The 72,089-nt window shown below is 35.1% G+C and overlaps 1 protein-coding gene and 2 pseudogenes across 2 annotated transcripts; 1 reads left to right on the plus strand and 2 right to left on the minus strand.

The window, feature by feature from the left end:
• Window positions 1–1,814: 1,814 nt before the first annotated feature.
• LOC149231692 (pentatricopeptide repeat-containing protein At2g03880, mitochondrial pseudogene) lies at window positions 1,815–4,483 on the minus strand (annotated as a pseudogene).
• A 7,370-nt stretch (window positions 4,484–11,853) lies between these two features.
• On the plus strand, window positions 11,854–40,508 carry LOC149231693 (uncharacterized; annotated as a pseudogene).
• A 5,490-nt stretch (window positions 40,509–45,998) lies between these two features.
• On the minus strand, window positions 45,999–50,990 carry LOC149231694 (uncharacterized). 2 transcript variants are annotated; one of them, XM_089379256.1, is made up of 6 exons: window positions 50,453–50,990; window positions 49,868–50,030; window positions 49,178–49,687; window positions 47,090–47,369; window positions 46,872–46,953; window positions 45,999–46,666 (listed from the first exon to the last, which is right to left on the minus strand). In XM_089379256.1, exons 1-6 carry the CDS (start codon window positions 50,816–50,818, stop codon window positions 46,475–46,477), a joined length of 1,593 nt encoding a protein of 530 aa, XP_089235382.1. In that variant the 5' UTR covers window positions 50,819–50,990; the 3' UTR covers window positions 45,999–46,474. The 2 variants fall into 2 exon arrangements, with proteins under 2 accessions (XP_089235382.1, XP_089235383.1); XM_089379257.1 differs by having other exon boundaries at window positions 50,408–50,514.
• Window positions 50,991–72,089: the final 21,099 nt, after the last annotated feature.

Here is a 72,089-nt window from a genome sequence, read left to right on the forward strand (position 1 = left end):
CCAGAATCAGCCTCAGAGAGGATCACGAAGGGATTAGAGGATGGAGGGATAGGAGGGTCGGAAAGCCGAGGAGATGAGGGAGGATTCTGAAGGGGAGGTTGCTGGGAGGAGGAGGGTTGCTGAAGGGAGGGTTGCTGACGGGAAGGATGCTGATGGGAAGGACCAGGGGCCTCAGGTTCCGAAGATTTGAGGGGTGGAGATGATTTTTTCCTTTTTACAGTTTCCCATTGCCCATCCTGCTCATCAGATTCTACATTAACTATTTTAGTGCATCTATTTGCAAAGTGTCCATATTCGTGGCATACCTTGCATTTGAAGGGTATCTGCTCGTAGTCCAACTGCTGAATATGGCACCAGTCATCAACTTTCAGTTTGATCGCTTCCGGCAGTCCTCGACCCAGATCGACTTCAACACAAATCCGCGCACACGCCTGCATGTTGTCTTTGGGTTCACTGCGATCTATATATTTCCCAACCGCATTTCCTATTGCTTTGACCGAGTCGTCCCCCCAGCAGTGAAGGGGAAGATGAGGCAATCTAACCCAAACTGGGACCGCATTTGGTATACCAAGTTCTGGGTCAAAATCCGGAGTCCATTTATTGAGGTAGAGGCCTCTGGAATCCATAAAGTAAGGCCCATTTTTGAATATTAGATCTTTATCCTCTTTGGTTTCAAAATGAAAGGTATAATATCCTCGGCCACAGAATCTGATGGATATTTTACCCTGTATCTTGTCCGACCAGTTTCTCTCGACCCATCTTTGCACTATTCTGGGTGATGGCCACAGTCCTGTAAATTGCCCAATTAACCCTTTCTCTGCTAAGGAAATGGCTGCCATGCGCGGAATGGTAGGAGGCAGCTGGACTTCCTGTATTACATCAAGCTTCTTCACAAACTTTGTTGCTGATGGTCTAGGTCTTTGCGGAGGAAGAGACTTTACCAGATTGGAGAATGCTCTTTGCAGCTCCGGATCCCCACCGGGTGGATCCGGAGGGTCCATGCTGAAGTTCGATCAAACGATCCCAGGCCGAGGTCGATCTCGGGTTCGCGCGCGCGCAGCAGCTTAAAAGTCACAGAGCGAGGTGGTATTCTCCTACCCTTCAACACCTTTATTAGAGGTAAGAATACTTCCATATTTTTTCCAAAGAATATCTAATACTCAAATAATGACGTGGAGATTGCAAGTTACCTTTAAACTGGAATTCATTACTCATTATAGCCACTAAAATGGTCTATATATCAATGAATGTTTTGTACATAGTAAAAGTGGTAAGCTTTTAGGAGCTCTTTCTGGTGGACAAATTCTTGGACTAACTCGGTGATCTTACAAGGGTGTGAAAGGCTTCACCTAGCACTCATTCCATTTCCTGCATCCCATCAACATCTAGAACCATTTTGTGATCTTTCTTCAAGCATGTATCCAATCTTGCAAAAACTAAATACCTTCCCTAATATTACAAAATTTGGGAAAAATTATCTTATGCAATGGTAATTGTGTCCTCTGGCTCCAGGTAACAAGATACTAGAAATAAAAGAGAACAGTGGGGCATGAAACTAGATCACAATAGTGCTTGCCAACAGCAAGGCTGGCACTACCAAGAAAATACAATTTTACATTACCTATGTCTTCTAAGAAACACTGGTTGGCCTTTGATCCTAAATCTAGAAAAGTCAAGGATGAGCTTTTTGTTAATTTAGTGTTGATCATATTCCAATGCTTGGAGTATACATTGTTGATGCAAGAGGCTAGAGATTAGGAATCAATCAATTTTCCTTGTAAGAGGGAATCACATACATATAATTGTCTCTTGTTTTAGTATCGCCAAAAATCCCCACAAGAACACATTCCATCCTTGAAATGATGATACTAACTGGCATCCCTCACAATAAGTTCTCGCCCTGCAATTTTAGAAATGAGTTTGGAAGTAGTATGACAATCACCACAAATGAAAAGATTCTTGATGATTCGAATAGGAATTCTCCCAGGAATACTAATAAGCCCAAATGCAATCACCAATTTCTCACTATGATAGGATAAAAATTATTCTTTCTTCTCATCCTCTACATCGTGCAAAACAAAGTTTGTATTGGGTACATACCTTGCCTCCTTCATCAGCTTGGTTAATTCCTCCATATTCTCATAGATCACTTTTATTTGTGGATGCCTTTTGTCTTTGATAGTGAAACTATGCACCCTACCTTTGACCTCAATCCAACTAACTCTTGGTTACTTTTTTCAATCCTTTCTCTTTCATCTTTTTCCTCACATTTGTGAGACAATCCCACTTGCTAGTTGCAGCATATATATTGGAAAAAATCACATATGCTAGAGCATCTTGTGGTTCCAACTTGAGAATATGTTTTGTTGCTTGTTTCCCTAACTCCTCATTTCCATCGATTCTATAGGCAGATAACAAGGTATGCTATACCAAATAATTTGGTTCAAAAAACATTTTATTTATTAAATCTTCAGCCTCATTCAATTTCCCAGCATGACCAAGAAGGTCAACCATACACACACAATGCTCCATTGTTAATGTAATGCCATAATCTCGATCAATGGAATCGAACAACCTACGCCCTTCATCCACTAATCCAATGCTACTGCAAACTGACATAACAGAAACAAAAGCGATATTATTTGGCTTCAGACCTACTTGTTGCATTTGGTCGAAGAGTTGGAGAGCCTCCTGCCATATCCATGTTGTGAAAATACATAAATCATTATGTTCCATGAGGCAACATCACATTCACATTTTGTGGAAAATACTTTTTGTGCATCTCCCAAACTTCCACACTTTGCATACATGTCAACAATGGAATTTCCAACAAAGATATGTGAGTCAATCCCACTTTGGATAGCAAAAGAATGGACCTGCTTTCCAATTTCCAGGACTGCTAGGTTGGCACAAGCACCAATGATGCTGGAAACACTAAATTGATTTGGCTTTGAGCCTTCCTGTAGCATTTGGCCAAAGTTTTTCAATGCCTCTTCCCAATACCCATTTTGGGTATATCCTGTAATCATGGCAGTCCATGAAATCAAGTTGCATTTAGGCATTTTATTAAAAACCTTACAAGCAGACTTGATGCTTGCAAACTTTGTATACATATCAGGAAGAGATGTTGCAACCCAGATATTGGACTCATAGCCAGTTTTGATTATGTAACTATGGATGCATTCACCTTGTTCTACATCTTCTAGGCTCGCACATGCCCTGAGAACACTGGGTAAAGTGAACTCATCTGGCTCTATACCCACAAGCTGCATCTGACCAAATAGTTTCAGGTCCTCCTTGCCATGACCATTCAACATGCATCCCACTCTTATTTCATTCCATGAAACAACATCTCGAGCAAACATTCTGTTAAAACACATGAAATGCATCAACTGTATTGTTGCATTTTCCATACATGTCAATAAGGCCATTTTGCATGGAGACTTATGTCAAATCCAGTCCTGATAATATAAGCATGAACCATCTTTCCATGTTTTAGGGTTGTTAGGCTGGAATAGGCAAGAAGTATACTTGTGAAGGTATACTCTTCTGCACCCATTCCTATCCCAAACATTTCACAAGAGAGTTTCAAAGCCTTCTTTCCATGCTCATGTTGAGCATATATAGCAATCATTGCAGTCCATGATACATTTCATATAGGAATTTCATCAAACATTTGGTAACAATGGTGCAACATTCCACATTTCTGATACATGTCAACAAGTGCACTTCGTACAAAGATGTCAGACTCAAAGCCAAACTTGGTGATTTTGCATTGCCTCGCTATGCCCAGTTTAAGAGCTACTAGACCAGTGCATGCCCTGAGAAAACTTGAAAAAGTGAACTGGTCTGGTTTGAACCCTTCCAATTGCATTTGCTGAAACAATTGTACAACCTCATCACTATTCCCACTCTGTACACATCTGACTATCACTAAATTCCAAGAATCTATATGCCTTTCAAGCATTCTATTGAACACTGGAGGTTGACTCTATACACCCAAACTTGAGATACATGTCAACAAGAGAATTACCCACAGTGACATATGAGAATATCCCAATTTTTACAATATTCCTGTGAATTTGTGAGCCAAGTCCAATAATTCCTAGGCTGCCCATGCTCTTAGAACTCTAACCAAAATTAATGAATTTTGCACAATTCCCAACTCAAGAATTCAATTGTAAACCTTCAGTGCCTTCTCGGGTTTCCCATTTTGAGTATATCCTGAGATCATAACAGTCCATGTGACAACATTCGGCTCAGACATTTGGTCAAATACCCTGCAAAATCCTTCCATGCAGTCACTTTTGGCATACATCTCCACAAGAGTAGTACCCACAAACATGTCTGCCTCGAATCTAGTTTTAATAATGTGGGCATGAACCTGTAAACCTTGATCCAGAGCTTCTAAACTCGAGCGCGCTCTCATCACACTACTAAGAGTGAACTTTGACCAATGGAGACGTTGCACAAATGGGATCATCAGCTCCACAGGAACAATGGAAATCCTGTGGAGACGTTAGCAGTTTATTTTCACCAATTTAATTTCAAACTTAACATAAGTTAGCAGTTTATTTTCACCAACGCACACAAGCCTTAGATTTTATGAATACGCTTCGGCATGACATAATAAATTAATTTCACCAACTCTATGTTGAAACAAACAACACCATAAGAAGCATTCACATATTTTCCTATCAATCCAACATTTTATCAGAATACTAAAACATCCTGGAATATTTATGCAGAATTAAAACCATAGTGAGAAGCAAAGAGATTGCATGTACCTTGAATCATATAATGGAACTAATTTCTAATTGAAATATTTCCAAGCAAAAATATTAATGTAAAATAAGGCTTGCAGTATGTGACATTGTCAGGAATTTTGCATGGATGCTTCAACAAGGTCATTCATGGGTTTTTCTGTAAATATAAGGAAGCATCAACTGAAGCAACATGCTTCTCTACTCATAGTTTAAGGTTTTGCAAAGTTTTTTTCATCCCTTGGACTAGTTCTTCTAGGGGTGAAATTTGTGGATTAGAATCCACATCACACAGACATAAGCCAAAAGCTAGAGTTTCTTCCTTAAGGTGTACTTTTGAATAGAAGACAATGGTATGCATGTGATTTGGCTAAAATTGCACCAAGACTCATGCCCACAATCTCTTGAAATATTTACCTGGGGTTGCTCAACCTTGTGGTTGAAGCCATTTTTGGCATGCCATATGTAACCTTAGATGTTAATGCTTTGTTGCAACTATTTGTAAGACACTTGGTAATGAATACTTCTAACAACTAGGATAGTGGATCTCTACTTGGGTTGAGTTTAGTAGTGAATTCATTTATTCAAGCCATCTCCCTCGTCCTTTATGTCACATGACACTCACTTCCCTGAGCTGGCCCTGACTGGCCTACCAACACTATCATAAGGCCTAAGGTTCCCTTAATGATGAAGTCTAGGCATGATTTCAGACCTTTTAATCCATCTTTTGGAGGAGCTAGAAACTAAAATTCCTCTATCTAATAGCGACAAACACAACAGTTCCACTCAAGGCACCTCATAAGTTCATCCTCAAGGTTCCACATGAGATAACAACTAGATCCCAAAGTAAAGTCATTTTTGTTTCTGAATATGCTAAATTGCTCAACTCTCTTATCTTGTTTGGATGGAGTCCCTCGCTCACCCATGAAGTTCTTACTATTCCTTGAGTGTATTTTCGTACCCATTGGTAGTTTTATTTTCCATGATCTTGTTCACATTTTAACACTAGACCTTAGAGCATCTTAGATCAAGGTTTTTGGGAGTGAGTAGTGGAAGTGAGAAGTGCAATATTCAAAAAGCTTCTGAGAGCAGGGAGGGAAGCAAGAAGTGCAAGTTTCAAAAATATTGTGTGGCTCATAAATATACTTATAAAATTTTAGGAGAAACAGGTACATTATACTCTTTTGCTTGACAATACTTATGCAGTAAAGTTGGCCAAGAATCCTAGATTCCATGTTTGAACCAAGCACATCAACACTAAGTAACATCTTATTCAATATCATATAGAAGCCAAAACTATTCATTTGAGACATTGATCCTCAAATGAGAAAATTGCAAACATCTTCACCAAAGCATTTGGAAGAGAAAAATTTGAAATGTTGAGAACAATGCTTGGACTCACAAAAAACCCCTTCAAATTAAGGGGGAAATGTTAGATACCTAATCCTTAGGGATTGAGGTACATTGTAAATAAATTTGTAAGTATTAATCTAAGAGAAATATGAAGGGTAATAGGTGAATAAGAAAAGTCATTTGGAGCTCTTAGAAGATGAAATCGAAGGTCAATTCCTTTTGTATATATGCATGCTATGAGTTGAAGAAATTCATTCAAGTGTGGAGTTATTCATCCTAGCTGGTAATGGTATCAGAGCTGACTATTTTAACTTGATGATTCTCTTACGCATGCAAAAACACCCCTCGTTCAATGTCAAATCTGAGGCATCTCCTACCCACTATTCATTCCAATTTTCGAAAGACATATCCGACATTCCTTCTTCCTCCCATGACCTTTCTCATTACTTTTTCCAACTCCTATGCACAATTTCTCCCTAAGAGAAGAGAAGGTCGTGAACTCAATTCTGAGTATTACCATACTGTATTCTTAGAAGGAAAGTCAGAACAATTCGGGCATGTATACAAACAGTTGTTCGGTGGGACAAAGTTAGCGGGTTTGTCTCCAAGTGATTCAGATGACATGGATTTCATACAAACTGCCCTCAAAATCATAGTGCGTCTAAACCCTAGAACATATATTGTGCTTAAACTCCAGAATATATATTTTGTAATAGAGTTTTGTAGAAAACACTAGAGAAGAATTGTAAAACACAATTACAATACAACGTCTTGTCATTTCTAATATGTCTACATATTTTACAGTGTTTGCACAAAATGGAAGATAAATTCTTTAGGAGAATCACATCATTTGGAAGCACGCCATATTCCTTTGGTCAAATTTTGGCTTTTGGAAATCAGTCAACAACTCCGTCATCTAGTAGCCCTAGAATTAGACAAATTTCCTTTCGTGGAGAGTGTGGAGGTAGTGAGAGAAAACATGAAAGCATTAGGGAGCTAATCATGTTATTTGTTGTGTTTGCTCTGGAAAAAATGGGCATAGGAAAAGACATGCAAAATCCCATGGGAGAAGATCAAAAGAAAACAGGATTAGTAAGAAGACAAAGATAAAGCATCAAAACTGGCAAAAGGTTAAGCCACATGACCTCTAGATAGATTTCTTTGAAGACTTCAATGGCAATGTGGAGAAGTATCATGTGGGTTTCCTCATGAAGTTTTCCTTGGAAAAAAAAGAAAAATATATGTGTGTGTGTGTGTGTGTGTTTGTATATTTATATATATATATATATCGAGAGAGAGAGAGAGAGAGAGAGAGAGAGAGAGAGAGATACCCTATTGTCTTACAATACAGGGACAGTAACAATGTAGTTGGTGGACTTTCAAAAGAGGCATTGGGGATGGGGCGGGGTATTTGGACCATTTTCATTTCTCAGCATGGCATACAAATGATTTCTTTCATGAACCTTAGCTACAAAATTCTCTACAGACTTCGCCAATGATGTATTTTTGTTTTATAAAGCCATGAACAATCTTTGTTTGTTGATACAGTTCACAGGTTTTGTGATAACCAGACAACTTTTAGAGCCTGCTTTGAAAGCTCTAATATATGCCCTTTTAACTCCTTTTTTAAATTATCTCACTGATATGTAAGGCATGTATGAAAAGTTGTCATGAGACAAATGTGAGATCTCTCACCAAAAGTTGGGGAGGTTACAGATTCAACTCTCACAATCCCCTAGCAGTTAAGCTCTCTAATTAGGGCCACTACTTTAACCAATTTACCATCCATGGATCATGGAAAATCCACAAGGTGTTCTCCTTGGAGAAAAAAAATACTCATGTGGCCATTTTTGGAAAGAGAAAAACAATATATATATATATATATATATATATATATATATATATATATATATATATATATATATATAGATATATAACATTGTTTTATGGCCCCAGTGGTTACTTCAAGTGGTTTGAATTGCAATGCCAAAGCCATAATGACCTTGAAGATCACAAGGTATAATCCACTTAAGTCCCTTGAGGGTTGGCACACATCTGCTAACGACATTTACATTGGGCACCACTTAGAGAATGTGAGGAAATTACTAGAGGGTTTCCCCAAGGAATTTGTCTAAGGAAGGGGATAATAACCCTCTACCATTCTATTAATTAGGCTTATATTAGAAAAATTAGAGGCAAGGTTTCACATGTTTGGAACCTATTCTTACATTTTAAAGTGTCAAAATAGGGCTTCTGTTGATGCTTATATTGTCTCTTGATAATAAAGCCAATATTGCTGCAATGCTCTACTGAATTATCACTAGCATAGTCCCAAGTGGCTCTTTATGGGGAGAGGATGAAATATACAATGCCCTCTGTCTATGGTTTCGTGTTACAGTATGGATCATTTCTCGTGTTGTATTCAATGTTCATCTGTGGTACAACTACAATCTATTTGATAGTTCCTGAATATTTTGAAGGCTTTGCAACTTCTCATTCTCATTATGAGGACCGTGACTTGCAACTAGTAGAATGCATTATGAATTCAATTACTTGGCTGTAAATTTTTCATAAGACTCATTTCTTTGAAAATATTTGGAAAATGATTTGTCAAAGAAACACACAATATTTTTTGCATGTATATATAATATCGCATGAAATATAACAATGGAACATTATTTTTTATTTTTATTTTTATTTTTATTTATTTATTTATTTTATTATTATTATTATTTATTTATTTATTTATTTATTTTTATTTTTATTTATTTATTTTATTTTCATTTTATTTATAATTATAATTATATTTATATTTTATTTATTTTTTTATTTTTTTATATTCTGAAACCCTAGTTTCTATGCTTTGAATATCAAGTTTTTGACTGATAACAAAGATACAATCTAAGACTTTCGATCATATCAAGAAATCAATTGCAAGTGCAACCTACTTCAATGTCTCTTTCTGCTAGTTGTTACTTTTGCACCGAACTAATGTCAAAAGCATTACATGATATAAAAGTAAATCAGGATTAACTTAAAGCCAAGGAATCATACCAATGGGAACTTTAAAACACAGATCTATGAAATTTACATTGTTGACCTAGAAGTTATCCCTAATATTCTCCACGGAATGTTTGGAGAACATGTAAAACTAATGAAAGAAAGGAGAATGAAAACTGTGAAAAATATACAAAAATTACTTTGTCATATAAGGCTCACATTTTCTATCTTAACTAATTAATAATGGTTATCATGACCATAAGAAAATGGCTCCTTCAGAAAGATCTTCAACAATAAATAAAGTAATAAATTTTTTTAAGCAAAACAACATTTAAAACTTAAAATAACTATTATGACAAAGGGCAAGTTACTCATGCAAATCATTTGTGTGGATAATTAAGTGTTTTCTCTTGACAATGTTCTATTGCTTACCATTCCAAGGATACAACCAAGGCTCCACATATCCAGAGAATAATCATAATCTTGAAGGTCAACAAGAAGTTAAATATCTTTGAAGGATCTGATACACAGAGATGATTCACTATTAACTCGATACCCATTTTAACACAAATACTAGATCATAGAAATTCCATATTATAATACCTTCTCCTTAATGCACAAAATTATGTTTCCAGTTCGTGCTAGCATTCCAAGCACTAACATGGTCAAGAAAAGATGAACAATGACACGATACACATCTCAGAGTATTCAAAATGTGATAAAACAAGAACATAGAAAAGAAAACATATCCAGAAAAATGTGAGTATCCTTAAATTAACAATTTTTTAAATGTTAATTATTATTATTAACAGGGGTTCAACCAGCAAAATACCTTCACATCAGATCAGTGAAGGTTCAACCACATGAAGCACATGATGGGGAGCATCAAGGCACATAATGCCTTGGGCGTTGATTTTATATTTTTCCTTTTGACTTACGGACATGTTCAATGAGGTCGGCAGCTAGCTCTAAGACACCATATGAATATGACTAGTCAATAAAGTTGCATAACCTTCAATAAATGTTCTGAAAAATCTTCTCTTATATTGTGGACTATAATAGCTCTTGAACTTAAGGCATGTATCCAAATAAAAATCAAAACAATGGAAGACAAGATTCAGCAATGAAACTTAAGGGATTCATAAGGTAATTAAAGTTTTGCAATTTTTGAAATTATACTTATTTGAAACTTGCTTTGTATAGAACTAATTTATAGTAAAGGGAAAAATGCTAAAAAACCTAATGGTATCAGAGAAATAGTTGCAGACTTGACAATTAGGATTCAATAAGTTGTGGACATAAGCATGTAATCAATCACTAAAGTTGTTCAAAATTTCAAATTTCTGGCTACCTGTAGTGAGTTACATCCCTGTCAGTCCCAAGTTGATGGCAAGCAAAAACTGGGCTAGTTACTATTAGAATCTCCTAGCTTGGGTGTTAGATTTTTACCTTGTTTCCTTGGTAGTTAGTTCTCCTTCATAGTACAACAATAACACCAGATCCATGCCTCAAGATGTGTTTACAGAATTGCTAGCAGATGAAGTTAGGCACAATAATAGTTTTCTTTGGGATGAGTGATGTTTTTATGTAGACAAGCTTGTAGGAGAACAAGCATGCATGCTTGCACCATCATTAGTTAATTTCTTGTTTTAGATTTAGACAAGGCACAATCATCTATGACAAAAGTGCATGTCTATAACATACCCCAGCCACCCAGCTGAGGGACATTCCCACTAAACTTTGCCTCCGAAGCCATAAATTTAGCATTTCTTTATTCTCTTACGAGAAGGTTGTTCAATGTCTTCTCATAATCCATTTTTAAAAATATATTCCTGGGAAATACTTTGCTAGCTTTGGTACAAGAGATCCAATCACCTACATTATAGAGACTTAACTCTCTTTAAGGACCCGTATGGTGAAATTATTTTTGGTTGTAGTAAGTCCTTCGAAGCTTAAAATATCTATGTTCTATCCGAGAAAAAATACAATTGTGAGCTAAGACATAAAATTTCATGAGAAGGCTTGTTCCTCTAAGTCTTAGGGGCCTCTTGGGAAGGTTGAGGAGGGAGAGATGATTTTTGTTCCAACTTCCAAATTCTTATCCATGGATTTGAGGAAAATCAGAGTCAGATCTGCAAAGTTCCAATGAAAACATAGAGCCTGGGTGGCACACCCACACATTGCATGAGACACAGGAGAAGAATGTTATATCCTAGGGAAATTTTTTCCCTAAGGTGTCTAAAGTAGCGAGAGTTTTTAACAAATTCCTATGACACAAACATTGAGTACAATAATGTAATCTTAGTTAACCATAGTGACATAAATATAATAGACCATTCAATATCATACCATAATAATTCCATAAACCAACAGTGCCAGTACAATTCAACAATCCAACATAATTTCATATAGTTCCAGATTCAACCATACTTGAGCAACAATGCCCTAATTAGAAAACCTAAAATTTACTCTAGAACCAATCCAAAGACTAGAAGTAACCCTTTTTCAATTTTGTTCAGTGACGTCCATGATGAGGATAAAGTTCTGCTTCTGCCTTCAATCTTCCCCGGAGACTCATTCCAACGTTATCTCAGATTCAGGAAACTTTAGATATGTTCAACTACTTTATATGATTCCTCCAAACTCTGCTACAGAAGAATGACTCTCCACCCATATTTTGAATATGTCGAAACATAATTGGCCTTAGGAAACCCTCCCACAATCACTTCCGAATGTGATGGGTGACTTCGGGTATGTTACAGATCATTCCCAGCCTTCCAATGCCCTCGGGATGAACAAGAAAGTGGTTATAATGGATGACACCCAGCCTCAGAGGTACTTCAACCTACCTCAAATGATTTGAATAGGGAAAAATCACAGGAGTTTGACCTTAGGAAACTTTGTTATATTTCGAATTTGGTCTGTGTCTTGCATCAGATAACTCATTCAGCGTCAGGGGTGTGGATTCTTTGCCCAACTGTTCTTGCCAATAAAAAAATTATATTCTCCAAAAAAGAAAGTTTCTCTACTTTCTAGAACAGAAACTAAAAATACAAAATGAATTTTCTAACTAGGGTGGAGTATTTCACCACCAAAATTAGTAGGGGAAAAGGGGTATTAAAACCCTCAGAGCCTTAGGCTCAAGAAAACAGAGACAATTCAATTCCAAGGATGATGATTGATTTGATCTGAACCCTTTTCTATTTATAGACTTCTCCATGGGTTTCCCCATTTGAAGGGTTGTGTAAGCAACCCCTAATTTTGGAAAAAATGGTTTTTATGTCTTTATCATGACTATATCCTATGGGGTCAGATAGGTTATTTTGTCCTCCATAACACCGTCAATTTATAGGGAACATTATAAAAAACTGCAAGATGTAAAGGAGAATGACTAGAAACAATGATTGAACCCAGGTGGTTGTAGAATATGAAGGATGTGGCTAACAACAACAGATAGAAGTACAATGGCAGATTCATTGCATGAATATTCTCCTAGAGAAAGGAAGTTGACTATGAAAATATTTTTCCTACATTTGTCTGATAGACTTCTATAAGGGTATTCAAAAATCGATGTGTACTTGCTGAATTAGGGCTTCACCAAAACTATTGCAACCCTATAACCTTTACTAAATGTTTCATAAATCTGATCTATTAGTTTTGTTTCTATATGTGGATGTCCTGATCATAAGTAGCAATGAGAACCGCATAGTAGTGCAAGGAGTTATCCTCCAAGTTTAATATGAATGGCATCAACCTTGCACCATTTTTTGGGTCTTAAGGTGCATCGAGGGATATGTAAGGTATTCCTCGGTCAAAGGAAGTACACAAAAGATATTCTGAAGAAATTTTAAATGGAATTGCAGGCCCCTAGTACTCCCGTGGTTCTGAATTTGAAGTTGATTGCAGATTCAGATTCAGATTTGGTGGATCCCTTAATCTATAGGCTATAAGTTACCTCATGTATTTGCTAAGTTATCGGATATGGAAGAGGGAGGGCCAATGATCCAGGTGGATATTGGTGGCCACACACCAATTCCACTTGGACCCCCACCTTTGTTTCTTTCAGTTTTTCAGTTTCCTTATTTGTAGCACAATTTACTATTTTTGGCAGTTTTTCGAGTCCTGAACTTTCAGAGCCGTTTTGAGACCCTAAAAGACGTTTTTTGGGAAAAATGGGAGCAACATGGGTCCATAGACCCATGTTGCTCATCCCAAAGTTGTATTCCTTTGATAGATCTTTCTAACGAGGTATTGTGCACATCAAATGGAGATCGTATGCCAAAGTTACGACCTTGGGAAGTTGATGTACCAATTTACCAAAAACAGGTCCCATAGTTTGGTGCTTCATCTCCTAGGGTTAGGGTTTTGGATGTTTAGGGTTTTCCATTGTTTATCAACAATAAATAGGCCTTCAAGCCTCATTATAAGACAGTTCAAAGGTATGTAGCCGCCACATCTCTCCTCAAAGATAAGCTACCATTGCTCGAGCTAGTTTATTTCCATTTATGTTTGTAAGCATATTTCAGTATTTTACATTAATGAAATGAAGTATTATTTATGTTGTATCTTTGTATTTATGGTTAACTCTGTAATTTGTTGCATTCCTGTTTAAATCTAGATCAGTGGTATCAGAGCAGTCTTCTCTTTCTATGTTTTTCTTTGCATGTCCCCAACGAGGTCGGGGTATAAGGAGTTAGGGCTTGAACTGGTCAAACCTTTGCAAGACCAACCTCGCAAATCATGATGGCCTCCCATGGTGGATGAAAAGAAAGACGAGGGGGTAGGAGATCCTATCAAAGTCTTACTCGAAGAGGCCCTCGAGCGACAAAAGGAACGTGATGATGGACAACTTTGCCCAGATCCTTTAGCGGCTACCCAGGGGCGACACATCTACTTCTAGAAACTACTCTGGAAGCGCATCACCCTTTAAGGTACAAGTTAACTTTGACATTCCCATATTTGAGGGTCAGATAGATGCAGAGGTTGTAGATAAATGGTTAAATTTGCTAGAAGGGTATTTTTCTATTCATGATTTTTCCGGCCGAGAAAAAAATTACTTTTGCTCTTCTCAAAGTCACCCCCCATGTCAAGGACTGGTGGGAAACCTAGTTCGAGAAAAAGGATGAAAGTACAAACTCACTATTTTTAGCCACACCCACTTGGAATTCATTCCGGAATGCCATCAAGGAGCAGTACTACCCTGTCAGAAGCTATGAGGATAAATACATAAAGTGGACCATGTTGTTGTAGGGAAGGGACCAAGACGTCTTGGAGTTTACCAATATTTTTCATACCCTTCAAATAAAGTTCGGTATCAAGGATTTTGAGCTGCATTTGGTCCTCAAATACTACAACTGTCTACATAGGTACATCTAGGATGAAATGGAGTTCCTAGACATCTCCTCGCTTGGCACGACGTACCGATACGCTGTCAAGATCGAGTAGAAGTTTAAACAGAAGAAGCGAGACTTTGGATCTGCAAATCCGAAGCAAGGGAAATGCACCCCCAAACCACTGAACAAAGGAAAAGGCCAAGGCGGGGTGGCCCAGGACAACTCGCCAAAGCTGTAAGAAAAGAACAACATGCGAAACCGAAGAAGGATACGGGAAAGTGGTGTGAGTTCCATAACAGCTCCACTCACAGCACAAGTGAGTGTCGGGCCAAGCAGTCACTGGTGGCCAAACTAAAGTCTTCGGAATCAGATGCATGTTCAGACTTTGAGTCAGAATCCGATAAGGGGAATGACAAAGGCAAGCATATTATCGATACAGAGCCCAATGCCACCGTTGCCACCATGAAGATCCAGAAGGAGGAACCCGAAGATACAGAGGATGAGGAGTGCCTCTTCCACTCCCAGATGTTGGTAAATAGCTCCCCACTATAGTTCATTGTCGATAGCGGGAGCCAAAAGAACCTCATTTCGGCAGAGGTCGTGAAGCGGCTAGGCTTACCGACCATAGCACATCCACAACCGTACACCATTGGGTGGCTTCACAAAGGACGTGATCTTTGCATGAGCTAGCAGTGTCGCTTTCCATACAACATCAAGCCCTTCACAGATGAGGTATTGTGTGACGTTGCTCCCCTTGATGTTTGTTATGTATTATTAGGCCAACCATACTTGTGGAAGCGACATGTTGTATATGAGTCAAGGCCTTGTGTTGTTATTGTTACTTTGGGAAATAAGTTGTAAAGGATACCGAAGGTAGCACCGCCTACCGCCATCTCTTTGGTTACTGCAAAACAATGCAGTAATCTCATTTCCAAAACCGGTAAATTTGTTTCCCTGATGATACGCCCTCAAGTAATGAAGAAGACGGTGGCCATGACCTCCAGACAGGGCCCCTCCGCACGACAACTATAGATGGACAAGGTTGTGGAGGAGTACAAGGAAATCTTCACCTCCCCTGTAGGGATTCTCTGCACTGTCAGGTCAAGCACTCCATCGATTTGACTCTAGGTGTGACGCTACCCAATGAACCAATCTATCAACACTCCATTCTGGAGAACAATAAAATCAAGAGGCGGATCAAGATTTGTTGCAGAAAGGTCACATCCGATTGATTTCATCACCCTGTGGGAGCCCGATTGTGTTGGTACAGAAGAAGGATGGGACTTGGAGACTCTGTATTGACTATCGGGCACTAAACAAGATCACTGTTTGGAATAGGTACACGATCCCATGGATTGATGACCTTCTGGTCCAACTGAAGGGGGCAAAATATTTCAGCAAGATTGATTTGAAGTCAGGATATCACCAGGTACCAATCGAACCCTCTGATGTGTGGAAGACTGCCTTGAAAGCCAAGGATGGCCTTTTCGAATGGTTGGTTATGCCTTTCGGGTTGACGAATGCTCCTGCAACCTTCATGAGGCTAATGGATGACATATTGCAGTCATTCACCAACTCATTTGTAGTGGTATACTTGGATGACATCTCGATCTTCAGCTAGAGTTGGGAAGAGCACCTCCACCACATCTGACAGGTTCTCCAAACACTGCGCCAACACAAGTTATGTGCCAATTTGGAGAAATGCACTTTTGACATGACCCAAGTTCAGTATTTGGGATACATTATTGATGAAAAGGAGGTATATGTGGATCCAGCCAAGATCCAAGTCATTCGGGATTGGCCATCTCCATCCACTCTGACAAAGCTCCGCAGCTTTTTGGGTCTTTCCAACTTCTACTGCAGGTTCATGTTGGGATTTTCTCATATCACTTGGCCCTTGAGTCAAGTCACCAAGGGAGGAAGGAAAGAAAAATTATTTTGGTCTAAATCTCAACAGAAGGCATTCAGAGAGTTGAAGCATCGCCTCTACTCGGCACTAGTGCTCGCATTACCAGACTTACAACAACCATTTGAGGTTGAGACAGATGCCTCTGACTATGTTATTTGGGCAGTCCTTATTCAACACGGGCATCCAATGGTATATCACATTGAGACACTTTCAGACACCGTCCAGAAGTATCCCACTTATGATAAGGTGATGTATTGCATTGTGCAGGCCTGCTGATAATGGAAGAATTACATTTTGGGGAAGGAAACGGTCATCCACCCGGCCCCTGCAATTCATACAGATGTAAGGGAAGTCACAAAATGATCTCCATCAAAAGTGGTCCACATACCTGCAATAGTTCCATTTGAATATCAAGTCTATGAAGGGAAACACCAATAATGTTTCATATTGCCTCAGTCAACCACTGATCATGGAATTAACCACTGTGCTCAACTCTTGTGGGCACTAGACTTCTGATTGGCCACTTCTCTACAAAAGCGACCCAGAATTCGGCCACACATACCAGACACTCTTGGAGGGTTAGCATGTTCTAGATTTTCACCTCCAAGATGCCCTGTTATGCCACTAGGATCACCTTTGTGTTCCTTCAAGCGATTGTGCCAAGATGATTTGGGAAGCACACTGTAGTTAGGTTGTTGGGAATTTCGAGGTGGAGAAAATGGTGGTACTAATGCATAAGTATTTCTATTGGCCAAATCTTCGACATGATGTCAGGAAGTACATCAGATCCTGCACTACCTACGCCATTGACAAACTGACCATCAAGAATCAAGGCCTCTATACTCCGTTGCCTACCCCTAGCCGACCTTGGGAATCCATCTCCATGGATTACATGTCGGGCCTTCCTTCTACTAAGCATGGAAATGATTGTGTTTTTGTGGTCGTCGATAGGTTCTCAAAGATGGCCATTATGGCGGCCTGCAAGAAGAATATCACAACAAAAGCCACTGCTAAACTCTTCTTTGAACAAGTGTGAGTACACTTTGGGATCCCATAGACTATCATCTCAGACCGGGACAACAGGTTCCTCAATACATTTTGGTCCAGTCTCTAGTCGATGCTAGACACCAAACTCACTAAGTCCACAACCTTGCATCCCCAAACTGATGGCCAGAAAGAGGTTGTCATCAGGATGATCGTACACATTCTGCACATGTACAACTCAAAGCATCCCCGCACATGGGATGAGAGCCTCCCCTATGTTCAACACAGCTATGACCAGGCTCTCCACAGCTCGACTGGCCACAGCCCTTTTGAGGTGGGCTTGGGATTCCAGCCACTATGTCCCATTGATGTGGCCATGCCATTTGTAGCTACTCAGGCAGATTCGGCTCATGTCCAGTTCGAAACCGATAAGGCAAACAACTTCATTGAGCACATCCAACATATCTGCCAGCAGGTCCACGACATTCTGGAGAAATAAAATGCCAAGTAAAAGCAGCGACATGATCAACATCGGGTGCCACACAAGTTTCAGGTGGGCAACAAAGTCTGGTTGCATTTGCAAAAGGAATGCCTTGCTGGAGCCTATCAGAAACTCAGACCACTCTGATATGGTCCTTACACCATTACCAAGGTTGTGGGAGACAATGCATTTGAGGTCAGCATTCCCCCATTCCTGGGCCTGCACCAAGTGTTCAATGTGGACTGCCTTTGGCCATACTTTCCACCATTACTAGACACATCCAACATGGCAGAACAACTCACACCAACAGAGTTAAATCCAGATTGCATGAAAAAAGCTACAACTAATCGGATCATGGACACACAGATCAAGCACACTTGCCAGCAGAAGATCCAACTATATCAAGTTCTCAAAGCAAGCCAACTCCTTCACCAGGGCAAGTGGCTCACCACGGACCAAGTTCAGTAGAAGTTTCCTCCTCTCATGGAGGAACTCAACGCAATGGGGACCATTACTTCCTAAGGGGGGAGGAATGATCCAGGTGGATATTGGTGGCCAACCACCAATTCCACTTGGACCCCCACCATTGTTTCTTTTTGTTTTTCAGTTTCCTTATTTGTAGCACAATTTACTATTTTTAGCAGTTTTTCGGGTCTTGAACTTCCGGAGTCGTTTTGAGACCCTAAACGATGTTTTTTGGGAAAACTGGGGGCAACATGGGACTGTGGACCCATGTTGTCCATCCCAAAGTTGTATTCCTCAGATAGATCTTTCTAACGTGGTATTGTGTGCATCAAACGAAGATGGTATGCCAAAGTTACGACCCTGGGAAGTTGATGTACTAATTTACCCAAAACGAGGCCCATTGTTTGGCACTTCATCTCCTAGCATTAGGGTTTTGGATGTTTAGGGTTTTCCATTGTTTATTAACAGTAAATAGGCCTTCGAGCCTCATTGTAAGACAGTTCAAAGGTATGTAGCCGCCACATCTCTCCTTAGAGATAAGCTACCATTGCCCGAGCTAGTTTATTTCCATTTCTGTTTGTAAGCATATTTCAGTATTTTACATTAATGAAATGAAGTGTTATTTCTGTTGTATCTCTGTATTTATGGTTATCTCTATAATTTGTTATGTTCCTGTTTAAATCCGGATCATCCAAGATCTGCTGATCTGATCCAGATCCAAATCCGCCATAAATACATGGAAAATACAGTAGGTGGCGGATCTCTGGTTTACAAAAACAGACCCTGATTATGTTTGTTGGAACCCACAAAAAAACTGAAAAGAAAATGCCAAGAGTGAGTTAAGGTTTTGGAATTTTTGTTAAAGGTTAAAGGGTGGTCCCTGTTTGTCAGCGGTGCACCCTACCGTTGAGGAAGGCGTGACTGCTTATTCATCACCATTCGGCGTATGTTGTATTCCAGTATTCATTTCTGGCATGACTGCTAATTCATTACCCTGTCATATTCCTATATTCATCGTAAAATGTATTGGTTCATAAATGAATTAGTGATGCATTCCTTCTTCCTTGAACCAGTTGCTTAATTTAAGCTATCCCATTCATAGTCGTCCATCTTTTGGCCTTGCAAGCTTAGTATAGTATAGTCATTTACATTCATACTCTTGGAACTTTCCCTTTCGACAAGTATAGCGGTGCCCGTTTCCATATATATTTTTTGAATCAAAGTCGATTTGGTTGAGACCATTATTGGTCAACCCGACTAGTTGATAACTTGATTTCCCAGTTGACCTAGTAAAATCCATTATTGCTCGGAATTAATATTTCCTCTCTTGGTCAAAAACTATGTTCACACCCACTCATATCTAGTTGGCCGAACCTATTTTCTTCTTGTATCTATCTATTCAGACAGTTAACTTAACTTGAAAGCTAAATTCTTTTTGTTTCTCCTATATTTATTATTAATTAATGACCTATTTTTTTCCTATATCTATCTGTGACAAGAAATTTAGAATTTAGTAGGTTAAGGCAGTGAATGATTTGATAAGTCAAATGATCTAGTTTCTTGAGTGTCCCTTGTGTCGAGTCAACAATGGAAATTAAATTAATAAATTCTCTAAATAAGTCGGTCTTGACACCATCTTATCTATCACATGACATATATTCACTCTAGGCATCAATATATTAGAAATACCACATCATTTGTCCATCTGATATTATCTTATTATTAGAAATATTAATAATAATTGCACCGAGAGGTGATCTACAATTCAAGAAGATATTGTAGTGGTGTGTTAGATGAAGTGTATTTTAATTTTTAATTGTGTATTGATAATATAATATAATTTTAATTTAATATGTAGTAAGGTAACCTATAGACCATTATCATTATAGTTGTATTTCATTTTTGAACTCTAAAAGTGTTTTTTCTAATTTAAAAAATATTATTATATTTTAATTTTTTTTGTACTTGTCACATATGGATCCTGGATTTTCAAAAAACTAGCAGATCTAGATATAGATCGTATTCGTATCTGAATCTTGGTAACTAAGAAATAGAGGAATGAGTTTTGATACTCTCTCCAAGGAACATATTAAAGCGACTTAGGACTTCATTTACAGAGTTTTTATCGAAAATGCTCAGAGCATCACATTAAAATTTAAATTCATTTCCATCGAATCTTAGATGCCCTAAGTTCAAGATTAACAGTAAAGTCTATTATTTTCTCTCAAATTTAATGGAATGAATCCTAAGGAATCTATGAACTTAGTCATCTAAGGAGACCAGAACAAATAAGTGCAGCAAGGGAAGAGTTTGCGGCAACAATGCAGGAAATTCACAGGCAAGTCAAGCATAAATTGCAGGAAAACACCATGAAGTATAAAATCCAGACACATTTGAGAAAAATGGATCACATTTTAGAGGTTAGAGACATCGTAATATCTCACCTCAGGAAGTAAATATTTCCAAAAGGTGAATACACCAAACAAAAATGGAAAAGGATTGGACCCTGCAAGATTTTGAGGAAATTTTCTAATAATGCATATGAATTAGAACTGCCTCCAGGATTGGGAATTTCCCCCATTTTTTACATTTCGATCCTCTATAAATATTCAGAACCTTTAGTATCAGTAGCAAGCAGCAATCAGTCATAAATTGGGAAAACCATTTGCTTTCAGCAAGCTTTTGCAACCTGAAAAAATCTTAGATAAGAGGATCATTAATGAAACTAGAGGAAAGAAGTACTATGAGTACTTAGCAAAGTGGATGGACCATCTAGTGGAGGATACCACTTCGATGACTACCACAATTATACATAAAAGTGGCAAGTCCATTAATGAACTCATGTTAGGAGCCATGAACAATACTTTCCGTATCTGGATCCTAGATTTTCAAAAAAATAGTGGATTCGGATCTAGATCTGTATCCGTATTCAAACACTGGTAACTTAGACACAGAGGAATGAGTTTTGATACTCTCTCAAAGGAACATATTAAAGAGACTAAGGACTTCATTTAAAAAAAATAAATTATCGAAAATTCCCAGAGCATCACATTAAAATTTAAATGTATTTCCATAGAATCTCATATGCCCTAAGTTCAAGATTAATAGTAAATTCCATAATTTTCTCTCAAATTTAATGAAATTAATCCTAAGGAGTTTTTGAGCTTAGGCATCTAGGGAGAGTAGAACAGAGAAGTGCAGCAGTGGAAGAGTTTGTAGCAACAATGCAGGAAATTCACAGGCAAGTCAAGCATAAACTGCAGGAAAACACCATGAAGTATAAAAGACAAGCAGATTTGAGGAAAAGGGAGCAGATTTTAGAGTTTGGAGACATGGTACCATCTCACCTCAGGAAGGAAATATTTCGAAATGGTGAATAAAACAAACTAAAATGAAAAAATATTGGACCCTACAAGATTTTGAGGAAATTTTCTAATAATGCATATGAATCAGAACTACCTCCAAGATTGGTAATTTCCCCTATTTTTAATGTTTCACACCTCTATAAATATTCAGAACCTTCAGCATCAGTAGCAAGAAACAATCAACAACAACAATAGTCATCCATAAATTGGGAAAATCAATTGCTTTCAACAAATCTTTTGCAACCTGAAAAAATCTTACATAAGAGCATCATTAAGGAAACCAAAGGAAAGGAATACTATGAGTACTTAGTGAAGTGGATGGACCATCCAGTGGAGGATTCCACTTGGATTACTGCCACACTTATACATAAAAGTGGCAAGTCTATTAATGAATTCATGTTAGGAGCCATCAATAGTACTTGTTGTATCTAGATCCTGGATTTTCAAAAAACTAGTGGATTTGGATCTGGATCTGTATCCGTATTTGTATTCGAACCCTGGTAACTTAGACACGGAGGAATGAGTTTTGATACTCTCTCAAAGGAATATATTAAAGTGAATTAGGACTTCATTTACAGAGTTTTTATCGAAAATGCTCAAAGCATCACCTTAAAATTTAAATTAATTTCCCTCGAATATTAGATGCCCTAAGTTCAAGATTAACAGTAAAGTCCATGATTTTCTCTCAAATTTAATGAAATGAATCCTAAGGAATTTCTGAACTCAGACTTCTAGGGAGAGCAGAACAAAGAAATGCAACAGGGGAAGACTTTGCAGCAGCAATGCAAGAAATTCACAGGCAAGTCAAGAATAAATTGTAGGAAAACACCATGAAGTATAAAACCCAAGTAGATTTGAGGAAAAAATAACATATGTTAGAGGTTGTAGCCATGGTACTAGGTCACCTCAGGAAGGAAATATTTCAAAAAGGTGAATACAATAAATTAAAATGGAAAAAGATTGGACCCTGCAATATTTTGAGGAAATTTTCTAATAATGCATATGAATTAGAACTACCTCCAAGATTGGGAATTTCCCATATTTTTTTATGTTTCAAACCTCTATAAATATTTGAAACCTTCAGCACCAGCAGCAAGTAGCAATCAACCATAAATTGGGAAAATCAGTTGCTTTCAGCCCCTAATACTCTCGTGGTTCTGAATCTGAAGTTGATTGCAGATTCAAATTCAGATTTGGTGGATCCCTTAATCTACAGGCTATAAGTTACCTCATGTATTTTCTAAGTTACTGTATCTGGTGGAGGGAGGGCCAATATCCGTAGATCTGGATCCTCCATAAATACATGGCAAATACGATAGGTGGTAGATCTCTAGTTTACAAAAATGGACCCCGATTATGTTTATCAGAACCCGCAAAAAAAGTGAAAAGAAAATGCCACGAGTGAGTTAAGGTTTTGGACTTTTCATTAAAGGTTAAAGTATGGTCCCTATTTGTCAGCAGTGCACCCTATAGGCGAGGAAGGTGTGACTTATTATTCATCATTGTTCAGAATATGTCGTATTCTGGTATTCATTACTGGCGTGATTACTAATTCATTACCCTGTCGTATTCCGGTATTGGTTGTATAATGTATTGGTTCATAAATGAATTAGTGACTCATTCCTTCTTCCTTGAACCAGTTTCTTCGTTTAACTTAGACCATTCGCTATTGTCCATCTTCTAGCCTTGCAAGCTTAGTATAGTCTGGTCATTTACATTCATACTTTTGGAACTTTCCCTTTTGACATGTATAATAGTACTCGTTTCCATATATATTTTTGGAATCAGAGTCGACTTGGTTGAGACCATTATTGGTCAGCCTGACTAGTTGATAACTTGATTGCCCAGTTGACCTGGTAAAATCCACTATTGCTCGGAATTAATTTTTCCTCTCTTGCTCAAAAACTCTGTGCACACCAACTCATATCTAGCCTGTCAAACCTATTTTCTTCATGTATCTATCTATTCAAACAATTAACTTAACTTGAAAGCTAAATTCATGTTGTTTCTCCTATATTTATTATTCATTGATGACCTTTTTTTTCCGGTACCTATCTGTGACAAGGAATTTAGAATTTAGTAGGTTAAGGCAGTGAATGATTCATAAGTGAATGATCTAGTTTCTTGAGTGTCCCTTGTGCCGAATCAACAATGGCAATTAAATTAGTAAATTTTCTAAATAAATTGGTCTTGACACCACCTTATCTATCACATGACATATATTCACTCTAGGAATCAATGTATTAGAAATACCACATCATTTGTCCATGTGCTCTTATCTTATTATTAGAAATATTAATAATAATTGCATCGAGAGGTGCTCTACAATTCAGGAAGATATTGCAGCGTTCTGTTAGATGAAGTGTATTTTAATTTTTAATTGTGTATTGATAATATATTATAATTTGAATTTTATATGCAGTAAGGTAACCTATAGACCATTATCATTATAGTTGTATTTCATTTTTTTAACTCTAAAAGTGTTTTTTCTTAATTTAAAAAATAATATTATATTTTATTTTTTTGTACTTGTCGTATCTTGATCCTGGATTTTCAAAAAACTAGCAGATCTGGATCCAGATCCGTATTCGTATTTGAATGAGTTTTGATACTCTCTCAAAGGAACATATTAAAGCGACTTAGGACTTCATTTACAGAGTTTTTATCTAAAATGCTCAGAGCATCACATTAAAATTTAAATTCATTTCTGTCAAGTCTCAGATGCCCTAAGTTCAAGATTAACAGTAAAGTCTATAATTTTATCTCAAATTTAATGGAATGAATCCTAAGGAATTTATAAACTCAGGCATCTAGGTAGAGTAGAACAAAGAAGTGCAGCAGGGGAAGAGTTTGCTGAAAAAATGTAGGAAATTCACAAGCAAGTCAAGCATAAATTGTAGGAAAACACCATGAAGTATAAAAGCCAGGCAGATTTGAGGAAAAGGGAGCACATTTTAGAGGTTAGATACATGGTACTACCTCACCTCAGGAAGGAAATCTTTCCAATAGGTGAATACACCAAACTAAAATGGAAAAAGATTGGATGCTGCAAGATTTTGAGGAAATTTTCTAATAATGCATATGAATTAGAACTGCCTCCAGGATTGGGAATTTCCCCTATTTTTAATGTTTCTGAAATCTATAAATATTTGGAACCTTCATCATCAGCAACAAGCAGCAGAAAACAACAACAGTAGTCAACCATAAATTGGGAGAATCAGTTTCTTTCATAAAAGCTTTTGTAACCTGAAAAAATCTTAGATAAGAGGATCATTAAGGAAACCAGAGGAAAGAAGTACTATGAGTACTTAGTGAAGTGGATGGCACATCCAATAGAGTATGACACTTGGATGACTGCCATAATTATACATAAAATTGGCAAGTCCATTAATAAACTCATGTCAAGAGCCATGAACAATACTTGCCGTATCTACATCCTGAATTTTCAAAAAACTAGCGGATCTAGATATGGATCCATATCCATATCTTAATCCTGGTAACTTAGAAATAGAGGAATTAATTTTGATACTCTCTCAAAGGAACATATTAAAGTGACTTAGGACTTCGTTTGCCGAATTTTTACCGAAAATGCTTAGAGCATGACATTAAAATTTAAATTCATTTCCATGGAATCTCAGATGCCCTAAGCTCAAGAGTAATTGTAAAGTCCATCATTTTCTCTCAAATTTAATGTAATGAATCTAGGGAGAGTAGAACCAAGAAGTGCACTAGTGGAAGAGTTTGCAATAGCCATGCAAGAAATTCATAGGCAATAGCCATGCAAGAAATTCATAGGCAAGTCAAGCATAAACTGCAGGAAATTCACAGGTAAGTCAAGCATAAACTATAGGAAAACACCATGAAGTATAAAACACAAGTAGATTTGAGGAAAAAGGAGCATATTTTAGAGGTTGGAGACATGGTACCATCTCACCTCAGGAAAGAAATATTTCCAAAAGGTGAATACAACAAACTAAAATGGAAAAAGATTGGCCCTACAAGATTTTGAGGAAATTTTCCTATAATGCATATGAATTAGAACTGCCTCCAAGATTGGGAATTTCCCCTAATTTTAATGTTGCAAACCTCTATAAATATTCAGAACCTTTAGCATCAATAGAAATCAATAGTCAACAACAACAATAGTTAGCCATAAATCGGGAAAATCAGCTGCTTTCAAAAAAGCTTTTGCAACCTGAAAAAATCTTAGATAAGAGGATCATTAAGGAAACCAAAAGAAAGAAGTACTATGGGTACTTAGTGAAGTGGATGGACCATCCAGTGGAGGATGCCACTTGGATTACTACCACACTTATACCTAAAAGTAGAAAGTCCATTAATGAACTCATGTCAGGAGCCATCAACAGTACTTGTCGTATCTAGATCCTGGATTTAAAAAAAACTAGCGGATCCAGATTTGGATCTGTATCTGTATCTGTATCTGAACCATGGTAACTTAGACATAGAGTAATGAGTTTTTATACTCTCTCAAAGGAATATATTAAAACGACTTAGGACTTCATTTACAAATTTTTTATCGAAAATGCTCAAAGCGTCACATTAAAATTTAAATTCATTTTCGTCGAATCTCAGATGCCCTAAGTTCAAGATTAACAGTAAAGTCCATCATTTTCTCTCAAATTTAATGGAATGAACCCTAAGGATTTTATGAACTCGGGCATCTAGGGAGAGCAGAACAAAGAAATGCAACACATGAAGAGTTTGCGACAGCAATGCGAGAAATTCATAGGCAAGTCAATCGTAAATTGCATGAAAACACCATGAAGTATAAAAGTCAAGCAGATTTGAGGAAAAAGGAGCATATTTTAGAGGTTGGGGCCATGGTATTAGGTAACCTTAGGAAGGAAATATTTAAAAAATGTGAATACAACAAACTAAAATGGAAAAATATTGGACCCTGCAATATTTTGACGAAATTTTTTAATAATGCATATGAATTAGAACTGCCTCCATGATTTGGAATTTCCCCTATTTTTAATGGTTCAGACATCTATAAATATTTGAAGCCTTTAGCATCAACAACAAGCAGTGATCAGCCATAAATTGGGAAAATCAGTTGCTTTTAGCAAAGCTTTTGCAACCTGAAAAAATCTTAGATAAGATGATCTTTAAGGAAACCAGAGGAAAGAAATATTATGAGTACTTAGTGAAGTGGATGGACCATCCAGTGGAGGATACCACTTGGATGAATTCCACAATTATACATAGAAGTGGCAAGTCCATTAATGAACTTATGTTAGGAGCCATGAATAGTGCTTTACATATCTAGATCCTATATTTTCAAAAAACTAGTGGATTTGAATCTAGATCTATATTCGTATTCGAACCCTGGTAACTTAGACATAGAGGAATTAGTTTTGATTCTCTGTCAAAGGAACATATTAAAGTGACTAATGACTTCATTTACAAAGTTTTTATCAAAAATGCCGAGAGCATCTCATTAAAATTAAAATTTATTTATGTAGAATCTCATATGCCCTAAGTTCAAGATTAACAATAAAGCCCATCATTTGCTCTTAAATTTAATGGAATGAGTCCTAAGGAATTTCTGAACTCAGGAATCTAGGGAGAGAAGAACATATAAGTGCGGCAGTGGAAGAGTTTGCAGAAGCAATGTAGGAAATTCACAGGCAAGTCAAGCATAAACTGCATGAAAACACCATGAAGTATAAAAGCCATGCAGATTTGAGGAAAAGGAGTAGATTTTAGAGTTTGGACTCACCTTAGGAAGGAAATATTTCCAAAATGTTAATACAACAAAATAAAATGGAAAAATATTGGACCCTACAAGATTTTGAGGAAATTTTCTAATAATGCATATGAATGAGAACTGCCTCTAGGATTGGGAATTTCCCCTATTTTTAATGTTTCAAACCTTTATAAATATTCAGAACCTTCAGCATCAATAGCAAGCAACAATCAACCATCAATTGGGAAAATCAGTTGCTTGCAGCAAAGCATTTGTAACATGAAAAAATCTTAGATAAGAGGATCATTAAGGAAACCATAGGAAAGAAGTACTATGAGTACTTAGTGAAGTGGATGGTCAATTTAGTGGAGGATGCCACTTGGATGACTGCCACACTTAGATAGAAAAGTGGCAAGTCCATTAATGAACTCATGTCAGGAACCATGAACTCATGTATAAATTTGACCCCTCAACACTTTGTGGATTTAGAGTTAAGATAGATATATGATAAATCTTTGTAATATTATTTATATTACATAAAAGTTCAACATCTCACTATATAGAATAACATATTTTTTATAATTTTATTAAAACATTTATAATACATATAGTTATATAGATATAATAAAAATGATATTTTCTTTGATATATTTTATAATTTGTTTTAATTTAATTTTTTAATGTGATATGCATAGAAAAAATTATATATACAAACTCTATGGTGGATATATGTCCAGGGCCCATTGTGTTGACTTGGAGGAACTATAGGGTTAGTATCAAACACATTGCAAAAAGGTTGGACTGATTTTTAGTTCATCCAAATCTCCTGGACAAGATGGGGTACATGCGATCCTGGGTCTCTCCGACAACTCTCTTTGACCACACTCCGATCATTTTACAGTGGAAGGGAAATAGGATGTGGAAAGGATTTCTCTTCAAGTTCAACAAAACTTGGCTAGCCAATGAGGATTTTTGCAAGAAAGTTCGTGAATCATGGTCCCAGTTATCTATGGATGATGGATTATCTTGGATGGAGGTAGTTTTTCCGTAAGCTTCACATCCTCAAGAGGGTGGTAAAGATATGGGAGTGAGAAAAAATTGTTGCACATCGGAAAGAGATGGAGGAGATTGAGGCAAAGATGGTTCACATAAATTACTTTATTCAATGTCATATTTCTTTCACGGGCACAAATTGATGATTTACGGGAGTTGGAGGCTCGTAAATGATACATCCTTAGACTACATGAGGAGACATGGTGACTAAAAAGCCATGTTATATGGTTAAAGGTGGGGGACAAAAACACTCATTTTTTCTAGAGGTATGCTACGATGTGCAGGGACAAAAACACTATTGGGGAGGTTGTACCAGTTTGGGATGCTATCTGCATTTGAAATCCATCAAGCCTAAGAAATCTTCATCATCCAAGGGAAGAAAAATCATATAGAAGGTGTATGGTTGGCTTGATGAAGGTTCTTCCAAAGATGAATTTCACTGTGAGGATCCATTCTGCCATGTTTTACATGTAATTGGAGGAATGGTTACATGTATTACATTCTATTTTGTCATGTCATTGATGGATATGGCCAATTCTTTCATCTAACAATAAGTCTGTTGGATTCAGGTCACAATCATGCTCAGAGACCACCTAATTTTGTCGGCGAGGCTTCTGAAATATGAATGGATAAAGTCATTGATGCCATGTTTACACCCAATCCCATAGTGCCTATACCAATGATCAAAATTGTAGTGATTGGTCTAGCATACATGCGAATTTCCCCCAGCAAAAATGCAAGACCGATTCGCAAAAATATTTATCCTTACAAAATGGAAAATTATCCACCCACCCATACAATAAAATGCTAATAATGAACTTAGTAATGGAAATGTTCATAAAATATTTCGATACAACTATGAAATGGTCTACACATGAAAAATAATCTCTAATATATGTGAGTGCACTAGATATTAAGAATTTCTTCCTTTACGAAAAGTTGTTTTTTTAACCAAAGGGCTTAATCTCTCCTAATAGTTTAAATTATGACTTCAAACGATGTCTTTCCCTTATCTAAAGGTTAGTTTCTTCAATCAAATATTGTAATCCCTACTATTCAACTTTCCTTCTTAAGCCCATTTATCACTACTTGGGTAATCTCCTCCTACCTACAGTAACTAAATTCCTAATGTCACTGCCTCCTTCAAAGTTCAGACCTCTCCACATGAATTATGTGTCTGCTATACTATTTAAAACAACTCTGAAACCCTCATAAAAATATATTATCACTTACCTAATATTGGCTCTTATGACTCCACCCGCCTATGATTCTCTTGAGTTTCATTTTAATGCTCGTAGAAATTCAATTTGAACAAACCTTCTTTGGATGGATCCCATTTGGAATTCTACATTTCCTTGGTTTTCTTTCCATATACATCTTAATCAATGATCAAAAGGAGTTTCCCCTGTTTAATAGTTTTCTTTCAAATTTAGGGAGACTCTCTTTTAGTGATGATTGGATGAAAGGTTTTGGAGAGAGAGGGATCCAGACTGGTTTTGGAGAGCACAGTATGGACTGCCCTTTAGATCTCATAACTATATTTTCACAGGTACCTAAGGGTTTGTAAACATTTATGTCAAGAGTGGATGAATTATAAAGTTCACATTCAGATAAGTGCTTCGAGAGATTGAGTTTATTTCAAATTAGTCAATAACCATAAAATTTTCCAAAGAGAAAAATTAAATAAGAGAACTGTAGTCAAATAGAGACTTACCACTGTGAAAAATGGATGTCGTCAAAAGTTCTAGAAATGGATGCAGTGAAAAGTTCTTTTACAAGGCTTGGTGGGTCGGCTGGCTCCAAGAATTTTTTCCCTCTTCCATAGATTTATCAACAAACTTTGTTGCAACAACTTCAAAGAGTCCAAAATTTTTGGAACACATCTATCCACCTCTTTCACCGCCTTAGAGGAGAAGGTGACTGGCCACCAAGCTCCAAAGAAAACTTGGAGAGAGAGAGGGGCAGTTTTTGGGTGACGGTGGAAGGAAAATCCCTGCTCAAACCTTATGTGGGTATGGAGTTCCATAGTGAAATCAAGCAGCCACACAAGATCCAGTTAGGTGTTCTGTTCCCCTACACAAAATCCCAGCAATCCCCCTGTCTCTGTCAAACTAGAAAGGAAAAACAGGATTTGTGGAAAATCCATTTGGAGCCTCAGACACATTGGAAGAGGCCATTTGGGCTTCATTTAGATTCTTAGCCACATTGACTGAATCCTTGAGAACACCGGTCATTTGCTTAAATCATAAGCTCTAATACCCAGAAAAACTTAAACATAAAACTATTGACTTACGAGAACTAGCTATTACAGGAACCTCAAACATAGAAGAAATGTCCATGCATTTTTAACATGCTACCAAAGGCAATAATTGTCAAGAGACAATGTCAGTGGAAGGATAAAAAAGTTACAGGAACTCGTAACAAAACCTTGGTCTCCATTACTGAAACCTCGTCCAAAATTCAAAATTCCCTTTTTCAAATTAACTATAACTTGTTCTTCCATTCTTTAAATCTCCTCAAGGATTTGAACAAAATTTCACCACCCATTGTTCTTCCATTCTTCAAAGCTCCTTGAGGGTTTGAACAAAAATGGTACCGCCCACCTCAAAAATTTTTCTGGTGATGTGGTACGCAGGAGACAAAATGTCTTAAAAAAAATATTAAATTGCCATGGTATGTATTAACAAGATGATATGAAAAAATAAAAAGAAAGTTCTTCTAGTTCCTCTCTATGTCTTCCATGCAGATGCATATGCCCTTGATTCATGTAGTTTTCGTTGATATTAAAGTCAATATATTTGAATGAATGGTTTATAATAGATATGGGCAATAGCTTCATCAATGTTATTGGTACCACCACATATATTTTTGATACATTATGGATAATTTTTCTTAGATATTTTTTATCAAATTTTGTATACATTTTTTAATTCTTAAATAAATAATGTTTTCGATGTAATACTGAAAATGAAATTTTATAGGATTTCATTATGATAAATTTAATTAAATAAAAATGGTTGAGACAAAATGAAATTTTAAGAAGAAATTAAATAAATGTCTTAAAAACCCATTCGTGTAGTAGTGATTCAATGGAATGGAATCATTTTTAAATTCTTTGGAAACCTTTTTCCAGGATGTTTTCATACATTTCTCCTCCTTCTAGATAGTTTCACCCTTTTTAAAGGGGATGAGGCAACAGTCTCTTGTATTAGTGATTCAATAAAATCTAATTGTCTTTAAATGCTTTAGAAACCTTTTTCGAGGATGTTTTCAAACATTTCCCCTCTTTCTAGATAGTTTCACCCTTTTCAAAGGGGGAAGAGACAATAATCTCTTGTTTCTCTTTCACAAAAGGTTTTATGTCACTCCTTGTCAAAGGGACTATAGTGACACTTTTCAAAATGTCACATTCTGCCATGGTTTGAGTCCAAATTTTAAGCCAGTGACATGGAAGGGTCTCTAAGATTGTTTAGGTGTATAGTTAAACATGAACATTTCACTGTCATTCTTGTCTTCAAATAAAAGCTCATGGGAGAGCTCAATCTTCTCTTTTTATCTATCTGATAAAGAGTTTACATATGGAAGAGGGTATATGATGGCTACAAATAGGGGCTATAAAGTTTGGGATGGCATGTGACAAAAATAAAAAGGTCCCTTGACAAATGTAGATCCTCTCAATCTCCCCCCATGATAAGGCCTCAATGCAAAATAGCTACATGAATCTTCAACAACAATTTAGGATGAATATTGTGTTCGCAAGTTGAAGCTTCATGAAGAAGAGATCGTAAAGGATATTTTTGGGAATTTTAAGCAGAATTTAAAGCAAGATACATAAGCTCAGAAACCCTAAGGAGAAGCCCAAGATAAACATATGAGATCTAGCCCTTGTCCTGAGTCATCCAATGCTACTTCTTAACAATAAGTCTATTATTGGTGTTGGTGGATAAAGAAAAAAAGGAGAAGGATGCTAATTATAGGGAAGGGAGAGTGAAGACAAGATAGAGGAGATAGACCTGAAAACGACTAAAAAGGAGGAGGAATCACAATTGGAACCCAAAGATACTTCTAGCCAATATCTTTCCTCCTAACATAGAATACCTCTTTCACATCTCCTTCTTCATCCCCTGGAATTGTGCTTAGTACTTCTTATATTGAAGCTTCCACAATTCTTGTGATATCCCAATTAACATAAATGTACATGCCTAGTGTTGACCCTTCTTCTAGTGTCTTAATTACCTTATAAGTTCCCTTTTTATATTCCCCTTCTACTACAATTCCATCCCCTAGTATCTTGGCTGCCATGATTGCGACAAACCCTCTACCTTTTTTTCTACTACCGGTACCATGATCACCATGATAGTTGCTCAAGCCCAAGTTTCTACCTCGGTACAATGCAATCATTTAAACCTTGAGATTCTTTTGCTAATTTTGTTGCAATAAAAGCATAGGGTAAATGGATTCAAGATAATCTACCACCTTTGGTAACCAATGAGGCAACTAGCCAAAGGATTATAGCAGCCATGAATCTAGAGATAGGGATCCTTTCCCTGACATTTTTGGATCATAAGTGGACAGGTTACATAGAAAAATGAAAAAGTCGAACAATGATTTAGATTTTGAAAGGATTATCAATAAAGCTAATGATAAAGAGTTAAAGGACCATAAACTAAATTCATTAATATAGAAGCAGGGTCAGTAATATAGCACTCGAGGTGTTGGGTTTGTTACAGGTGATATTAGAGCATATTACAACATTATCCTAATATGGGAAAAAATTAGACTTAAAGGTTAAAAGTTGCTATAATTTTTGTTATGGTGATGACTTATAACTAAACACTAAATTGATTGCATTACAACATTGAAGAGAAGACATAAGCAGGTGCTAATAGTACAGACGAAGTTATAACATTGATAAGATTGTACAATTCCCTCTTAAATGAACCTTAGACATCATATATAGGGAATCTAAAGATAGAAGGAATGTGGAAACACTTAAGGATACAGAAGAAATAATAAGCCTAAAGGTGGGGATCTAAAGCTACGAGATAAATAATGAAAGGATAATTTAGGACCATGGAACAAAATTATAATTGAATGTTGTGTTACTACATAGTCTATCTAAAATCTAGAAGTAATTGTAGCAAGGAACAAATTTTAGCAATGTTAAAATAAATCCATATAAGAAGTTGTAAAGCCCATCAAAGATTCAAAAGCATGGCCCAACTGCCAGCGACACATGGAAAATCTCCCATTTGAAACATATTTCAAGAATGTTGCTCATGACATCGCAAATGGTTATTTTGATTATTTGAAGGTTAGTGTTTTATTTCATTAAAATGATATTGCAAGTACCAAAAACAACAACATATATACTACAAGTACCAAAAGTAATACACAACAAGGGTTTTGAGAGAAGTAGGGACTAATTGGGGGAAAAGCGTGATGGCGTGCAAAGGATTCGAACCCTCATCGTTCACTAGCATCTACAAGGAAATTTTGAGCTACAAGCTTCGATACCTCATGCAATGGAGCCAGTTTTCGTCGGCAAGCGGGTCGGATCCAGCACTGGGAGTCTAGAAATCGAAGCAAGGAATGCATATAACATTTTGTTTTCAGGCCACAGACGCTTTGTTTTGGCATGAAACCCTTATCATCCTGCACGTTTTATTTTGCAAATACAATTTCTCCTTAGTGGATGACCAGCAAAATGTTCTCAGGTTGAAACTAGGCAACTGTCTTGCCTCCACACTACGAAAAGGCCTCCTTGTCGTGGCTCACTATCGAAGTTCACTTTTATGCCTTTTTCTAGACAAAGGCAGCTTTGCATATCTCATCTTATTTTCAAAAGGATTTGTCGAGGATAGATGGGCCTTACCATCTCCCCAACAAAGAACTAGGGTTGCATGCAAGGCAATCCGCCCTCTTCACAAGGGTCGGGCACAAATCGAAAGGAAAATGTGGGATTCATGCAGAATAGGTTCAAGGCATCATCCATCAAGCAAGGAAAGCAAAGATTTAATCTCATATACAGAGGATTTATATCAGATCTTCATAAAAACCATATCTGGGAAATCGAAAATGATATGGGTTGGGGAAACGGATCTGGTGAGTAATCTGAAGCAAAAATCCCAAGAAGCTACAAGTATTCTTATTCTTTCTCAAAGTTTGATTTTCTCTGCAAAAGTATTGCAAGAAGAAATCCAGCTGAAATATTATGGGATCAAACATGACTGCACTATTATTCTGAATCTTAGATTACTAGGGGGAGCCACAAGAGCAAGCACAACAGCAAGGGAAAATTCGAACAACAAAGGTCAAGCCTCATTCAAAGACGCGCTAAGAAGGAACCTACAACATAGGACAATCAAGTCCCAAATATAACAATTCCGGGACCATACATTGTAGAAAAGATGGAAAAAGTGATAGATATGTCCATTGAATTACAATAAGTAAGTGATCTCTTCACTTTTTTACACACAAACACCATCATTTGTCGCTTTAATGCATTCCGTTCAAAATCTGAAGAGATTAATGAATGGATCTACCAAAACTAGACTAGAGAATATGATATTTACCTGTGCACAAAAGGTTTTTTCATGGTCCAGTTTGATACCCAAAAGTATTACTACTACGTCATAAATGATGGCCCATGGTTCTTTGGTTTTGATGCAAACACAATGGTGGTCACAAAAATGTCGGTATGGATGAGGCTTCATAACCTTCCACTCCCTTTTTGGCACCATCAGGTTCTAGAAAGCATAGGGAATTCCCTCGGAAGTTACCTAAAGACAGATTGAGAAAGAATGGACAAAGGAATCTTCACATTTGCATGCATCTGTGTGGAGATGGATTTGAGTAAAGGCCTCCCTAATTGCATAAATCTGACACATAAAGATTTTAAGTGGATACAGTGGCTTGATTTTGAAAATATAGCCTTTAGATGCAAGGCCTGCCACCAAACAGGGCATCTGCAAAATACATGCAAAGAAGCAAAAAGAAAAAAAAAAAAAAGAGAATGCAAAAGAAAAAAGGATGGCAATTTCTAGAACCCACATCATCAGATGATGATGAAGAAGAACAAAATGAAACCCAACAACAACAAGAAACAAGAAAACAACAAAGCTCATATGAGATGGGAGATGAAAAGGAGGAAGATCAGAAGAAGCAACTAGAGAATCCAAATTACTCAGTGGTTAATCCGATACTTGAAAGCCAAGTAGAAGGAAATAACAACAACCAAGGCAACGCTAGAAATAAGTGACTAGTTACTTCCAAAAGATCTGATTCAGAAAAAGAAACCTCAAATATTACAAGTAATAATCAGCTGGAAATTGTCACCTCCCCTCCATCTCTATGGGCCTGGCAAAAATTTCAAAAGAAAAAAGGCAAAAAAGACAAGTCCAATGTTTTTGGCAATGTGTAATTTTAATTTTAATTTTTTTTTTTTTTTTTCCTGGGTAGCTTTGCTACTATGTGTGTGTCATGCACATGGGTCTTTCAGGACAACCTCTGGAATGCTTCAATGCATCTACTACAATGTAACTTTTCATTTTATTAATAGAAAGTTGCTGATTTTTTCTTTGGGAATTTTTTTTTACCAAAAGTAATATAAATACCTGGCCTACCATTTTGTATAGACACCAAGAAAATATGGATATATGCCACCATTGTATTCTTATGAAATGATTCATGAGAAATAATGGTTGAGGGCTATAGCATATATGGTTACACCCTACACCCTAATTTTTAGTATGAAAAGATACATTAGTGGGATAACACTGATTAGAATGACTCAAAGCCATTTTTTAAAACTTTTGAATGAAGGTATTTGGGAAGGTATTTACTCCTGTGAAAGTTTCTATTTTGTCAATGACACTCGTGATTTAAAGGGAGTGAGTTCTCATAAATAACATGATTTCCTTGGGCCAAAAAATGATGTATGACACATAGCTTTCACAACCCATTCTACTCTCCTAAAAAAGAACCTAGAGCTCACATGAAAAGCCTAGGTATGAGTCTAGAAAAAATCAGCCTCTTAATTGACCAAGATCACCAAGGATTTCTCCTATGGTGTATTGATCAATAATCTCTTAAGTGACCAAGATCGCCAAGGATTTCCCTTATGGTGTATTGATCAATAGTTTGTATTTGAGCTCATTTTTTATGGGTCTAGATTGGATTTGAGCTCAACTTTGATGGGTCTAGTGTATAACGCTTGGTGATCTTCTTTGAGAGGGAAATATGTCTATATCTAGCATATGTCACTAGATAAGGAAATTTTTATGTAATGAAGAAATATCTCCAACTCCCTTATCATTGGAAAACACTTATTCCATGTGACACAATACCCTACATCACTTGGTATATGTGACACTATACCCTACATCACTGGATAAATGACACTTCAAGTGATACCTCTAGCCATTATTGTAGGGAAGTTAACTTTTAAAGTGATGATATATGTCTCTCTCTTTGTGTGTTTAGAGAGAAGTTGACCCTATCACTTGGATAACACTCAAGGTGTTGGGTTCATCTCAAGTGATACCTATAGCCATTATCACAAGGAAGTTAACTTTTAAAGTGATAATATCTCTCTCTCTCCAGTTGTGCATTTACAAAGAAGTTGACCCTATCGCTTGGATAACACTCTAGTTGTTGGGTTTGTTACATATAATACTAGAGCATATTAAAACACTATCCTATTGTGGGAAAAAATTAGGCTTAAAGTTTAAAAGTTGTTATGGCTTTTTTTATGGTGATGACTTGTAAACAAACACTAAATTGATTACATTACAACAATGAAGAGGAGACATAAGTAGGTGACAAGAGTTCAGATGAAGTTATAGCATTGACAAGGTTGACATCACAAATGGTTATTTTCATTATTTGAAGGTTAGTGCTTCATTTGATTAAAATGATACTGCAAGTACCAAAAAAACAACATGATATACGATTGGTGCATGGAATCCACCACCCTAGACACCTTCATTTTAGCATTTGCATGACCTCCAGTCTATTCCAATTCGCTTGCATGAGGATAAGTTTGATATATCAATGGACTAATCAACATGCGAGCTAGTCTTGAGTCCAATAGATGCATGAAATCAGGATTGGCACCTCCAATATGGTGGGTTTAAAGATTTGCATATAGGCTATGATGCCTTATGCGAGTGGATTAGGTTTACTTTTTTTTTACAGTTTGATTGCATGAAGACAAGCTTGAAGGGTTAATAAAACTAGAGAGTTGATAAGTGTGAAAAAGGTGTTGTCCACTCTAGTTGGAAAGTTCCACATCATATAACTTCTTGAACTAGAATGGAATATACCTATAATGGTATTTTGTTCCACATTTTTCTCATCATACTCAGTACCTCCAAATGAAATTTATAGAATCAAAATATGACATTTTTCTCAACATACTCGATACCTCTAAATGAAATTTCTTCCGATCCTTTCAGCTCCATAATCGCATACTACCAAATGAAATTTCTACTGATTATGGTTCTTAACGTCGTCTTCCCTCGAATGTTTGCAGTTTTATGTGAAATGCACTTACCAAAGCTCAGATGCAGACGTTAGGTAGCTTGGACGAGTCTTAGATCCGATTGGAACCAGCACTAACCACAACTCCATTGTCAGAGATAAAATCAAATTCCTTGGAGTTGAATTTGGGTTGTCAAGCTAAAGCATTTAGAGTTGAAGTTGGGTTGTCAAGCTAAAGCAAACGAGAGGTTGTGCACCCTGTTAAGAAGTCTAGAGCTGCAACTAAATCTAAAGGTAGCCGTTGATTTTTCTCAGGAGAAGAATAAGAAGACTAACAAGTGTCTCATTCCTTATACACCACACCAACATGCAGAAAACCATCTGGCCCTCTTCAGTGTTTCCATGGTTATATGTAGCATTTAATATTTATAGACTAATGCTAGCATTAGTTTCAAATCTTCGAAATATGAATCAAATAAATTCATGGAACATAGATATTGTATGAATAATATCAATGATATAGTTTTCCTACCTTGGAAAGAGGCCAAATAAGACCATCAATTATCTTATTGGTCCTCAAAGTTAAATTGATAAATTGATAGGTTGAGAACAACGGTCATTTTATGAACAGGGTAAAGTTCATAAAAACTTTGGATTAATATGCACAAGTACTAATGCTAACTAATACAATCGATTACTATAGTCCCATGTCGTAGATGATAAGGACTAATAAGAAAAATACTCCCATCTTCATGTCTCACAGATTAAAGTCCAAACTCTAAAGAGAGACTATGAACTATAATGAATTAATAAACTCTCAATGAATTTGTTGCTCTATTGAAAGATTTTGATTTTTGTAATTACTTATATATATGGTTGATGTTATTTGTTGTCTAGAGGTAGTGTGTTTTGAGTGCACTCTAAAGATGTTATTTAAAGAAAAATCTATATTGCTCCTGAGGGTTTTCAAGGAATCCCTAGTGAGGGATGTTACATGTGGCAACTCTTTAACGCTTTCTCTATCCCACTTCCATAATCTGCTACTATGTTTCAACATGCTTTGTTTGTTTGATGTTATGGAAAAGCTAATAGATCCTTTTCAATAGCCTAGTCAACATAAGCGTGGGCGCAGCCTCAAGCATGAGTGAGAATGATGAGTCGCAAAGATATAGTCAGTTTTGGGACTCTCCTTCAAAGGATCTAGCTCTGGCCATATGGAATTTATTGGGATTCACTCATCAACTTTGAAATTTTTTATTCTCTCGTCATGGGGTTTAATCACATAACCATTGAATGTAGTCGGTAAAGTTTATTTAGTTAATTATCACATCAATAGCCCAAAAAATAGCTTTTTGGGGCTCTGCACAGTGAGTCTAGTAGGGAAAATAGCTTTTCAAGGCTCTGCATGGTGAGTCCACTCCAAGGGTTCCTCTAGTGTGGAGAAGGTAAGGCCATGGCTCTTTGTCAAATCTCCAATAAATCGAGAGACTCCTAAAACTCCATCCTTGTGCAAATCTTGGCTGAACAAATGTGGGACCAACAATGCCTATTGCTATAAACCCTCCTTACCCAACAATAAGATGCCTAACAACAACCAAAACTATGGTTTTTTTTAGCATTATTGTACATTGATTCATATTTACTTTCATGGCAAGTCTTCAACGTTCATTGTGGAAAGAGCTACATATTATGATGGATCAACTACTTGAGAGTTGATATCAATTGAGGTAGTTTTAGTCCAAATGAATAAAAGCTTATCATTCATATGCATACCATTTTTAGAAATAGGTTGGTTTAAGTTTCATCGATTTATTAGTTCTTGGTGGTGCATTAAAGGATTGACATTAAGATATATTTTAATGGATTAAATATGTGTAGGTGGGCATACATAGCATTCCATCCACCTAGAAGAATAGATAATGATATTTAAAATTACTAGAACTCTTGGATAAAGAAAGATATTGTTAAGGGTGAGATAATCTCAAAGAATATTGAGGCTTCCAAAGTACATATTAATTTTCCATATTTCTTGTTCGAAGAATCTGCAACTCTTGGAAATGAGAGTAAGCTGCTAAAAATTCAAGAATTTTAACCATCTCTAGAAACAAAAAATGTAAGAACAATAATTTGCAATATATATTACAATGGCACAATGGTCTACAGGTTCAAGGACTCCCAGTTTCAAATACATTGCATGGCTACAACATCTTGAACCCAATTGAAGGCTCCTTTTGTTATAATCCAAATTTAGAAAAAAGTAATGGACTTACACTACATCCATGAATGAGAGTGACTCATGAGATCCCTGAATATGGCATTGTTAATTTATTCTCATCATGAAACATTGGATCTTGTTGATCATGCTAACATAGCTAGATTGTGGGAATTTGGTTCCAACTATAATGGGGTTGTTTTAGGATATTTCAAGTGCTTATACAATGGTGAACAATATAACCATGGCACTAAAAATAGTTGCAGCTATTTGCCTCCACTTTATGATGCCAATGAAGAATCTGCAACCATTGATTTAAAAGATAGTGACAACAATTCACTAAGATATCTGGAGCAAAACCAAAAAAAATGAGATCAATATAGCCCAAGAAACATGAGCATAAAATGTGAACAAAGTAATTTAAGATGCAAGAAGTGGAAACAATGATATAACCAATAAATTGAAGATAATAAGCCAAACACTAGGAACAGAGCATTTGTCAACATATAACTTTTTGCACTACCTCATTGTCCACTCTAGGAAAGGTCTTTCTTGAAGATATAGAAGCTTCATTTACATCAAAATATTCCTTCCAAATCATGAATACATTTAGATAGACTTACAAATTTTAATCAAATGATCTAGAATATAAAACATCAGTATGAAAACAATGATCAAATGGGAAAAGGGGTAGATTTTAAATGCATGTAACAACCAACTCCTGAGTTCAAAAACCTAGATTGTAGTTATACCCTCATCCAAGGTCTTCATGCATAGCTCACTAAAGGTGTATCAAGAGGCTATTAGTCTCTTGGCTATAGAATTGGACTATTTTTATTTGTAACTTAGCGAAATGGAAAAGTTGTGGAGACAAGCTGCATTCTTCTTCTTTCACTAGGCCATGACAAATGAATAAATCATGTAGTATCAAGTACCCCTTATAAAAGGAAAGTTGAGAACAAAAAATACCATGAACAAACAAAGAATCTAATGAGTTGAAGGGATAAAAAACATACCACCCATAACAAACCTTTCCATCCAAATATTATTCTATGTTGGGCCACAACAAAACATTTCGATAGAAATTTCATGTAGCCTACTACTACAAAGGAAATTCAAACCCCAACTTGTTTTTCCACTTCTAATTTTACCCAAAATTACCTTATATTTAAAGGTATCACCATATCTTATACCAAACAAAATTCAAAAAAATGATATCCTTTGGAGAAATAGGATCATCAAATAAAATTGAACCATACATATTAATGAACCTTATTTTATATATTAATATTGGGATGAACTTGTTTTTCTATTGAAAAGAGAGAAAATTTCATAGATACTAACGAATCCTTATGCATTACCTACATTCGAATGAGTTAACAAAAATTAATGGCACTAGGAGAGTGATGATATTGTGTTTTTGGAAGAGATCTTTTATCTCTTCCTCCAACACCAATATTCTTCTTGTATGTTGCAGCAAAAATGGAAATCCCTAATGGAGATTGTTTCCTTCACAACTACTCCATTTCTACTAGTGTCTTGGGTATAAAATTAGACTCTTTCCTGCTAGAGCTATTAGATGCCATTTCATTGAGCTATAGTGATAGGTGAGAGCTCTGCATAGCTCACTAAAGGTGTACAAAGAGGCTATTATTCTATTGGTTATAAAATTGGACTATTTTTCTTTGTAACTTAGCGAAATGGAAAAGTTGTGGCGAAGGAAAGTTGAGAATAAAAAATAGCATGAACAAAAAAAGAATATAATGAGTTGAGTCGAGAGGCATCTCCTGTTGTAAGCAAGCATCCATAGGCTTGTTAAAGTCAGTATGAATCTTTACTAGAAGTTAATTAGTCTTCACATCTCCAATCACATCTAATGGAAAGGTACCAACCCCTACAATACAAATGATGTCTCCAAATAAGGTGTAGTCAATACCAATAATATCATATTTTGAATCTATTATCAAACTTAAATGCCTCAAACTCTAATGCCAAGAGGTCATCATCAACTAGAATCGTACCAACTAGACCACACATGTTATTCACTTCTTTATTGGAAGTTTCACCATCATTAACAAGGTCTATTGTTGGATTCATCGGTTCACAAATCACTTTGCAGTCACCATCCACATGTGTCTTGCCACTGAAGCCCCATTACACAACTGACCTTCCACTAGTTCCTCCAACAGTTGGAACTAGTTTAACTGAAACAACTTAAGATGATTGACTTTGATTGCTACAAATTAGCAATCACACATGCTTAACTAAAATCTAACCCCTCCAACTCAAATTTATTGAGTAAACCAAGTGACACAAGCCATGTCACACAAGTTAACAACATCCAAGTTGTCTGTTGATGTGGAAATTCAAATTTGATCAATTTAATCAAGGAAAAATCAAATTGAGAATTTCTTGCTCCATTTTTCAACACTCCCTCTCAGAAAGAAATGGATTATCAACCACCCCTATCCTGCACCTATGGAACTTAAAATTCCCTCTTAACAAAGATTTTTTCAAAATGTTAGCATCTTGTTCCTCTGTCAGAATGTAGTGTAGCAACATTATCCGCCTCTACACGCAATCCCATAAATGGTGATACCATATATATATATATATATATATATGCTTGGATTGATTGTGAAATACAATATTCTCAGAGAGTTTGATGCGACTATGATTATCACAGTAGATCACAGTTGGATCCATCTTTTAACAAAACAATCCAACAAGTATCCTTCTCATCCATATTGCCTCACATGTTGCTTGAATTGCAGCCATGTATTCTGCTTCGGTCGAGTTGAGCACCACATATCTTTGCTTCATGTTGTAATAAGAAATAATTTCAAACCCAACACTGAAAATTCCACATGATGTACTCTTTCAGTCTGATGGACTTTGCACCCAATCTTCATCCGTGAAGCCACAAATCTTCACTCCCTCTACCCATCTATACCATAGTTCAAACTACGTAGTGCCTCTGAGGTACCGTAAAACATGTTAAACTGCCTTCAAAAATGATTTGATTAGCCTAACTATAGCTTGGCCTGGCTAGTTGACTGCATAGCACATATATGGTCATGTCCTCACAAGATACATGAGTGAACCCACTAGTTTCCGATAAATGGTAGCATCCATTTCTTCACTTGAAGTGGCATCCTCCTTCCTCTAGCTGCTTGCTAGAGGTGTCTCCATGGCTTTACAACTCTCCATGTAGAATCTCTGTAGTATCTCATTTGCATACTTGCCTTGAGAGACAAATAGTTCCCCGTCGTCTTTCCATGCTTCTAACCCGAGGAAGTAATGCATGAGATCCATGTCCTTTATTTCAAATTCCCTTGCAAGTTCATCCTTACAAGATTTTATCAACCGCTCATCAATAGTTAAAACCAAATCATCAACATATAATACAATAATAAACAATTTACCTTCTAGCAAGATGTGATTGAGGTTTTCATCCGCTTCGCTTTTGGTGAAGGCCAAACCAGTGAGATAACTATCGATCTTGGTGTACCAAGCACAGGGTGCTTGTTTGAGACCATACAACGCTCGCTTGAGTCTGCACACATGAGACTCACGTTCAAATGTTTGAAAACCTTTTGGTTGCTCGATGTAGACCTCCCTCTTCATTAACCCCATTGACAAATGTTGCCTTTACTTCCATATGGTGGATCTTCCTCCCCATCTGCATAGCTAGAGCAATAATTGATCTAATGGATGAGTACCTTGCTACAAGAGTAAAGGTATCCTCATAATCAATTCTTAAATTGATATGTTTTTGTCTTAATTGTTAATTGTCTTAAATGAGTTTTGTCTTAAGTGGTCATTGTCTTAAATATAAAGTTTTGTTTGTCTCAAACTGTTTTTGTCTTAAATACAAATTTTTGTCTTAAGATAATTTTGTCTTAGATTGTTTTTGTCTTAAATATAAAGTTTTGTCTTAAAATATTTTTGTCTCAAACTTTTTTTGTCTTAAAATATTTGTCTCAAATATGAAGTTTTGTCCTAAAATATTTTTGTCTCAAATTGTTGTTGTCTTAAATTTAAAGTTGTCTTAAAATATTTTTGTCTTAAATATAAAGTTTTGTCTTAATTTCTTTTTGTCTCAAATTGTTTTTGTCTTAAATTTTATATTTAAGACAATTCAATTGATATTAAATTTTAATGTAAAATAACTAAAATAAAAAGTGAGTTTTTGAGACAAAATATTTATTTTCTCTTTAATAAAAGTACCCTTGGTGTAGTAGTTTCATCCCCTCTTCAATGCTCTATCCATCACACACAGACAAGACTATTCCCAATCCCAAGATCCCTCTAGTCCAAAGAGAAAGTGTTGCAACACATTTACTTCCTATCACATAAGCTATTACTCACAATTCGTAATCAACACAAAGTTTATACCTCTCTACATTTTGTCACTAAAGGAAAAGGAACCTCTTTGTTGACCCGCCCTGTAGTTTTTATAATCACACCTTGATCCTTCATCTTTCCAACCTCTTACTAGAAGCTCCTTGGGCAAATTAACCATCTCATCAAAAAAGTAAATTAAATCAATGTACTTTTTCTGCTCAAAACATCATAATCTATTTATCCCTCTTCTTTTAGCTCTAGATTTTTTATTTTTATTTTTGTTAAATTTAAATTAATAAAAATAAAGCTAACATCACATAATAAAATCTTAAGTCATAGCATCAATGTTGGTAACCCAACATTATAAGTTCTCAATTACACTACAAAATTAGGAAAATAGCAAAGGTGCATGAGGATCAAATTGAAAAAGATATCATGAACACTTAGAATTCACCCAAGTTTGAGGAAAAAGTAAATAAGGTGTACAAAACCAAGCATCTCAATGAGAATCCAACACTCCATTATAATCCCAAGGAAAGGATAATCAAATAGTTTACCGAAAAAATGCATCCATCCTCCAATAACATATATTTTTTCAATCCAAATTTGTTCTCAATTATTTATTTATTCAAGTATTGAGGGGTTTCTGCAGTGCATTATATTAGATATCATTTTTTTTGGATTCAACTTCGTTAAGTAAGTCATTCATCTATGACCATTTTCATGAGAGGTAGTCAACTTACTAATTTCTCATGATGTTTTAATAGTCTACTTAGCACTCATTGCATCTAGTGATGCTCACAAGGGTAAAGAAGTGGGATTGAAACTAGCAAAATGAATCACATAGCGTCCCAGTTGATTCATTTCACTAATTTCAATCCCATTTCTTCACCCCTGTGATTCATTTCACTAGTTTCAATCCCACTTCTTCACCTCTCTGAGCATCACCGGATGCAATGAGTGATAAGTGAACTATTCAAAAATAATGAGAAATTAGTCAATTACGACTACCTCTCATAAAAATGGTCATAAAATAGTTGAATCCCAAAAAATGATATCTATTTATTTTTATTCATGTAAACGGTATTCTAAAAATTTATGTTAAGACCATATGAAAATTCAACTTAAAAATATTCCCAATTTAGAAAAATCTCCCTCCATAACAGATCTCTCATATATAATTTCTCATTATATTTTTTACCACGGCTCTTTCCAATACAGCCCTTTTAAAAACATAACAATAAATGCATTCCAATAACATGAAAATAATAAGGGGAAAAACTAGCAAACATCACACCAAGAATTAAAAGGAATGTTAATCTATTCAAAGACCAACCAAACATCACACCAATACAGGAGGCAATATTAATATCCACAAGCTAGAGAATTCGAAGCATTAGAGAAGTCGAAGCACCGATGATTACAAAATCAACGGTAAAGAATCCCTTTCTTCCTTTCCTCGATTTGAAATTTGAAATTCCATAACGTCCATATTCCCGTTGCATAAACAAACTTTCCACCATGGCTTCATGCCTTCAAATTATTCTCAGAAATGCGTTCAAATCTCATATGTTTCAAAATATTATAACATTGGTCTCACAACAAAATACATTTACCACATACAGCATTGTAGGTCTGCTGCAATTATATGCATTACTATATACAGCACCCATACTATTTGATCAAAGTGATGGTTGCACTATTTGTGAACAGCTGCAACATTACTTTCACTGAAACTTAACTATAATTGCTCCCTATCTTTGTCTTCCTTTTTTTTTCCAAACTGTCTTTCTTTTCATATCCTCTGTGATTCCAAGCTAAATAGTCACGTTCCAAATAAACAATACTCAGCCTATAAAAGTTGAATACTGTAGCATAGAATTGAATGCTTTACTATTAGTAAACGTTCCAAATAAATAATACTCAGCCTATAAAAGTTGAATACTGTAGCATAGAATTGAATGCTGTACTATTAGTAAATTTTTAGAAGAAGATAATTTTTATAGCAATGGATTTCTACAAGAAGAGAAATTTTCTGGGGAGCTTTCCAATCGAACGTATTTTGTCAGCAATTTCTGATATCTTGGCTTTTGCAGCACCTCTTCTAGCCTCGGCGACAGCTCTCCTGTTCTCTGCTTTCCTATGAGCTATAGCGATTTCATTCTGCATTTCCTCAAGTGCCTTGGCCCTCCTTTCCTCCAATTTTCTCTGAAGCATGCAAAAATAGTGTAAGCAAAATTGTAGCAGTGTTATATATAGTTAAGATGATATTTATATTGTAAATATCAGATATATAATTAATTTTGATCTTTATATAAGATTCTAGAATATTCTCAAAATCTATAATCTATAAAATTTCGTGATATTCTCAATCTACCAATCTACCATAAATAAAATTCTGTGATCTTCATACCTCCACTTTTTTCATTTTGATGCTAGCTTTCACTTTCTGCTCGTTCTCCCAAGCCTCAATAATTGTTTCCTCCCTCTTGAATCTGCAAGGCAACGTTACGTTACACCGGATTTAACTACCGTGCGGCCAATTCACCCCAAGACATGGGCCTGTTTATATCTCACAGATTGTATTAAACTTCAGCAGTTTGCATTTATTTTTTTGATTTGTTAATTCACCTGTTATCAACTTTGGCCATCTTCGCTTCTTCCCAAGCGACGGCCTTGGCTTCTATTTTGTCTTTCTTGACCTTCTGTAAAGTGACCTCTTTCTGTAGAGCGAGTTGCTTTGGAGTGGGCACACGGTTCTCATTACCACTTCTCAGCGAGGAAGCAGACGAGCCAAATGCTCTGTTGTTCGCAGTGTTTTCGGCATTAGCATTTCCACTTTCCACAATGGCTCCCTCGTTATGCTGGGCGTCCCAGGAGCTTGTTGGAGCGTCCCTATCTGAAGTGGAACCTGAGAATAAGAATATAATAAAAAGCAATAATTATAAAGTGTATTATTGAAAATTAGTAAGTTATTGGGCATTAAATGAGTGGGGTTGTATATATTATAATTCGATTTTGGCAAGCCAGTTACTTAACAATTTGATTCTGGCAAGTCAGTTATCGAACAATGACCATATATAGTCCTAATTGTCTTTAGTGCGATATTTTGGAGGTTTTTCCGGTCTAATTTCTCTAAAATCCAGCGAGAATTTATTGAAATCACAAGTTTGTCTTTAGTGCGATATTTTGGAGGTTTTTCCAGTCTAATTTCTCTAAAATCCAGTGAGAAATGATTGAAATCACAAGTTTGATGGGTAACTCCTGTACCCCAGAATTTTTCAGGGCGCTGAATCCATATATGCAATCAAAAAACCAGTTTAACTAACCCAAATCAACATTTCGCCTCAATTTTTTCCACCAAAAAATTTAAAAAATCATACTAAAAATTCTTATTTAACCTCTGTTATTTAATGCCTATAAACAAACTACATATTTATTACTAAAATACAGTCCCATCACATAAATAATAATAATAAAATACATTATATCCCAAAACTAATCATTGAAGTTTTGTAGAAAAATGATTGGTAAATTTTTCCTTTTCTTTTATCTTCCCATCTTTGACAGCAGATACGCTAAACTAATCATCGAAGTTTTGTAAAGAAATGGTTGGTAAGTTTTCCTTTTCTTTTATCTTCTTTTTTGACAGTACGCGGCAGATAAAAAATTTACGGAGAATCCAAACACTTCATCAATGGATTTGGTGATCCACTGACAACTATAAAAATGTAATAATAATGACTTGGACAATGGAATTGGAGGTTTTCGGTGAAGATGGTTTAAAATGGTTGGAATTTATTAGACTTCTTTTTGGAATTCAGTAAAAGTTGTTTTAAAATTATAAATTTATTTGTGTAATTTATACAAGTGAGATATTTTAGGAGTTTTTTTAACGTGTGGAATCTATATAGGTAAAAAAAATTGTATTTTAAATCTTATCCAAAATAATGTAATTCGAAAAAGAAAATCTTAAAACAATCCAATAATATATTTTTAAAATTTCAAATTTTACTTAAATATTTTTCCAAAATATTTAATATATATTAATTTAAAATTAATTAATATTTTTTATTTGTTTCTTAATTTAACAGTTTGTAGAACCAAACATGGAGACTGTAAAAGGAATTCTCAAACTATAATCGAGTAAAATATACCTCCCAATAAAGCAGAAAGCAGATTGTAAATTCTCTCTATTATGTAAAATGAATATTAAAAGTATGATTATTATATTTATATATATATATATATATATTAATTTAATAAATAAAGTAAAACTATGTTATATTTATTTTATTTCTTTATTATTAAAATTATGACTTAAAAAATAATAAAACTTTATAAAATGTATAATAAATGATTTAATTTTGTTACTAAAGTATAACGTAAATGAGTGGAAGAAAAATGGTTATCTTCTTTATTACTGCTGCTTTATCATATGCTTCCAAATGTTGCAATGAAAATAATATTATTTAACGATCGGTAAAAGTGAAAGTTCAGTGTAGCTGTATACATTATAATTGTTCTCTAAGAAACAAAACTAGGAATCTTTTACAGCATTGTTTACCCCTAAGATTAAAATACATCTGGTGCAATTTTTTACTGTCCCAAGGGACAATCCATTACTGTTCTGTGCTGAAGCTTCCATAGATTTATCTAAACAGTAAACAGTACAAGGAGTCTGCAATCAAATGAAATAGATGAATCTGTAATGCATACTTGTTGATTCAGGGGCTCCATCCACGGGAACGAGCGCGAAGTAATCTCTCCCTGCATTTCTCTGCTCTCGATTTCCTTCCGTAGTCGTGGTACTGGTAGGTACCAAAGCCATGTTATCCCTTCTACCATTATTCGCATCGCCCTCGTTTCGATCCCCGGCATCCTCACTGGTGCTCCTGGTGGGTTCTTCTTCTCCAATACCAGGCAAACGAGTGCCCCTCCTCGCAGGAGACCTGGCAGTTGAATTTTCGTTCAATAAATTGATCAAACTATTAGAATCCACAGCCTGGGCACTGGAATTAGTCGTCGCCGCTGCAGCCGCGGCGAGAACGTTGTTAAATTCTGTGCTCAAGCTTATACTTTCGCTGTCGCTAGATACGAAAGACCCCATGGAAGTATCAGACCAGTTGTGTTGACGACGCTGAGCAGATCGTCTCGTTTCATTGCTCGCTGCTGCTCTCGGCCGCTCCAATGCGACATGAATTTCTCGGACTCCTGAATCGCTCTCTTCTGCAAGAATTCAAACCTTATCTCAGTCTTCTAAAACAAAATGGACAATTCAATAATATTAATTCTCTGAATACTTCTCTAATGTATGGTAAAGTACAGACTCAACAAATTCTGTATGCGGTACTTTCAGTTAACAGCTACTGCACATTAATACTTCAATAGAGATTAAGAGAACCGTACCTTCTGGATTCTCTGAAATGGGCTTGCTCTCTCTATTAGAAGACAAATTGGCAGCCAATACACCAAACGAGGCCTTATCAGACCTCGCCATGGACGGCCCAACTGATGCTTCCACTGGTTCTTTTCCTCGCGTCGGATTTTCATTGTATAGAACAATTGAGCTCTAGAAGGCCCAACAAAAAGAGAAACACACGTATTAGTAACACACGTATTAGTAAATTGCTCAATTTATGGGTAATGGTCATGTTATGAAGTATTATCTCGTGTAATTTATAGCTGATTTATGAGTAAATTGCTCAATTTATTGGTAATCTTCATGTTATGAAGTATTATCTCCTATAATTTATAGGTGATGGTCATGTTATAAGTGTATTGTCTATCTAATAAGATTAAATTCAAATCTGTAACAGTTCGATAGCCCTAAGAAATATTATGTAAACTATGAAATTCAAAATTCAAATCCAACCAAAAACGAAACACAATTACAAATGCAATTCACTTTTAAAAATCGCCAGTTTACTCTGCTGCAATTAACCATACCTCAGTTCTTGAATCTGCAAATTCCCTACAAACAATTAATCATACCTCAGTTCTTGAATCTGCAAATTCCCTATTGCAGCGACACCGAACTGATTTGCTTCCATTTATGTTATGAGGCGACAGAGCAGGTGAAGTGGTGACAGGACTACAAACAGGGGAAGGCGAAGTCGGGCAATCCGCACATCTCGCTCCCTGTTCTGCTACCGAATTCTGACTGAATACCGCAGAAGCTCCATCGCTACTCATCTCCTCCTGCTTTATCCTCAACTGCGCGCCAAACTGACTACTCCTTCGGCTCTCTGTGCTGGAACTGCATTCAGTAGACTCCGTCCACCTCAATCTTCCTTGCGGAAGCCGATCCCCATTAACGCCCAAAAACCCACTGCTCGACGAAGAGTACTGGAACGACATGATCCAATTCAAATTTTCAAATTTCCGGCTCCACAATTACTACCGGCCTCGATCTACCCTGTCCTGCAGATCCGTAGCTTCTCACAGTCCGTCATTGACACAAAATACACACAGAATCTCTAAACCATTCATCATGATATTCAGAGCTTCAACAAACCCTGACACGATCACTCGTAAGCACCTCTCACAGCTATTTCGGCACATACGATATTCTGCAACGTGTTAAATTTTCATTGGCCGAAGTTCCAACGGGTGCTGGAATGCCACGTAAACGCGAATGAACAGTGTTCAGAAAATCTGCGTCTACCACGTGTGGCAAAGCTGCTTACGTCAACGTCGAAAACTAACGTGGCAAACGACGTCTTTTTGTGTCGGCTGGATCGTAGTGCGTTGAATATAATATTTACTCTGCAAATTCATTGAATTTTTTTAATAATTCTCTAAAAAGATAAGGGGACCTCCGGAAAAGAAAGAATAATATGTCACGCAACTTGCCAGATACACGCAATCGGGGACCTTGGGATTAGCGTTCATTGGTTTTGATTAAAAAATTAAGTACCTTAGTTTTGCTTAAAAAATTAAGTACCTTTAGAAAAATTTGTTTGAAATCCTAAAGCACGGAAGAGTTCCTCTAGGAAATTGTCATTTCACATGTTTCTTTCTCATCTGAAAAAGTAAGATACCAAAAGCTACATCCTCATTTTTAGATAAGATCGAATCACTTAATTTCATTATTACCCAAACAAATAAATTTATCTTTGCAAAAGATTTTTTAATTTTTAATAAAATGTATTTTAAAATCATTTTAAATAAGCAATTTATTTTTATTTATGAGATATTTAATAAAAAATAGTTTGTGAATTCGTTTTTAGTTTTCAAGAGATTATATGAGGTTTCATTTGTGCTTTGAGAAATCTTTATTTAAGGGTATTTAAGTCGTCAAAATCACTCAAAATATAGTCTTTAACATGGTTATATTTTTGCCCAAAAAATTTCATCACCATTTATTCTAAACCCAAAAGAGCAATACATTTAATAAATAAATAAATAAACAATAAATTTAAAATTTAATTATTAATAAATTAAAATAATAATTAATCATTAATAAATTAATTTATTATTAATAAAAATATATATATTTTTAAGAAGAGTTTTTGGCGAAAATCACATTATAATTCATTTGTCCACGCTTTTCTAGCCAACAAGTGTGGTTCATCCCAACAAATGAATTATAATGTGATTTCCGCCAAAACTCTTCTAAAAAATTAATATTGATCACAGAAGCCTAAATTCAATAAAAAAATATAATTAATAATTATTCAATAATATGAATTAAATTTTTATTATTATTAGATTAAATTAATTAAAATTAATATTATTTATTTCATGTACATAAAATTATAAATATAAATTTATTTTTAAAAAATTAATAATATTATTTTACAATGAAAAATATTAATAAAAAAATATTGAAAAAAAAGGATGTCAAATAAGTTAAAAATTGCGGTGTTGGAATCTCATTAAAGGACAAATTGATTTTGCCTTTAAAGACAGTAATGCTTCGTATCTTTTGAGAAACTCTCTGGATCCATTCATTTAATTTAAAAAAGAATATATAAGTTTTAAATAAAGTAATGGTTTATGGCTCATGATGAGACGTTGAAGGCAGAAACTATTCTCTACAAATATGTGAGTGATTTTTCCTCTGTATAAGTAATGATGTGATGTAAAGTTTAAGGCCCAGTTTTTTGGTTGCTTAAATTTTTTACTTTGCATGACTTTATAAAAGAAAGGTGCAATTTGGGAATTTTTATAGTTTTAATTTTTATAGATTAAAATCTATATAATAATATAAAAATTAGAATTTGTTTATTATAGGTTTTTGTTGTTTTTTTTAAGTGAAATTAAGAGCTTTGGGATTCATTTAGTATAGCATTAGTTGTATCATACCGTTCTTAACGTGGACAGAGGTTAAACCATTAAGTGAGTTAAATTACACCTTGTTTAATTTTTTCATATATTTGTGGATAAATAATTTAAAATAGAAATAAAAAAAATAATTATATAAATTAAAATGTATTTTAATGCTGAAATTTATTATTTTAAAATATAAATTTTAATTGGTGTGAGATATTCTAAGGATCATTATGGGATTTGGGTTGTAGGGATGTTTTTATGATAATAAAGGAAGGGGTGGTGTGGTTAACCCACACATGTAATCTCATGTACGGGATGTTAGGGAACCATTATGAATGTTGGTGGAGGTAAATGAGAAGGACGCACCATAGTCATTGTAGGTGGCGGAATTCTGAGAGGTAGAAACAAGGAACTCCTTGCAAGCAATCTACTACGAAGGAAAAAATCAAGGGTCTCTATAGGACGCGAGTTCAAGGCTTGGGACCAGACTTGCGTGGGCACACTCTCGTTTATCCTTCCTCGTTTCTGCAGGTATGTCCAAGTAATCAATATTGCCAGGTCTATGAGTTTTCTTCCTTTGGTTAACCTCTAAAGACACCTCTCGCCACCCTCCCAACGTGGGCCAGTGGTCTTTGGTTCATCTTAATTAAAATTCCTACACATTTTCTTAGCAATGGATTGGTCATTGAAATGGTGAGATCGGTGTCTCAGCACAGTCGTAGTTCTAGCTTTTGATGGGGATGTGGTCGCGGCCATAGCCGTACGCAGACAAGACCCACCATGGGTCGAGGGCATGAGAATTCTCAAAGTTCAAACTTTGCAACAACCAATGCCTATATAAATGGCACCCATCCTTAGGCCCACCAAGCCATTAGTAAGTAGGAAGTCGAGATTAGAGCCCAGATGGGTCCTGGTGAACAAGGGCTTTTGGATGACTTCAAAGATATCATTCCAGACCTGGGTAATACTCGCGGTTGCCACTCTCTATTACTGCAAACTATTCACCTATTCTGGACAATGAATATCTTTTTAGCCAAAGCTTTGATGTTGCCCCTTACAGGCAACCATGTTCCTTCAGAGGAGATTCAGGAAACCCAGAGGGAGTTCCAGCTAATTTAGTGCCAGATCCAGCAACATAATCATCGCCTTGCACATATTGAAAGGCACATTCCATGTATGCCTTCAACTGAGAAGTTGGGATCTAGTGCCAAAGACCCAACGCTGATCAAGTCCTCTGATGATTAATCTTGTTTAGATGCCTAGTTTGGATCTTTTAGTTTTTTGGCAGAAGATTATAGCTATTAGAGATCATAAAGACAACTAAATTTACTTAGCTTTATTTAATTCTTGCTTCATTTTTGAAAAAATAATAAAAAAATACCACCCAAAATTTAAAAATGATATATTTAAAAATATAAAATAATTATTTAAATTTTCAATTTATTATATTTATGTTTAGAAAACAATATTATTTTTGTTATTAATTTTTTTATAATTTTTTGTTGAATTAAATATTATTATAAACCAATACAAGATAGCTGGATATAATTCAAAGCAAGTTAATATCATACGAAATTTTAATGTACATTAATTATGAAGAGTAGACTGGTGTACATTAATTATGAAGAGTAGACTGGTCTGTGTAGGATAATTGGATATGATTTAGAATAAGATAACGTTGAAGAATATTATTTAGAATAGTTTTGTGATTATGAAGAATGGGCTTTCAATGAGTTTTGTGATGGTCTAAAATTGTGATCTTTTACATACGTACGAAGAAGAGTGGAAAGGTTTATTATAAAATATATTTATAGGTTTAAAATGAAAGAAAAAAATTGTTTTTAAATTATTGATGATGATGATGATGATGATTAACATCCGCTGAGACTAAATAATGGTCTATCGGACCTAAAGAAACAAATTATCTATTTTGATTTAAGATTTTATTCCTATGCTCAAAAAGCTTGGAGAGAAGCCTCCCGAGCTCACTATAATTTTGACATTGTAACAGGCTAGGAAGGTCAGTATTGTAACAAAGATTGTGAAACTGAGATCTAATGTGGTTATATGCGGGGCACTCTAAGAGGAAGTGGTTTTCATCCTCGATGTTCCTATTCTCACATATATGGCAAATCCTTTCCATCCATGGCGTTTTAGGAACTGCCCAACGACCTGTTTCGCTATGGAGCTCATGAGAATTCGTTCTAATCTTTGCTATATTAATTTTCTTCTTTGAGCTAGTTAAAATAGAGAGATACTTTTGATCTTCTAGGGTGGGGTTGATGACTTTCTTATAATAACTTAATTTTCTTTTAGCCGCTAAGTCTTTCTCACACCACATTTTTTCTTTGAACTTAGAAGTAACAATATCTTTAATGTTATTTATGTTTTGCAATGCATCATTTTCGTTGATCTCCCAATAGTTTAACCAGGCCCTTGTGTCTTTATGCCACCCTCGATTGAGCCTTAGGTGGTTTTGGCTAGAATTTAAAGCTAGCTTAGGAAGTCTATGATCGTGTATGTTACTGATTTTGTGCTTGTACAACAGAAACCTAAACATAGCTATGCTCTCAATAGGGGAAAGACCTGCTTCTATAAGGAGAATAGGATATGGTGTATTACTTTTAATTTTCAGGTTATAAGTTATAAAACGCTTCTGGATTTGCTCAATCTTTCTCCATGATTCTCTGGAGATGCTGCAACCCCAAACCTCACAGCCATATAAGATAATAGGAGTGACTAAAGTTTCAAAGAGGAACTTCTTTTTATCCCACATTACAAGGTTTGCTATTTTACAATTATTTTCAAGACCAAAGTAGGCTTTCCACCCCCCATTAATCCTTTTCTCAATGCTATGGTTCCAGTTGAGCTTGTGATGAATATCAATTCCTAGGTACTTGTAAGAATACACTTCCTCCAAGTTATTATTGTCATACATAAAATTAGCATAAGTGTCCTTCTTGGATTTGATAATCATAACTTTTTTTTTGTCAGTGTTAACAGTCATACCCATGGTAGAGCAGAAATCCTTAAGAAGCATGAGTTGCTTATTAAGATCATATGGGCACCTTGCCAAAAGAACAATATCATCAGCATAAAGAAGAAGGATGACGACTATCCCACCTAATATCGTGCCATCACATCCTGCTTCCTCTAAATAGCCTTCGAGCTTATCGATGTAAATTCCAAATAGGGTAGGGGAGAGGGGGCAACCTTGTTTAACTCCGATGTTACACTTAATATCTTTCGACCACCCTTCATTGCTCTTTAGCTTGGCAATTACATTCTCGTATAACCTTATAGCGGCAGCTCTCAACTCGAGAGGAACCTTTAGCTCTTCTAATCTATTCCAAAGGTTGTATCTAGGAACCGTATCGAAAGCCTTTCTAAAGTCCACAAAGCAACAAAATAAATTGGATTTCTCATTACGACATTCCTCCACAATGATCCTAAGCGTAACAAGGTGGTCTATTGTTGAGTGATGCCTTCTGAAACCTGCTTGGCATTTAGCCCGCTTACCTTCACTTTCAAGCCATATGCTTAACTTCTTTTCCAAAATACTACCATATAACTTGGCTAAGAGAGGGCTGATCATAATTGTTCTATAATTAGAGGGGTTATTTTTATCCCCACTTTTAAAAATAGGGATAATGAGGCTCCCAGTCCAAAGTTTAGGGAACCCTTGCTTGACTGCTTGATTGAAAAGCTTGTGGATGTGGGGGATGAGGACATGACCTCCAATTTTTAAGATTTCCGCTTGGTAACCTTCAATGTCCTTAGCTTTCCCATTAGCTAGGCGATTAACCCCAAACTTAATGTCTTCTAAAGAGAAAACTTCTTTCATTGTGAGAAGGGTTTCCAAATTATCCATGACATTTGGAGACTCATAAAGCTTTTTAAGATAGGAATTCCAATCGTGAAGAGCAATTTTATTATTATCCTTAGTCTTCCTAGTTAGAATCTACCTCCAAAATTTCTTAGGAGCTACCTTAGAGAGGTGTAAGAGATTCTCCTGTCTTTGACGGATGTACTGCCTCTTTTTCCTTTTAGTTAGGGCTTTGTATATTTTTATCTTGTCCATTTTAAGAGATTCATCAACAGCTTCCTTAATTGCTCTCCTTGCACTTTTACAATCTTTGTCATACCATGGATTGGTTTTGCTATTTTTTTTATTATTTGAAACTTCAATTGAGAATTTGTTAATAGAATATGAGAGGGTTGTAGTAAAATTATGATAGAGGTCTTCTATGTTGTCTATATTAGATAAAGGAAGCAAATTAGTTTTTAATTCATTTAGAAAAAGATCATTTTTATTTCTATCAAATATTAAGTTCTCTTGGCTATAAGTATTATATGGGAAATCTATGCATGACAAAATTGAGAGTTATAAGTAAAGGCCTATGATCAGAGTCAGGTTCATGGTCGTTTAAGATGTCAAAATTTATTATTTCGTTGTATAATGGGAGATCGGAAATAACGTAGTCTACCACGCTGCTACCAAGTCCATGGATGCAGGTCATCTTGCTAGAATTGGGCCACTTCTTTAGACCGTTGCAAATTATGAGATCCTGAGCACTAATAATTATGAGATCCTGAGATCCGTTGTAGTATATTAATAATTAAATATATTAATAATATTTTAATTAATTAAAAGTTAATTAAAAATAAATTTTAAAAAATAAATAAATATTTATTTTGTTAATAACTTTTGGTATTTATGTCATAAATAAATAGAAATAATAATGTAAATTTATTAAATGTTTTTGTTTTGTAAGATTATGATTTTTTATTATTTAAAATGTGTTTTTAAATATAAAAATAGATTTAGAATTAAAAAATAAATAAATAAATAAACAAATAAATGCAAAGGTAAATTTAACATTTAAAAAAAAATAAAAAATTTTTAAATTATAACTTAAAGTTTATGATTCTAGCCAATCTCTATTAAAAATTAAGCAAACTTTAATGAAAAATATACTAAAATTTTCAAAATATTTAATAATTAAATTATATTATCTTTTAATATTATTATTAATAATGAATAATTTTAAATATTACAATATTGTAAATAATAATTAATTAAATATCAATTTATGCGTAATTAATAATATTTAATTTTACTGTCAATTTGGGGTAGTTCAAGTGGTCGTGGCCGTGGGAACCCGAGATTTTAGATTCAAGATCTTGGATTCAAATCTTGTGTTACCCTCCCTGTAGTCGAGTAATTAATGAACATGTAAATCCGAAAATAAAAAAATCTTATCAAATTTACAAAAAAAATATTTAATTTTGTTATAAAATTAATTATAAAATACTTATGCATTTTAGAAATAAATATAGATAAATAAAAATTGCATATGAACAAAACTCCACATCAATGTCATAAAATTATAGCCATTGTGAAAAACTATTCCATTACACAAGGTTAGGAAAACAATATGGTTGGTCCATTTGCTTGGAACGGATGGCCATCATAAATCAAACAACCACAAACAACTCCGGGTAAGGTTGCACTCACTTCAAAAAAATAAGTTCATTTAAATAAAATATGAGAGTATGGTAAGATATTTGTGATAATTTTATTTTATAATAAATATATTTTGTTTTTATAAAAATAAAATTATAGAAGAGAAATTTATTTATAAAAAATTATTATTGGCACTTTAGAATCTTGAAATATATAAATTAAAATGGATAAATTGATAATAATTTTTAAGTGGGTGAGAGTGGTTAACTTACATTATATATAATTCTTTTAAAAATAATAATAACAAATAATTCATGTATAATTTAAAATAAAATATTATTAATTTAAAATAAAAATACAATTATTATATAATTAAATAAAGATATTAAAGTTAAATTTTTAAGAATAATTTGGTTTACATATATATAAAAGAGGTTTATTTTAAAATGATTTTGAAACAATTAGTTTTAATATATATATTTATTTATGTAATAAATTATAATTATTTGAATTAATAAAACTATGAAAATATTTTTAGATAGGATGATGAGGAAGGGATAAATGGAGTGGTAAGGTTTTGTTTTTCTATGCAATGAATAAGGATAACATGTTATGTTATTTTTTACTCACTGTATATTATGAGCTTAGCATTAGTTTAATGTAGCTAAATAATCTTTGTAATAGCTTACTCATGTAAGCTTGTCATCATATCTCTTCAAGCGTGTTCTCATCAATGGTGTCTTGTTCATTCCTATTCCTTGTGATAATGGAGGTGTTTTACTTCAATTCTACGTCCCCTTGCTATAAGATATGTCCCCTTCCCCCTCCCCCCTACCCTCCCCCTCCCCCTCCCCCTCCCCCTCCTCTCTATGCTTTTCCTCACTCATTTCTCTACTGCATATGGTGGATGCTTCATTTCCATCTCTACCTTATTTCACAGGGTTCATCACTCATTTTCAGTCATGCCAAACTTAATCTTCTTTCCCTACTCATTACCCACTTCTCTTTCCCCTATTGGGCTTTCACCACTCTTACCTCCCCTCATATGATCCATGTCTCATCACTTGCTTTGTGTAACAACTTCGACTTTCCATCACGCATAGACTTGTTAAGGAAGCGAAGGTCATGGTTTTCAATAGAGTTCACATACTCATTATAGAGTTGAATCCTCTACGAGATTGTTACATAATCAAATCTTGCTAGAAATACAAATTTAGGAGTTTTAGAAGGCAAACATTGGGGTCGTATAGGAATGGGATTGTCATTCTAATTCAAATATCCTCATGGAAGTTTTTTCTTGGGTTCCAGACAAATGGCACACTGAAGGACGCCAAAATGAGTTCATTCACACCATACATATTTATTGGAAAATGAAGACACTTCTCAACATGGTTCTCCTTAAAACAAATGATGCCAAAGATGAAATCCTACTTATTCTTGATAAATGTAGCTTTAGATAAAAAGTTTGGGCAACAAATTGTAGTGCAATGAGGCTAGCTTGGCACCATGGTTACATTTAGGAACAAAATTAATCCTACTACTACTCCCATTAAGGTGGAATCCTCTATCTCCTCTTAGTTTTCCAAATGTTTGTGAATCCATTGGCTCCTTTAAATTTTAGTTTTTGCAACTATTGTAACACATACAAGTCAAGTTATGTTAGTTTTCTATGCAACCAAATTTTTCATGCCTCAATACCAAAACTCTTAAGAAAAAAATTTATTACACAAGCAATAGTCTTATTTCCCATATAAAAAATTAAAAACTAAGAAATTCATAAACATATAATTTTAAAGATTATCAATAATATATATATATATATATATATATATAGTTTTTAAATAAATATATTAAAAATCAATAATATATTCTAATTTTTTTTATACACTCATAATCTAACATGTAAAATTAAAGCTATAATATGTAATTGAAGTTTATATGATAACATGATTATCCAAAACACATGAGGTATGCATCAACAAGATTATTATTTCAAATACATTTGATACTCAACAAATAAATTACTATCTCGTTTTCTCTAAAATTATTTGAAATGCATTTGATACTCAACAAATAAATTACTATCTTGTTTTCTCTAAAATATTTTAATATCATTTAAACAAATAAATTATATAACATAAAAAGAATGCATATTTGTTATTTTTAAATGAATTAACATGTGAATCCACCAAAAAAAAATTAAAATATAATCCATTTCCAAAGATATATTCAAAATTTTAATGATTTTAAAAACATAATCGTGTATAAATGGAATATATATATATATATATATATATATATATATATACTTTTGAAAATAATATATAATGTTTTCACTTTATAAGTCACATATATAATTTAACAATCATGAATTATATTAATGAATCACTGGTTGAAAGTAATGGTTCTATGTCATGTATAATTGTCATTAGGAGTTATGAGAAGTTAGTCTATAAGTCTTTGTTTCCAATGTGTCACTGGTAATGATGGTTATGTCGAAATCATTTGTGTCATATATATTTGTACCTATGATGATTAATAATTATATCAAGTGTAATTTATGTTGTGTAGACCATCTTTCTCTAATTTCTCTATTTTCTAACATGGTATCAGACCCTGTTATGGGTTAATTCCCTCGCGGGAAAGCCAAGAACATGTGAGAGAGCATTAAGTTTATTAATACTATGTAAATATATTAGTTTGAGTGTTGAATGTTTGATTTTAGTGTTTATGTGTGTGTATTTATTCGTTTGTGTAGATAAGTCCAAGCAAGAATTTTAGGCGTGAATTGGCTGCATGTAAATTGAGTTGTGGGCGTCTTTAAACTCCAATCCAAAAGAAAAAGAGGCGGAGCACCAGGATCTCGAGGCCAAGTCAGAAGTTGCTGCTGTGGGTGGCAAATTTGTGATTTCACAAGTGGATTTTCTCACTGCCCCAACTATCCGGGGCCCATTACCACGACCACTGAACTGCAACAAAAACATGTCGATCTCGGTGGCGTGGCTGTTGGGAATCGAGCCCAGGCCTCCACAGAGTCTCTCATCGGAGCTCATAGAACCTGACGTCATTCGTCCCCGCCGACGGTTTGGTCTGTCAATTTATTTCTCCAACTAGTGAACAAACTGAGAAGCAGTTTGTTGGGTGCACAACTGGCCACTGCGTCCACCATTTGCAGGATTTCGACATTAAATGATCTGAAGTCGACAAGTTCTGCTGCATTCCTTTTCTTTCCAAGGTCAGTGCAATCCCACAGAGATCTGCAGATCTATTTGTTAGTTTTCATATCCTTCCAGCGTTGCCAGATCCTGCTTACTTCCTACATCGAATTGTTTGGTGTTTTCTTCTAGCGTGACTACCTCCAATACGCAACTTTCCGACTGGCTGTTGTCTCGATCTATTTATGTTCTTGTCAAAACAAACAGATGGATTTTCCTATTGACCTTATCCATCCCTCTGACAAATATCCACCCCAGCGACAGCGAGGCCCATCTTCCAGATTTATTCAGGCATAAAATGACACAGCCAAAGTGTGAACAAATGCAGTCACGGGGTGAAGCAGTTTGATGATGTCAAAGGGCTGATCAGAAGGCGATTCCGTGATCCCAAAGTGCATGGGAATTTTCAGAGAGGCATCTTGAAGTCGAGGATTGGAACAACGACAACAAAGGGTGAATGACATCGTAAAGAGAGTGCGGGAGTCGTAATTTCTGACTGGTGCGTAACATATTTTTTCTTAAAATTTAGCGCACATGAATTGGCCACGGTTCATTATAATAGTTGATTGGTTGAAATTTTATTAGTGGTTCGTGAAAATTGTATTATTATTGTGTAAAAAAAGAAAGGGGGAAGAAGAGTGTGTAAGATGGTGTTGATGTTTGTGTTAAGGGTTGATGATTTTTACACTGGAAGCCTTGTGTCTGAAACGCCAATTTTTGTGTTGATAATTTTGGTTAATAAGGGTTGATGATTTTTAAATTGGAAACTCCTGTGTCCGGAACATCAATTTTTGAACTCTTAAGCATATTTAGTGTCCAAACCTCCATTAATTATTGAACTCTTAAGCACATTTAGTGTCCAAACCTCCATCCTATCAGCGGACGAATAACCGAAAGTGTAATATTTGAGATATAGTTGTTGGTCCATAGTATGGTTCATTACTTGATGGCTCTTGTGGCGAAGCACCAACTAGCCCAGTGGTCAATATTGTTGATCTTGCAAAGTTCATCAATGATGGTCAAACGCTGTTACATTTTAAATGGAGGTCACGTGACAGATCAAAGATGTGGTGGTGAAAGAGTGGAGTTTGCGAGATTCCAGAGTGGATGTGAGAGTTGATGAAGACCAGTCAGGCATTTATCATATTGTTGTTGTAATATGTTTTTCATTTAAGCATTAAGGGAGGGTGGTGGAAGTAATGCTTCTATGTTATGTGTAGTTGTCATTAGGAGTTACTATAATGATCTAGGTATGTCGAAGTCACTTATTTATATCATATATATTTTTACCTGTGATGATCAATAATTGTATCAAGTGTAATTTGTGTTGTATGTACAATTGTATCAAGTGTAATTTGTGTTGTATGTGCAATCTTTCTCTGATCTCTCTATTTTCTAATATCACTTCCATCAATCTAAAAAATCATTATCTATCCACTTATTTTGATTTAGACTTCCAAACTAATATATATATAAACATGTTTATGGAAAAACTAGCTTGTCACCAAATATCAAAAGATTCTTTATACATATTCGATTTAATGAACTTTTATTTTGTGAATATCACATTGGAACTTTCACTAAAACCGTTGTGAAAGTTGTTTGTGGTTGTTTGATTATGGTGAGTTATTAATCCCATATGAATGGACCACCTAGGTCATTTTTCCCAACATCTTGTAATTTTGGTATAACCACTCTATATTTCCCAACATCTTGTAATTTTGGTATAACCACTCTATATTTACGGAGGTATCACTATTATGTGCTCGTTGTGTAGGTATCATTATTATGCGATGGTATTATGCGATGGTTGTGTAGGATTAAATTTAAAATTATTTATTTATTTTTGTGGTTTATATTTTTTTTGGTTTTTTTATTAGTTTGGTATGATTCCAATGTGTAAGTCATGTTCTCAAATAATAATAATAATAATTTTTGTTAATGTTGGTCAATCTTAAATTATATATCACTTTTTAATCTTATTAATGGATTAGGATTAATTATTAAAATATAACTATGTATTTTAAATGGATAATAAATTAATAATTTTTGTTAAAGTGGGCCAATTTTAAATTATATAACTGTTTAATCTTATTAATGGATTAATTATTAAAATATAACTATGTATTTGAATGGATAGTAAATTACCTCATGTGTTTAATAGTTCCTTTATCATATAGGTGAATTTGAATGGATCATAAATTTACTTTGAACAAAAAAAATTACCACATTAAAATTCCAAATTAGGTAAAATTTTAAACATTTTTACTCTTTACTAAAACCAATGTCATTTCTAGCCCCAAGAGCTAGCTCAATCGGTCAAATCAAGTGCCTCGCCAATGGGAGGTTACAGGGTCGAATCCCGAAAGCTCTTGGGGTTAGGTCAGTAAATAGGCCGAGGGGTGTTGATGCCCTTAGGGTGGCGTCCACTCAGTGCCTGGACGTAGCGGCTACCCACTGACCCGGGTATCCGTGAACCAGTAAGTGAAAAAAAAACCAATGTCATTTCTTAAATCAAAGGAAAAAATATGTTAATTCAACCCAAAGAATAGAAAATCTTGCTCCAAAATCTTTTGATATTTATTTCAACTAAACATTTGTAAAATGAATATTTAAACGGAAAAGCCATATCCTAGGGGTATATTAAAATCTTTAAAGACACAATATTTCCACATCAAAGTTGTAATATTTGAAAATATTAGTTTGATGTAGTTTTATTATAATTTTTTTTATCATGCCATGTAAAAAACATCATTAAATCTAATATTGATATTATCAAATTTAATAACTATGGATTAATGAAATTTTAAACTTAATACAATATTCAATTTGTTATATTATAATATATATTAATATATCATGATATATATTAACTCTAGATATATATGGAGGGAAGAAAAAAGGCATAGAGGGATATAGTTAGAGAGATAGGAGGAGTGACAAGGGAGAGGAGATACAATAAAGAGAGAGAGAGAGAAAGAGAGGAGTGAGAGAAAGAGAGAAGGGTAACAGAGAGAGGGGGAGACACAGACATTAGGGGAATTTTGAGATCTAAAATGGGCCTCCTAAGGAAATTACAAAATAACACTAGAAATAACAAAATAAGATTAGATTATTTATCATCAAATTTTAGAGGGAAAAAAGAAAAAACTATTTTTTCAGCTCGTATTTTCAACTTATCTCCCTATGGATTGACTCAAATTTCGAGTGGAAACACTCATTACATGCAAAATTTGATTCATCATCCAACGAGTAACCATGTTGCATACTTTTGATGGACCATGGTACACGAAAACTGAGAAATACATGAAAACATATGATTGCAATCACGTTTTTTAGGTATTTCTCATTTTTTGTGTACCAGGGTTTGTCGAAAGTATGCAACATGGGTACTCATTGGATGAGGAACTAAATTTTGCATCCAACGAGTACTCCCACTCGAAATTTGAGTACAACATTAAGGAGATAAGTTTAAAATATGAGTTGAAAAAAATAGTTTTATTATTTATTATTTTTTAATCTTTTTTACTTTTTTACTCCAAAAATGATGAATCATCCCCCATGGTTGACATCATCATCTTGAATCCTATTGGTTCTTATAAAGTTTATTTTGGTTGTACATCTTTCTTAGGAGGCCCATTCTAGACCTCAAAATTCCTCTAATGGATGGAGGGGGGAGAGAGATAGTGACAAGGTTTGAGGGCAGAGAGAGAGAGAGAGAGAGAGAGAGAGAGAGAGAGAGAGAGAGAGAGAGACAAGGTTGGAGGGAAAAGAGAGAAAGAGAGAGATGGGGGCAGAGAGGGGGAGGTAGGAGAGAAAGGGAGAGAGGGGAAGGACCAGAGAGAGAGAGAGAGAGAGATGGGAGGAGAGAGGGGGAGGTAGGAGAGAAAGGGAGAGTGGGGAAGGACCAAAGAGAGGAGGAGGGAGGGAGGGACAAAGAGATGGAGTTGGAGGGGGAGAGAGGGAGTGAAGAAGAAATACATAGAGAGAGAAAAGTGGAGAGAGAGGGGGGTTGACAAGGGAGAGATGGAGAGAGTATGTGTATGTTTTGGGGTGATATAGAGAGATGGAAGGAAGGGGGAAGAGAAGGAGATAGGAGAGAAGGAGGGAGATAGTGACAAAGTTGGAGGGTGAAGAGAGAGAGGGGAGGAGATAGAGTGAGATGGAAGAGAAATGGATAGAGAGGAAGGAAGAGAGAGAGAAAATGAGAGAGAGGAGAGAGGGAGGGGGAGAGAGAGGTAGGTAAGAAGAAAGACAGAGAGAAAATGTGGAAAGAGATGGTGAAGGAGTGATAATACACAGGGAGAGAGGGAGAGAGGAAACCGGGAGGGAATATAAATAGAAGGGGGATAGAAGGAGAGGAAGAGGGAGGGAGAGATAGATAGATATGGATAAAGAGTGTGTATGCTTTGGGGGTAATATAGAGAGACTAAGGAGAGGGAGAGGGAGATAGAGATATAGATGAGAGGTGAAGAGAGGGAAGGAAAGAGAGATAGAGAGAGGGAGGGCGGAAGGGATAGATAGAGAGAGGGAGGGAGAGAGGGTGTGCATTTGGGGGGACAAGATAGAGAGATAAATAAGGCGACATGAAGGGAGATATAGATATAGATAGAGGGGGGAGAGAGGGATGGAGGGAGGGAGAGATAGAGAGAGGGAGGGAGAGAGCGTGTGTATTTGGGGGGATGAGATAGAGGGACAAATAAGGTGAGATGAAGGGAGATATAGATATAAATGGAGGGGGGGGGGGGAGAGGGAAGAAGATTTATTGCACATGATGCATTAATTTTAGTGTAGATGATGATTTATAATCCTATTGGATTTCTTGCACTAGATGCATTGATTTTGGTGTAGATGTTGATTTCTAATTATATCTGATTGTTTGCACTAGATGCATTGATTTTAATGTAGATGTTTATTTCTAATCGTATTTGATTTCTTGCTCTAGATGCATTGATTTTAGTGTATAAGGTGGTTTGTAATCGTATTTGATTGCTTGCTTTAGATGCATTGATTTCAGTGTAGATATTGATTTATAATCCTATTTGATTGTTTGCACTGAATGCATATATTTCAGTGTAGATTTGGATTTCTAATCCTATTTGATTTCTTTCATTGTATGAATTGATTCCAGTGTATATGTTGATTTATAATATCATTTGATTGCTTGCAATAGATGCATTACTTTTAGTGTAGATGTTGTTTTCTAATCTTATTTGATTGCTTACATTAGATATTGTTAATCTTGATGCTGTAGATTATTAACAAAAAATATTTTCAACATATATTTAGTAATACCTAAAAGGAAACTATTAAGAATTAATTAGTTGTCAAAAGTTGTGATACCTAGAATTAATGAAATAGATGTGCAGAATCAATCCTCCCGCAAAGTGAAAATTAATCCCTGACAAGATTGTCTCCCTTCTACATCACCAACTAATTACTAATATATTCAAAATATATTCAAAATTACTAATAGATAATTTCATAGAACAATGTATTCATAATATTTACAAGAGGAAAAGATATATTTATAAACATTCAAAACAAATGAAAATATTCTTAAAGGATATTTGATAATTGTTTGGAGAAACGAATAATGTAAATATTTTATAATTCTAGCCACTCATTAAAAAATATCAAGAATACATTATTTCTTGACTTTGTTGAGTAGACTATAGATAAAAAATCATCAAAATATTCTTGAAGGAAATAAATTACTTCAAACATTCGCAAAGAAACAAATTATTTCGAGAGTAATCTTGATACAATAAATTATTGAAACTACTCTTTAAGATATATATAGTAATAGGGACACTATTGAGAATTAATTAGTTGTCAGAAGTTGTGATACCTAAAATTAAATGAAATAGATGTGAAATGTCAATCCTCGTGCAAACTATTGACAAGATTGTCTCCCTTCTTCATCACCAACTAATTACTAATAGACAATTACATACACATATAAAAAATAACACAACAACTGTAACATTGAAAAACATTATCACCCAAATCCAAACGCATAAACACACAAATCACTTAAGGGATCCAAACATAGATGTAAAAACCATTCAAGATAAGCAACAAAGACTAAATTAAAGAAGAGAATGATATGGTGATGCCAAGAAAAGAAAACATAATGTGAATTTTGAAGTTAATCTCAAACTTATACATAATATGATAATCTAAAAATGTGACATTGTTACCCTCAATTGGAACTAGCTTAGATCCATCTAACATTGGGTCTATCATGCGTCGAGAGGGATCAAATCCCTCGAGGTGAAAACCTTGTTTTTTGGAGTGTAGAATTTGAGGAAGGTTTTCACCTCGATGGATTTGATCCCTCTCAGTGCATGGTAGATCCAAGTTTCGATGGATCTAATCTGGTTGTACGGAAAGGCACATTCTACAAAATATATTAAATCATGATATATATTAAATCTAGATATATATGGAGGTAAGAACAAAGGCATAGAGTGATAGATGTGAAGAGATAGGGGGAGTGACAAGGGAGAGGAGGAGATACAATGAAGGAGAGGGAAGAGGAGGAATTAAGAGAGAGAGAAAGAGAGGAGTGAGAGAGGAAGAGAAGGGTAAGATAGAGGAGGGGAGACACAAAGATGGAGGGGGGAGAGAGATAATAACAAGGTTGGAAGGGAAAGAGAGAGAGGGAGAGGGGAGAGAGACAGTAACAAGGTTGGAGAGAGAGAGAGAGAGAGAAAGAGAGAGATGGGGGGGAGAGAGAGGGGTAGGAGAGAAAGGGAGAGAGGGGAAGTACTAGAGAGAGGAGGAGAGAGGGATGGACAAAGAGATGGAGTTGGAGGGGGAGAGAGGGAGTGAAGAAGAAATACATAGAGAGAGAAAAGTGGAGAGAGAGAGGGGGAGTGAAAAGGGAGAGATGGAAATAGAATGTGTATGTTTTGGGGTGAGATAAAGAGACCAAGAAGAAGATATAGAAGGAAGGGGGGAGATAAGGAGAGAGGAGAGAGGGAGGGACATAGCGACAGAGTTGAAGGGCAAGGAGTTGGGGGGATATAGAGTGAGGTGGGACAGAAAGGGACAGGGGGGGGGGGGAAAGAGACATGACATGAAAGAGAGGATAGAGGGAGGGGGAGAGAGAAGTAGGTAAGAATAAAGACATAGAGAGAGAAAGGTGGAGAGAGGGGGGAGTGATAAGGTAGAAAGAGTGAGGAAGAGAGGAGAGTGAGAGGGAAGAGAAATAGAATGGGAATAGAGGGAGAGTGAGATGAAGATGGAGTGAGATAAAGAGATAAAGGAGAGGGAGAGGGAGATATAGATATAGATGGGAGGTGAAGAGAGGGAATAAGAGAGAGATAGAGAGGGGGGAGGGAGGTAGGAAGAGATAGATATATATGGAGAGAGAGTGTGTGTGTGTTTGCAAGGGTGATATAGAGAGACAAAGAAGGAGAGATGAAGGGAGATATAAATATATATGGAGGGGGAGAGAGGGAAACATATTTCTTGCACAAGATGCAGTAATTTCAATGTAGATGATGGTTTATAATCCTTAGATTGTTTGCACTAGATGCATGATTTCAATGTAGATGTTGATTTCTAATTATATTTGATTGTTTTCACTATATGCATTGATTTCAATGTAGATGTTTATTTCTATTGCTATTTTAATGCTTGCTTTAGATACACTAATTTCATTGTAGATTATGATTTCTAATCCTATTTGATTACTTGCACTAGATGCATGGATTTATGTGTAGATGTTGATTTATAATTATATTTGATTTCTTGCACTAGATGCATTGATTTCAGTGTAGATGTTGATTTTTAATCTTATTTGATTGCTTGCATTAGACACATTAATTTCAGTATAGATGTTGTTTTCTAATCCTATTTGATTGCTCACATTAGATGGATTGGATGTTGTTAATCTTGAGACTGTAAATTATTAAAAATATTTTTCAAGATTAGATGAAGGGGAGAGAAGGAAGAATATTTATTGAAGTAAATGCATTGATTTCAGTGTAGATGATGTTTTCTTAGAATTCTATTCTATTGGTTACACTAAATGTGTTGATTTTAGTGTCGATGTTGATTTCTAATCCTATTTGATTGCTTGCTCTAGATGCATTGATTTCAATGTATATGTTGATTTCTAATCCTATTTGATTGCTTGCACTAGACGCATTTACTTCAGTGTAGATTTGGATTTCTAATCCTATTTGATTTATTTCACTAGATGCATTGATTTCAGTGTATATGTTGATTTCTAATCTCATTTGAGTGCCCCATTACATGCATTGATTTTCAATGTAGATGTTGTTTTCTAATATTATTTGATTGCGTACATTATATGCATTAGATGTTGTTAATCTTAACATTGTAGATTATTAAGAAAAAAATATTTTCAAGATATATTTAGTAACACCTAAAAGGACACTATTAAGAATTAATTCGTTGTCAAAGGTTGTGATACCTAAAATTAAAATGAAATAGATATGCAGAATCAATCATCCCATAAAGTGAAAATTAATCCTTGACAATATCGACTCCCTTCTACGTTGCAAACTAATTACTAATAGAAAATTGCATATATTCAAAATAATCCAAAACTAGATATATTCAAAATTACTAATAGATAATTGCATAGAATAATATATTCATAATATTTCTAAGAGGAAAATATATATTTGTAAACATTCAAAACAAATCAAAACATTCTTCATGGAGATGTGATAATTGTTTGGAGAAACAAATAATGTAAAGATTTTACAATTCTAGCCACTCATTAAAAAGAAATCAAAAACACATTATTTCTTGACTTTGCTGAATAAACTATAGATAAAAGATCATCAAAATATTTTGGAAGGAAATAAATTATTTCAAACATTAGCAAAGAAAAAGATTATTTCAAGAGTAACCTTAACGCAATAAATTATTAAAACTACTCTTCAAGATATATTTAGTAATACTTAGAGGGACACTATTGAGAATTAATTAATTGTGAGAAGTTATGATACCTAAAATTAAATGAAATATATGTGCAATATCAATCCTCCTGCAAACTAATGACAAGATTGACTCCCTTCTTCATCACCAACTAATTACTAATAGACAATTACATACATATATAAAAATATAACACAACAACTATAACATTCAAAAATATTATCATCCAAATCCAAACAAAAAATACACAAACCACTCAAAGCATCCAAACAAATATGGACAAACCATTCAAGGCATGTAACAAAAATTAAATTAAAGAAGTGAATGATATGGTCATGCCAAGAAAAGAAAACATAATGTGAATTTTGAATTTAATCTCAAACATATACATAATACTGATAATCTAAAAATGTGAGATTGTTTCCCGCAACTGGAACCAGGATAGATCCATCTAACACTGGATCTATCATGCGTCGAGAGGGATCAAATCCCTCAAGGTGAAAACCTTAGTTTTGGAGTGTAGAATTTGAGGAAAGGTTTTCACCTCAAGGGATTTGATCCCTCTCAGCGAACGATAGATCCAGTGTTAGATGGATTTAGGATGGTTCCAGTTGAGGGCAACAATGTCACATTTTTAGATTATCAAATTATTATGTAGGTGTTTGAAATGAACTTCAAAATTCACATTATGTTTTTTTTTGCTTAGCATGATCATGTCATTCACTTCTTTAATTTAGTATGTGTTGCTTTCCTTGAATAGTTTGTACATCTGTGTTTGGATGCTTTGAGTGGTTTTTGTGTTTATGTGTTTGGATGATAATTTTTTTGAATGTTGCATTTGTTGTGTTATATTTTGTTATGTGTATGTATTTGTCTATTATTAATTAGTTTGTGATGAAGAATAGAGACAATATTATCAATAATTTGCAGGAAGATTGATACTACACATCTATTTCATTTAATTTTAGGTTTCGCAACTTTTGACAACTAATTAATTCTCAATAATGTCCCTCCAGGTATTACTAAATATATCTTGAAGAGTAGTTTTAATAATTTATTGTCTCAAGATTACTCTTGAAATAATTTTTTTCTTCGCTAATGTTTGAAATAATTTATTTCCTTCAAGAATATTTTGATGATTTCTTATCTATAGTATATTCATCAAAGTCAAGAAATAATTATTTTTTTTGAATTTGTTTTTGATGTGGCTAGAATTATAAAATATTTACATTATTTGCTTTTCCAAACAATTATCACATCTCCTTGAATAATATTTTGATTTGTTTTGAATGTTTATAAATATATTTTATCTTCTTATAAATATTATGAATACATTATTCTATGCAATTATCTATTAGTAGTCTTGAATATATATAATTTTGAATATATGTAATTACCTATTAGTAATTGGTTGGTGATGTATAAGGGAGACGATTTTGTCAAGGATTAATTTGCACTTTTTAGGAGGATTGGTTCAACGCATCTATTCCATTTTAATTCTAGGTATCGCAACTTTTGACAGCTAATTAATTCTTAATAGTGTCCTTTTAGGTATTACTAAATAAATCTTAAAATTATTTTTTCTTAATAATCTAAAACATCAATATTAACAACATCTAATGCATCTAATGTAAGCAATCAAACAAGATTAAAAAACAACATCTACATTGAAATCAATGCATCTAATGCAAGAAATCAAATGAGATTAGAAATCAACATCTACACTGAAATCAATGCATCTAGTGAAAGT

Source organism: Pinus tabuliformis, chromosome J (assembly GCF_031772625.1).
Source record: "Pinus tabuliformis cultivar Carrire ecotype Pingquan chromosome J, CPIR1, whole genome shotgun sequence".
Taxonomy (NCBI): domain Eukaryota; kingdom Viridiplantae; phylum Streptophyta; class Pinopsida; order Pinales; family Pinaceae; genus Pinus; species Pinus tabuliformis.

Bases quoted from the DNA above. Each gene is read 5' to 3' on its own strand.
- LOC149231694 (XM_089379256.1), bottom strand. From the start codon at position 50,818: ATGTCGTTCCAGTACTCTTCGTCGAGCAGTGGGTTTTTGGGCGTTAAT. The intron at 46,954-47,089 runs GTGAATTAACAA...GTTGCCTTGCAG, and splicing joins ATGGCCAAAGTTGATAACAG to ATTCAAGAGGGAGGAAACAA. The intron at 46,667-46,871 runs GTATGAAGATCA...TGCATGCTTCAG, and splicing joins TCAAAATGAAAAAAGTGGAG to AGAAAATTGGAGGAAAGGAG.